Here is a 72,089-nt window from a genome sequence, read left to right as displayed (position 1 = left end):
CTATTTAGAAGCTGTTCCACTTAACAGGACAGCTTTTTAAATGGACCACCCCCATATAAAAGTGAAGGGAAGAGACAACTGGGGCCAAGAACTGAGTAGTTAGCAATTGCCTATTTGTAGAGAGCCATTGAAGAAAGTCATGGACAGCCAACTTGCCTCTGGGCAGAAGATAACCTGATAAGATTTTTAATAAAAAATTTTAAAAAAAGGTATTCTGTTCTGCTCCAGTTCTTTAAAGAAAAAAAGATTGGAATCTAGGATCCGGTGGTCCTCTTATAGTATCAATAGTAGTCCTATAGCTCACAAGCACTTTGTTACAATTGCTAGGTAGGGAAAAAGCCCTGGGATGCCAAACCAGAAGTGATGCTTTGGGCTCTAAGTCTCAGCTAATTCACTGGGTCTTGTGTACTTTAAATATAAAGTTTAATGGAGAATCGATATATGGACCAACGATATCAGTCTTATGACATTTTCCTATTCATTTCCTATTCATACCCACACCAAACCCCGAAGATAAAGGTAGGCTAAGGGTGGTGATGCTTATTTAATCTGCCCAGAGTCTCATGACTGCTAAGCAACACAATCAAACCGAAGGCCTTATTTTCAATGTCAATGTTCATCCACTAAACTACACAGCAAATAATCATACTCTTTGAGGACCAGAATCACATGCCAGAGTCTATGTGAAATAGGCGTGTGTGCCCATCTGTTTCTTTCTATCCTCATCCCAATATGTCAACAGCAAGCTATCACTGAGTGAGTGTTTTTTATCTAAGGAAGGTTTAGGACATTAATAATTGTGTAGATGACTGTTTAATAAGAATATTTTATGATTTTGGAAAAGGTTCATGGCATTTTTAAATCAAAAATTTACATAATGGCATATATAATGACTCCAATTTTGTAAGAAGCCAAATATAGGCACGTGTGGTTGTGTGTGTGTAAATAGACACACATATTCAGAGAAAGCAAGCCTGGGAGGTGGATGTCAGCCTGTGAACAGTGGCTGTCTTCCAATAATGGGATTATAGTTCATTTTTAGTTCTTTTTTGTACTTTTCTACATTTTCCAAATTTTCTAAAATGAACATACTTTGCTTTTTTAGTCAGAGATAAAAGAACATATATTATCTGTAAATTAGTAAAGTCTTTTCTTCAACTATAAAATAGCAAAGTCATCTGATACTGAAATAATGTTTAATTCTAACAATGAGCTCTTGTAGATGACGCAGGAAAGTGTACATTCCTGCAAAGCGTTTGGAAATTACTTTGGCAATATGTATTGTGGAAATTAAAATTGTTCATACCTTCTGAGCAATAACCTCACTTCTGGAATTGATTTTAAACCATTCCTTCCTAGATGTTTGTGCCTAATGATACATACAACATTAATTATAATAGCAAAAAGATGGAATTAACCAAAATGTTTAACAATAAGGGGTTGGTTAAGAAAATTATGACATCCACTCAATAAAATATTAAGCCAGTATTAAAAATAATGTTCAGACAGAAATCTTTAAGATAATGGGAAAGGTCAGGTTATGGAATAAATTTATAGAATTGCATAGATTTAAGTCCACAACTCAAGGGTGAAAACATATTTTTTCTGTATTTTTTCTGTAAGAGTTTAATTTCCTTTTTGACATCTGTTCTTCAGACTGCTAGAAACTTAACCTCAGAATTTCTTTCTCCTAGCGGCTCCTCAATACCAACTGGGCGCTTAGGCACCTATGGAGAAATCCATCCCTCAGTCTGGCCATGGTCCTCATTTCCAGCCAAAGTCATCTTCCATTCTTGGGTCATCCTGATGCTTCCTGACCACAGTGCAGGACTGGACATTCCATGAGACTGGTTTAGGCTTTTTTGCCTGGACACATCCACAGCCATTTCTTCCCTATAATTATACCACTTCCTCACATCCCACCTGGAAAATAGAAACAACATCCTCTACTCTCAGGTTTGACAATCTGTCTTGAGTTGTTGCCACTTTCCCTGGAGAACACACCCTGAGACCCTCCTCTGAATCCTCTGAATGTCTCCCATGTTTCCTTTCTCCCCAGAGGAAGTGTGTGTAGGGGGGGGTGAGGTGTGGATGGGTGTGGGTGTGTGTTGTTGGGTGTGGGTGCTGGTGGGTGTGGGGGGCGATGGGTGGGTATGTGTGAGTGTGGGGGGTCTGGGTGTTGGTGTGTGGGGGGTGTGTGTGTGGGTATGTGTGAGTGTGGGTGTGTGTGGGGGTGTGGATGTGGGTGTTGGTGGGTGTGGGGGTGGGTGTGTGTGGGTTTATGTGAATGTGTGGGTGTGTGTGGGGTGTGTGTGTGCGTGTGTGTGGGGGTGTGGGTGGGGTGTGTGGGTGTATGTGGGGTGTTTGTGGGGTGGGGTGTGGGTGTGTGTGGGTGTGTGTGGGTGTGGGTCTTGGTGGGTGTGGGTGTGGGTGTGTTGGGTAGGTGGGATGAAGGGAAAGATCCTATCCTCCTCCAACCCTGTTCTCAGAACTCTGGTCTGATCTCTACACACACAAGCACATGGGCATTTCAAACCCCAAAGACAGGGAGAAACTCTTTTCTCTGCTCTTTGCTCAGTCACATATTTCTCCAGAAGCAAGGAGCCCGGAATAGTCCAGCTGTTTAGAAAGTATTAATAACCTAAAATATTATATTTATATAATCATTAATAAGTTAGAAGGAATTAAGTTTAGGGAGAAAATCCACTAGAAGTAAACACGTTCAAATGTTAATACTGGCTATTGATCCTGGAGAATGGCCTTATGGGGGATTTGGCTTTTTAATTAATTCCCTCTACCAAGTTTTTCTGAAAGTCTGAGACTATGAGGGGTGAGACATGGAACAGCTAGCTATTAGGGAAAGAAGGAAACAAAAATATATATACATACATGTACTACAGAAAAAAAAATTGAGATGCGACTGAAAACACAGGGTCAATTTTTTAAATCTTTGAAGATAGATTAGGCCAAGGTATCACATGCAGTAGACAAAAGAATGCCATTGAAATGATAATGTAAGAAAAACTTTTTAAGCACTGCTAGGCTATACGCTACACTGACTGTCTAAAAATACACATTTCACGTCTCTTAAGTCTTCATTTTACATATAACATCTGGTTGCAAAACACTGTTAATTCTACCTGGTGGACTTTGAGAATTTCTACGACATGAGAGTCCAAAACACTTCCAGGTATTCTGATGGCTCTGGTCATTTAAAAGAGTCTTGAGAAAATGAGAAGTTTTTATTTGGGTTGAGCAGAGAATGTCTCTGAAGAAGCAGATTTGAAAGTTAAATTGATAACTGTGTTAGTGCCTACTAGCTTATTAACTGTTCCTCCCTATGACGTCTCCAGGATCCACAGTTAATTTTTCTTTCCTTTGGCTTTGCTTATTGTATTGTCAGTTTTATAGCGTTTGTAATGTACTGTCTAATTACATGCTGGTCCAGATGAGCTTCAAAGAACTTTTCTACTTTACTGAATGTTTGGTCTCCGCCCCCATTAAAATTAGGTGTTCTGTTTCTGACTTCCGAATAGGTAAGTTCCTGTGAGAAGTGCTTACTTTCAGTTTGTCACCGACAAGCTATGTGACTTGAGTACATCACCTCTCCCTTCTGGGACTCAATTCTTCCTTATCTTCAAAATGCAGGTGCACATGCTCCATTCTGGAGCTGCTCTGCAGACTGTGGGCTCTGAACATAACTGCTGCTGCTGCTTCCCAGGCGCCTGCACTGGTCCCTCATTTGCTTTGGACCTATTAACATCAGGTCACCCTGGGTTCATCTGGGGCTTCTCCTCTCTCTAAATTCACTCTGAAGGTGACTCCTCCAGACTCATGGCTTTCAACCTACACCATTTATATCCTGATGGCCCCCCAGCTGATGTCTCCAGCTGGGACGGCCCTCCGAGCTCCAAGCCCACACATCCGCTGATGTTCCTGTGGAATATGTAATTATTGTCTCTGACATAGTATGTCTAAATCCAGCACCTGCTCTTCCCTCAAAAACCTGTTCCACCTGTCATTCTCCACATTTCAGTTAACAGTCACTCCATTCTTTCTGGTGCACAGGACAGAAGTCTTGGGGTCATCTTTGACTCGTTTTTCTTCTCTCACACACTATTTCCAACTCATCAGGAAATTCAGTTGACTTTACCTCCAAATTTTATCTCAACTTGTCCACTGCTCCCACTTAGGTCCAGGCCATTGTAACTCTTTCACCCTAGTGGATGCATTAGCCTCTAAATGTCCTCCCAGCTTCCTGCTGTGCCCCCTGCAGTCCCTTCTCAGCACAGCAGACAGAATGACTCCATTAAAACACCAGTCAGGGCTTCCCTGGTGGCACAGTGGTTGAGAATCTGCCCGCTAATGCAGGGGACACGGGTTCGAGCCCTGGTCTGGGAGGATCCCACATGCCGCGGAGCAACTGGGCCCGTGAGCCACAACTACTGAGCCTGCGCGTCTGGAGCCTGTGCTCCACAACAAGAGAGGCCGCGACAGTGAGAGGCCCACGCACCGCGATGAAGAGTGGCCCTCGCTCGCCGCAACTGGAGAAAGCCCTCGCACAGAAACGAAGACCCGACACAGCCCTAAATAAATAAATAAATAAATAAACTCCTACCCCCAACATCTTCTTTGAGAAAGCCAGATTTTGCAGTGGCTCCCAAGGCCCAGAACCATCTGCCGCTTCTCTCCCCCTTGCTCACTTGGCTCAATGCTCCCTGGGCTCCTTTCCCCCAAACATGCCAAGCCACCTAAAGTTTTTGCCCTAGCTTCACCCTCTGCCTGGAACTCTCTTGCCCCAGATCCACATGTCTCATCCCTCACAATATACAAGTCTCTGCTCAAATGTCACTCTCAATGAGACTTACTCTAAAAGACATCCATTTTTTTTTTTTTTTTTTTTTTTTGCGTTACGCGGGCCTCTCACTGTTGTGGCCTCTCCCGTTGCGGAGCACAGGCTCCGGACGCGCAGGCTCAGTGGCCATGGCTCACGGGCACAGCCGCTCCGCGGCATGTGGGATCTTCCCGGACCGGGGCACGAACCCGCGTCCCCTGCATCGGCAGGCGGACTCTCAACCACTGCGCCACCAGGGAAGCCCAAGACATCCATTTTTAAGTTGCAACACCAAATCAATCCTGTACCCACTCCCTGTCACATTGCTTTATTTTGACTCCATGACACTCATCACCTTCTAACAAAATTGTCATCATTTACTTATTTTTTTAATTGTGGTAAAATACACGTAACACAAAGTTTACCGTCTTAACCATTTTTTAGTGTATAGCTCAGTAGTATTAGGTACATTCACATTGCTGTGCAATCAGCCTCCAGAACTCTCATCTTACAAACCCCAAACTCTCTACCCATGAAACAACGCTCCATCCCCAACTCCTGTCAGCCTCTAGCAACCACCATTCTACTTTCTCTCCCTGTGAATCTGATGACCCTAGGTACCTCATGTAAGTTGAATCATACAATATTTGTCTTTCTGTGACTTGCTTATATCACTTAGCATCATGTCCTCAAGCTTTATCTATGTCTTAATATGTGTCAGAATTCCCTTTATTTTTAAGGCTGTGTAATATTTCATTGTATGTACGTACCATAGTTTGTTTATCCATTCATCATTAATGGATACTGGGGTTGCTTCCCCCTTTGGCTATTGTGAATAGTGCTGCTATGAGCATGGGGGTATAAATATCTGAGGCCCTGCTTTCAATTCTTTTGAATATATTATATATCCAGAAGTGGGATTGCCAAATAATACAATAATTCTATTTTTACTTTTTTGAGGAACCACCATACTGTTTTCCATAGCAGCTGCACCATTTTACATTCCCGCCAACAGTGCACAAGGGTTCCAATTGCTCCACATTCTCACCAAGACTTGTTATATTTTTAATAGTTGCTATCTTAATGGGTGAGAAGTAGTATCTCCCTGTGGTTTTGATTTGCATTTCCCTAATGATTAGTGCTGTTGAGTACCTTTTCCTGTGCTTTTTTGGCCATTTGCATATCTTCTTTGGAGAAATGTCTATTGGAGTCCCTTGCCCATTTTTTGATCTGGTTAAGTCTTTTGTTGTTGTTGTTCTTGAGCTGTAGGGGTTCTTTATATATTCTAGATATTAACCCTTTGCCAGAGAGATGATTTGCAAAACTTTTCTCCCATTCCATAGGTTGCCTTTTTCATTCTGTTGATTTTGTCCTTTGATGCGCAGAAGTCAGTTATTATTTATTTTACTTACTGTTTTTTGGTCTGTCTCGCACTCCGATATATGAGCTCCACAAGGGCAAGGCCACGTCTATCTTGCCCACAGCTGTATCCCTAGTGCTGAGAACAGCGCTTGGCACTTCGTGGGATCTCAGCAAATATTTGTGGAATAAACGAACGAGGGAACGGACAGATCAGAGATGTGGCTCGGGCTTTTTGCAGTTCCTAAAACCTACAGGCTTTGAGAAAAAAAATCTGAAGCCTAATTAATACTTATCAAAAAGAATAATGCTCTAAAACAATAAGTTCCCAATAGATTTCCTGAATGAAGGGCTTTTTTTAAAGTTCTTGTCTCATAGGAAGTCAGTTTCCCAGGCTACCTGGGAGCATGTCTGCCTTCTCCTTTGGAATCCATTAAAGTGACAGCTCTGGATGTGTATGAACACAGACCTGCTCCACTGCCCACACCCCATCATTGGCTCTCCCCGCCCCACTCCTTCTTGCCTGGACTCTCTCCCCGCTTCCTCTTCCCTTTCCTGCGCCTCTCCCTGTGGCCCTCTCTCACACTGCAGGGCCCTGGCTGGGCCCATATCTGCTTTGTGTCCAAGGTCCCAGCCTGTTCTGTCAGGGATTACTTTGCCTCCATTGTTCCACTGAGGACCACACACAGGGGCAGCTCAGGTACCCTTCACTCTAAGGATGCCTGTGGGAATCTGGGAGAAAAGCATGAAAAGGGGCAATGATTGAACAGTACTTAGGAGGGGGTTGTTCATGTCAACCCCGATTAATGATAATGGTAATTTAGAATCTGCTTGTGCGTTCCATTGTTAGGTTTTGCCAAGATGTTTCTAAGTGGTATTTCAAAGGGTTCTGGGTCTGGCTGATGCTGCGGACCTACTTTTCACTGCAGGGACACCAGCGGAGCAGGGTGGCCATGCCCGACACAGTGCATCCCGTCGTGAACACGGGTCCTGTCTGGTCAGGTAAGTCTTCATTCTTACCCACCAGTATCCACCCATCCCAGTGCAGCCTTTAGAGAATGGAAACTTCAGTTGTTTCCATTATAAAGACAAGTTGTTGAGACTGTCTCTTCTCTTTACTCCCTTTTCTCCAGAACAAAGGACTTTAGCAAGCTTTGTTACCAGGAGGAGGGGTAAAACAAGGTGGGTAAGTCGAGGTTCAGATCCTGAGCCAGCTGCTTCCTAAGCCTTAGGACTTGCAGCAAACCACTCAATCTCTCCAGGATTCATTCCTTTCATCGAAAAAAATGGTGATGATGGTAGAATCTACCTCGTAATCTGTTATGAGAAATAAATGAGATTCCACATGTAAAAGCCTAAGAACAGTGTCTGACACCAGGCAAGCGCTTGACAAATGTTAGTTATTACTATCATCGCACAATTAGTGAGGGTCAGGGGTCTCCTCCTTTAGCACAGGGTTTCTCAACCTCAGCTCTATTAACATTTGGGGCCTGATAATTCACGGTCGTGGGAGGCTGTCTGTGTATTGAAGATGTTCAGCTGCATCCCTGATCTCTACTTAACTAGATGCCGGTAACGATCACCTCTCCTTCCCCCCTCCGCCTACCCTCCCCAGCTTTGACAATCAAAAACATGCCTCCAGACATTATTAAATGTCTTTGAAAAGGAAGGGGGGGAGGGAGGGTAACTTCCCCTGGTTGAGAACCACTGCTTTAGAATAAGCAGCAAAAATTATATAAATGTGGGTATCGGTGACTATGCCCCAATAGGGGAGGCAGTTTTCCTTAAACTGGGAATTTCAATCCTCCCAGAGGAGCTTTGAAGAGTTATAAGGTCACAGAAAATAATCCCAACACACTTCTTATCCTTACAGTCTTGGTTGGCCACTGTTAACACCTCCATCCAGCTTTAATCCCTGCCCTCCACAGGGTGGCCCATTGCTTAGCTCCCATCTGTCTCAACTCCCACTGCAGGAGGCATGGTGCGTGTGCCTCCCTGCACGATGCCCTGCACATACTAGGGACTTAAGGAAAATTTATTGAATGAAAGCAAGAGGTAAGTCCAACTGCGTTACCTCAGTTTCTTTTCTTTTTCCATTTTCTATTTGATTTTGGCTCATAGAAAAACATCATCTTTCCCAAAAGCAGTAAATTTCACACAAAACAGAATCTGAGTGGCAGAACAGGAAAACAAGAGGCAACAAAAAGCCCCAGGAATAAAAGAAAAACAGAAATTGACAAAGAAGTGACCATAGGGTGTCCTCTGATCACCACTCCCCAACCCCCCCCAACTCCTCTGGGGAAAATTTTACTCTCTTTTTCACTGTTAATGCAGTCCTTTCCCTATCTTAGGGATGTAATGAGCAAAGGAACGTGAGGAGGGAGAGGGATCTTTTCTAGAGGCCTAGAGATCAAGGCACTTTTCTCTCCCCCCTCCCCATGCTGGCTGCCCCAAGAAAAAGGTAAAGTATGGGGATGACTTTGACAGAGTCAGACAGTCTCCTCCTGAGGAAAATGAGAGCTCAGAGCAGAACTCAAAGGAGAACTCAACATGGAAATAGTACCACTAACACCCAGCCCTGAAGCCGAGATGGGAGAGAATGGGAGGGGAACACAGGGAAGCCAGGGAACCACCTGGAGATGGTGCATGAAGGGGAAAGTCAGGATTGACCCTGAGGTTCTACTTGCTGAGAGTCAATCATCTTGGTTCTCTTTTCTCTTGGCCATAATCTGGGCTCACATCAGGCCATCTGAATTTTGGGCACTTGATAGTAGATCCTTTGTTGGGAGAAAGCCCCAGATGGAAATATTTGACTGGATTGTAATGGAGATCCCCCCAATTCAGTTCCCAAAGAGAAGAAAGAGACAAGTCCTCCACACTCAAATTTCCCCAGTATAACAAAGAAAGACAGGGACAGAAAACGCTAAATCTGGAGGGGAAATGGGGCCATGTTGAAAGCTAGGTGAACTGAGATCCTGGCTCTTTACTGAAATTCCCTTGTTCTTTCTTACAGCATCCTGATTCTGCTGATTTTCGGAGACAAAGTTGTTCTTTGGCTCTCATCCTCCAGAAATTCCATGTCACCCATCCATTTCCCTGTGCTCTCACAGAGAAAGCTTTCAGACAGGACTTGGCCCTGAACCTCTTAGATTAGGAGATTCCCTTGAAGAGCTCTTAGATAGTGGATTTTGCTGACGGCTGCCTTGAACCCATGGGCAGAATGTTGTAGATAGTTGTCTTGGCATTGTTGGGGATCTATTCTTCGTAGTAGCTGCTGCTCTTGTTCAGTAGCTTGAGCATCCATTTATCTACTTCCTTCATAGATGTCTGCCCTCAGAAAATGATGGCAATGGGTCGCACGCTGCCATCTTGCACTAGTATCGAGGGTTTGCTGGGTGAGCTTTGGTTAAGTCAGAACTCAATATTAGCAGTTGGTTAGGCTGGTGGATGAGGCAAAACCTGGTATAAAGAAGTGAGATGAGAAACAGGGACCAAGCAGATCGCCTGCTGTAGAAGTTAGTATTGAACTGCCCAGGGAAATGGAGACAGGCAGACCAAGATGTGGTGGCTCAGGTGTCTTAGTTTGAGCTGCTGTAAGAAAAATGCCATAGATTGGGTGGCTTAGGCAATGAACATTTATCTCTGACAGTCCTGACTGTTCTGGAGGCTGAGAAGTCCAAGATCAATGCAATGTGCCAGCCAGTACAGTTTCTGGTGAAAGCCTGCTTCCTGGTTTGCAGATAGATGCCTTCTTGCTGTATCCTCACATCGAAGAGGGAGAGGGAGAAGGAGAGAGGGAGATAGAAGGAGGGAGAAGAAGGGTGGGAGAAAGAGGGAAGGGGAGAGGAAGGAAACTCTTATTTCTCTTCTTATAAGGGCATTATCATAAAGGCTCCACCCTCATGACCTAATAACTTCCCAAAAGCCCCAACTCCAAATACCATCACATTAGGGATTAGGTCTTCAACATATGGATTTAAGGGGAATGCAAACACGCAGTCCATAACACTCAGGTCACAACTTGAAGTTTCAAGAGCAAATGAGAGCACCCCATTATTGATGGTCTCCATCAACCAGTGGACAGAGCAATTTGTGTTTGGCCAAGGTGTCTGGGACTTTGGGTGAGGGTACCATGAGGTGGTCAGGTCCCAGGAAAGGTCCTGTAAATGAGCAGGGTGCCCATGCCAGAGCCCATGTCCCCCACCCAGAGTCAGCAGGAAACCCCAAAGCCTGTAACAGCTCTATGTACCTGGGATACCTTCTCATGATGGAGTCTCTCATCCTTGCTTCCTCCTTTCTGTGGCCCTGGCCTGCTCCAGACTGACTAAAGACAAAGTTGTTTGGCCTGAAGATCCAACCAAAAGGACTTGAGCAAATGTATTTCATAGTCCTTGGTTTATAATCGCTCTAGATGGCATGAGGAGCAGGTCAACTACCTGTAGCTTCATGGCAACACGTGGAGCTCTGGTCTAGTTACAGATCAGGGCTCCACTGTAAGTGGAAGGGGCTCATCGCTGGACACCAACCAGATCTTGGCACCACGTGAGTGCCACACAGGACAGTTGGGATAAGCAAGGCTTCCCTCAAGGGTAGAATTTATTTTTATTTTTTACTCACCTCAAAGGATGTGGAGAATGAGAGAATCATACATTTTTTTCTGCTTATCACATACTTTAAGAATGGCACGTGGCCCAGGAAGCTACAGGAAGCTGCAGCCACTATACCTGATTGAATACCAGTGATTCTGCGACCGCTGCATCTCTTTACATTTATTTTCTTAATTGTTTTTGCCCATTTTAAATTAGAAGCTTCTGAAAGGCAAAAGAGAAAGTCTTCTCCATTCTATTAGCTGTCACTGTACCTAGAAGAGTGTTCAAGGCTGACCAATGATTCAATAATCATTGACTATCTAAAAGAAAAAATCTTTGCAGGCTGTCAACTTAACAGATGTCTCTTGTGCTTTTCATTTCTCAAACATGACACGTGGGTAGATTTGGCTTGAAAGAAGGAGAAATTTCAGTGGTATCAGGACAGCAATTTTTCAGGGCTCCATTATTTTCTGATGCTCACTTTTTTCGTTGTCAGAACTGAAGAAGCACCAGCTACACATACATCAAGATAAGAGCTGTGCTTCCATTAATGAAAGGGGAGGCTTCACTGGGAATCAAGGAGTTTTTTACATTACAAATGGTAAAAGGGAATTTGTTTCAGGGCCTTATCTGGCTTTTGATCATCTGGACAGGCTTACAGAAGGAGAAAAGTTGGTGTTTCTTTTAAAGACAAAAATTGCTTTTTTATTGCATCAAATATGTGTTGCAGCTGCTTAGACACACTGCTCCGAGAGGTAAATAGGATGAGCCTGTTCAACCTAGATATACAAAATAGTCCGTATACTGATTTTTTTTAAAAAGAGAAGAACTGTACTTAGTGCAACCAGTTGGTGAGAGTCAAGAGGACTTTCAAAATCCACATCTGATTGCCTGAAGGAACAGCATCCTACAATAACCAGAGGTTAACACAGTTAATAAGTCAGTGTCCATTCTCATTAAGAGAGACAGAACAGGAAAACAGAGAGAACCACATTCCTCTTTTCCAAAGTGGGACCAAGACTCCAAGAGAGAACAAAGTTCACCTAGACTGCCAATGCCAAAACCAGCAGTCATTTGAGGCATCTGATAGATGCACAACTTTTATTAACTTATCATGTCTGTGTAGATACCTCCCTCTGGCTCCCTCTGAGCTCAGACTCGTGGACTTTGCTCTAGTCTACAGACCACCCAGAACTATGATGACATCTGACTGCTGCCCTGTCTCAAGGAAGCACTTCGAGGGAGAAGACTATTCCTTTTCTACCTCATGATTCTCAACAGAGTGTTTTGCAGATACTAACAAACTTTTACTGAGCAAATGAATGAATGAATGGGTTTCTATCAGTATTCCAGAGTGTGATTATCATCACTAGAAGTTGTTCTCTTGGTGTTCATGAGAGAAAAATATTTGAGTCCCCAGAGCAGCTTCAATTCCCAGGCTGATGTCCATAGTGAAACATACTATACTCCAAGGGTGCCCTTCACATGTTAAGTGTCTGACCAGCCCTGGTCAGGCCATCTTTTCCTTTCAATCCCTATCCACCTTATTTTTATAAACTTCAACAATCTTTGCTTCTGCGTCTCTTCCATTCCCACACTCAACTATCTCCCTTCTTCAGTCACCTTTTTGTGTTTCCATAGCCTTTCCCCCTATATCCTTTTATCCATTGTAACTCTTTCTATTGCAAGTAAGAAAACCCAATCCAAATGGCATCCAGAACTAGAGCTATCTTCAGGCTTGGGGTCCAGAGGATTACCGTGGGGCTTGGTTTCTCTCTCCATCTTTTAACTGTGCATCCCACTGTGTTGTCCATATTCTCTGATAGGCTCTCCCCTCGAGGCTGTGAACTATCTGTAGCAGCTCCAATTTATATTCTTCGAGGTTCAAGTCTAGCATCAAAGAAAGGGTCCTCTCCCTCAGTAGCTCCATTATGAATCCCAGATTTGAGCCTCCCTCACTCTGACTTAGCTATGGGCATACACATGTACCAGTCACCGTGCCCAGGGGGTAGAATACACTGTTAGCACTGCACCAACTCTCACATTCCCATGCTGGGGTTCAGTGCCATCAACTAAACTCTAAGCATGTGAGTTAAACGTTGAACAAGGATGGTTTCTCCAAAACAAACCCAGGGCGTTCTCACCTCAAGAAGTAGGTATGAATGTCAGGTGGCAAAAACAACCAACACCCACTACCATCTTCAACTTGCTTTCTGGTTCTCTTATCTTTTCTTGTGTTATTGGCACCCACAGGATTCCATACACTCCCTCTCTTTCTCGTCACTTCTCTATTGATATATCAGTCCTTATCAAACACACAGTAGTTCCATTTTTGTCCCTGGCTCCTCTCTACCTCTTCAGCAACGTTTCTTTTTCTGCTTTCCTTCCCCAGTTTTCGCCTGGATTTTAACTCACCAGCATCATCTTCAAGAATTAGAATACCTACTGGTAGGAAGCCTTGTACCAGAACTGTAACATCTGCTAGAACTATTTGCTTTCTCTTGTGACCACAGAATCTCCCTCATTTTTCATCAGCTTTTTCCTTCTGTTTCTATAACCCCATCAAAACCAAATATACCCAGGCTTCCCCATCCATCTTAGAAAACAAGACAAAACTACTTTCACTCAGCCTTGGCAGTGTGCCCGCCCCCACCCTTCCCCTTCCTGTTCTCTGTCTCCTCCCCCCAGCTCAACACCCCCAGGCTTAAGCTCTCTCAACCTGTCTCTGCTTTCTTTCACCAAACTCATTTCTTACATCTCTGAAGTTCTGTTTCTGGGGCTGTCTCCTTTCACCACCCTCCCCAAAATTTCCTCATAGTCAAAATATTTGAGTCCTCTCTCTCCCTCACCTTCCACATCTAAATTGCCCTTGAGACCTTTCAAATAGACCCTGCAAGAGTCCCTGAGCTCCATCCCCTCCTCTCCATTTCTTCTACCATATCATGATCTCGTTCTCATAGCTCACCTGTCTCCCTTGTTCCAGCCTCTCCATCCTTCAATCTGTCCTTCCCTCCGATGCTCAGAGTTAATTTGGGAAATACTCCCCTTCTTTAGCAGTTTGTTATGGTGAGCCACGGGATAAAATGTATGTGCTCTGGCTTTGAATTCGAGACCACCCATCATGTGCCCTCAGATTACATCTGCTGTGTAATCCTAGAGATACTCTGCACACCTGCTGCAGCTCTCTGCATGTGCTCACACTGACCCCTCCACTGGAACAATATTCTCATCCTCCCTTCTGCCACCTCTGTAACTGGAAAAGCCCTATTCTTTCTTCAAGGTTGGACACTAGCTTTGGCCCCTCCCCTGCAGGACCCTCTCCCCACCTTCCTGACTGTCCTCCTCTAAATTATCCCTTTGATGTATCACTGTTTGTCATTGTCGTCAAGTGCCAGACCGGGAACACCACGAGGGCTGCCTCTGTGTATCACTCACCTCAGTCTCTTAGGCCTAGCGCAATGGCTGGTGCACGCTGAAGTGAGATCTTCACCATCTCTCCGTTCCCGAAGCTTCATCTGCTCTGCATCTCTTTCATTCCCAAAACCATTGCCTCCATGTTTCTATTCTATCCCCTGTGTCCAACCCAGCTAGGAGTGAGAATCCACAGAGGCCTCCGAGCTTCTTCCTGGAAAATCAATCCTGCTTCCAAGTGGTCACTCTCAGGCTCCGGTCTCACCCCTTCTTCACATCAGCCTCTGCTCCCTCCATCTGCGCACAGTTTCATTCATCTAATAAGTGCATATTTTTTGTTCGACATTTTGTATTTAATAAATATCAGTTGTCCCTGGGGTCATGCTATTAAATGGAGCGATGCATCATGCCCCCAGGGTCCCCCCATCATGTCCCCTTGTGACAGGAAATCACCAATTGAGTCACTTTTCACTGTTCCCATCACCATGTGGGTTTTTTTTTTTTTGCAATAATCTCTCCAAAATCTATTCCTCCCCCTCCATGTGCATAGCTAAGTATGTGATTTATTCCTTGACCATGAACCATATGTAAACTAAGGCTAGGGTGACTTTGTCTTTGACCAACCAAACCAGGACACTAGGACAGTGAACCAAGGAGCTATTAATAGTTTCCTCCGGGCAACAGGTATAAACTGGGGCCTTCCCTGGCCAATCAGCACATCTGGCCTCCCTAATAGTTTTGGCTTTATTTCTCAAATTTCCCCCACCAGGATCCCCTGCTTTAACTTTTTTTTTTTTTTTTTTTGCGGTACGCGGGCCTCTCACTGTTGTGGCCTCTCCCGTTGCAGAGCACAGGCTCCGGACGCGCAGGCCCAGCGGCCATGGCTCAGGGGCCCAGCCGCTCCACGGCACGTGGGATCTTCCCGGACCGAGGCACGAACACGTGTCCCCTGCATCGGCAGGCGGACTCTCAACCACTGCGCCACCAGGGAAGCCCAGGATCCCCTGCTTTAAATGCCTCCCCCATTATCTGAGGCGGCCAGCACCATCATGTCCCTACGCTCCGTTGCAGCCTCAACGCTTTTCGGTCATTTCCCACTGCTTTTAGCATCAAATTCATGCTCCTTCCCCCGCAGTTTGCCGCAGGTCTGCCTGATCCTAGCTCTTTATTCCATCTGCTGTCAAGCAGACACCGGTGACTTTGTTCTTTTTTACATCTCTTCTTCCATCACATCCTGACCAGTAGGAATCACTTCCCCTTCAGAGTTTCAATTGACTTTTCTCCTCCTAATTAAAACTCAATCTGAAGTTCACCTTTACCAGGAATTTTGCCATGACTGTGAAGAATCAGGGGAGAAAATATTCCCATCCAAAGCCAAACATTAACCCCGCACATACTTGCATTCTGCATTATTTACAAGAAAGAAACACAGAGAAAATAAAGCGGGGGGGGGGTGGAAATTAAGGTGTTTATCCACAAAATCTCTTTTACATTTTATCTTATCTTTATCTTAAGGCACATAAGACTAATGCCTTCGGTTTCAAATGCTAGCACATGCGTATCTTGACAGTAACAGTATCAAGGATGTGGATGGTTTTCTCAAATAAGTAATGCACATTTAGGGGCAACTTCTGCATCTTTCAAAATAAAGTTGCCCAGAATGGTACCCAGGGGCTCAGAGCTACCAGAAAATATTGATAGCTTTCTGTCCTCTGTGGCATTTTTTAAATTTAACAAGTGTTTTTAAAAGTCCGAGCCTTTGGGGAGATAGGTGCCCATTCCAACGTGTGCCAGTCCACTACTCACCTTCCAACGGCAGCTGCTCCCTCTTCTGGTCAACACGAAGGGAAAGTGCTGAGGAAGGAACGACCTCTCCCTTTCCCTGGAGCGCGCTGGGATGGAGTGTGAGAAAGACGGTTCATTGTACTTTGGCAAGACAGATGCACAGATGTGAGGTATGCTCAACTCAGTTATCACATTTGGTTTCATCAGCTTTGTGAGGGTTTCGGTCTCATCAGAGAGGCAGAAAATGCCCACCGTCGTTCTCAGCAACCCCAGAGAGTGAAAACAACCCCTTCCTTTCTCAGAAGAGCCTGCAGCCCTGCCAGCACGCTGGATCCCTGGAGTCCGGGCCCACCCTGAGCTCCACACTGGGGAGCCCTGCCAAGCCGGAGAGGAAGGAGACGGCAGTTTGGGTCATTACAAAGACTTGCCAAAAAGTGCTCAGAAAATGAACAATTAATTTCGGCTGTCAAAACAGATACTAGAGGAGCCTAGTTAGATTTCAAGCATTTTTTTCTCCACCAGCAAATCCAAGGCTTTGTCGGTGATAAGAGATGGAGCAGATTCTGGGGATGTTTGTGAGACAATATTACATAGTGGTTAAGACTGCTGTGGGCTGTGGGATCAAATTGCCTGGTGTGGATCCCAGCTTTGCTTTTTTTTCTGGCTGTCTCCACAGGCATTTTATTTAACCTCTCTGAGCCTCGGTTTTCTTATCTGTACATTGGGGATGGTACAAGTAGAGCGGAAGAAATGGGGGGAGGGGCAGGATGCAGGGGAAAGCACTTAGCATCCCTCCTGTAAGCAGTCAATAAATGGTTGCTGTTTTTTTTCATCATTATTGGTGGTACAGATATTATCACACAAAAACTCCTGCTTCTCTTGGACGTTAATGGGTTCGATTTGTTTGTTCCCTCCTCCTGAAAGATTAGTACTTTGCCCCAATTTTAGAAAACTTTCTGAAGATCCGTTCCTTTGGGGACCCCTCACTGGTAAGCAACGATTTATTGTCTCATTAAAAATGTTCCCGGCGAATGTAAAACCTCAAAGAAAAGAGAAATACTTTTTGTTGTTGTTCTCCCCCGGTGAGGCTGTAGTGTCGATGACACATACATAAGTAAAATGGAATTTGAAAAGCAAGAGGCAGAGCATTTTGAAAAATTTAAAGTTTCTTATAAATCTTTATGAAAATGCATCTGTGTCAACACAGTAAAAATAATATCCCAGCCTACTGGTTTTCATCTTCTGGCCCCGGGTAAGCACTAGCTCATTAACCCTTCCACTGCTGTTCACAGGATAGGAAACACAACTGCTACTGCTCTTTAGGAACCCTAAGTGAGCACTCAGTCCTCATTTTCTGTAACATGAGCTTTTTCCCGTCATAGGGTCACAATTTTCCAGATAATTGAAGAAAGCAATATCTGACAGTACGGTGTTCAATAACAGTAAATATCAATGATAACTCATCTTTATAATTGAGAAAATAGGCAATTTTTCTGGCTTGTTTAAAAAAAAAAAACAAAAACCTGGCCATAGAGAATAGACCTGTGGTTGCCAAGGGGGAGAGAGGTGGGAGAGGGTTGGATTGGGAGTTTGGGGTTAGCAGATGCAAACTGGTATATATATTGATAGAATGGATAGACAACAAGGTCCTACTGTATAGCACAAGGGACTATATTCAATATCCTGTGATAAACCATAATGGAAAAGAATATGGAAATGAATGTATATATGTATATGTATAACTGAGTCACTTTGCAGTAAATTAATACAACATTATAATTCAACTATACTTAAATAAATTTTTTTTTTTAAAAAAGCTAACACAGGCTTCCCTGGTGGCGCAGTGGTTGAGGGTCCGCCTGCCAATGCAGGGGACACGGGTTCGTGCCCCGGTCCAGGAAGATCCCACATGCCACGGAGCGGCTGGGCCCGTGAGCCATGGCTGCTGAGCCTGCGTGTCCGGAGCCTGTGCTCCACAACAGTGAGAGGCCCGCGTACCGCAAAAAAAAAAAAAAAAAAAAAAAAAAAAAAACACAAAAAAAACAGCTAACCCTACATTTCTGGCTCCTCTTTCTTCCCATTGATAAATCCCATACTACTAAGGAGAATTTATGCTAACACTCTTCTTAAAAACCAATATCTTCCCAATATCCATGTCCTCCCTTCTTCCATAATTACAGAACCTGTTTTATTTCCAGCAATTATGTGCCCAGGTAAAAGACTACATTTCCCACCCTCCCTTGTAGCCAGGTGAAGTCACATGGCTAAGTTCTACTCAATGAGATGTGAGTAAAAGTGTCATGGGAAACTTCAGAAAGGCTCCATATTGGTACCTGACACGGCAAGGATAATTGAACTGAGCCTTTTTGCCTTTCTTCCTCTTTCTTGCTTACTAGACCGTGGATGTGATGACGAGCTCCACCAGCTTGAAGTACGTGGTAAATTTGAGGCTGGAAACCACATTGAAATGATGAAAAAATTCCCCGATGACTCAGAAATCATGGTAGCAACCCTGAAATGTCAAATTCCAATTGTTGTGGGTTTTTTTCAAAACAGAAATAAACTATCTGGTTCAAGACACTCTAACTTGGGGCTCCCTCTTTAAGCAGATAAACCTGATCCTAATGGACACACCTATTTTTTTAAACTTTTTTGGCCCCAGAATGAATTCTCTGCATTGACTCATTTTATTACCTGTCCTCAGAGTTTGTTCTACCCAAGATAACATAGCACGTTTATTATAATGCTCACCCCATAATTTTTTTTCACTCCTCTTTCCACAAATGACTTTATTTTTTCTTTTAACATCTTTATTGGAGTATAATTGCTTTACAATAGTGTGTTAGTTTCTGCTTTATAACAAAGTAAATCAGCTATACATATACATATATCCCCATATCCCCTTCCTCTTGCATCTCCCTCCCACCCTCCCTATCCCACCCCTCTAGGTGGTCACAAAACACCGAGCTGATCTCTCTGTGCTATGCGGCTGCTTCCCACTAGCTATCTATTCTACATTTGGTAGTGTATATATGTCCATGCCACTCTCTCACTTCGTCCCAGCTTACCCTTCCCCCTACCCATGTCTTCAAGTCCATTCTCTACATCTGCATCTTTATTCGTGTCCTGCCCCTAGGTTCTTCAGAACCTTTTTTTTTTTTTTTTTAGATCTCATATATATGTGGTAGCATATGGTATTTGTTTTTCTCTTTCTGACTTACTTCACTCCGTATGACACTCTAGGTCCCTCCACCTCACTGCAAATAATTTTATTTCTTTTTATGGCTGAGTAACATTCCATTTTATATATGTGCCACATCTTCTTTATCCATTTGTCTGTCAAAGGGCATTTAGGTTGCTTCCATGTCCTGGCTATTGTAAATAGTGCTTCATTGAACATTGTGGTACATGACTCTTTTTGAATTATGGTTTTCTCAGGGTATAGGCCCAGTAGTGGGATTGCTGGGTCATATGGTAGTTCTATTTTGAGTTTTTTAAGGAAACTCCATACTGTTCTCCATAGTGGCTGTATCAACTTACATTCCCACCAACAGTGCAAGAGGGTTCCCTTTTCTCCACACCCTCTCCAGCATTTATTGTTTGTAGATTTTTTTTTAATGTTGACAGATTTTTCTTTTTTTATTTTTTTTAATTGATTTATTTTATTTATTTTTGGCTGTGTTGGCACGCGGGCTTTCTCTAGTTGCAGTGCGGGGGGAGCGGCTAGTCTTTGCTATGGTGCACGAGCCTCTCATTGCGGTGGCTTCTCTTGTTGCGGAGCATGGTCTCTAGGCGTGCGGGCTTCTGTAGTTGTGGCACACAGGCTCTAGAGCACAGGCCCAGTAGTTGTAGCACGCAGGCTTAGTTGCTCCATGGCATGTGGGATCTTCCCGGACCAGAGCTCCAACCTGTGTCCCCAGCATTGGCAGGCGGATTCTTAACAACTGTGCCACCAGGGAAGCCCTGTTTGTAGATTTTTTGACGATGGCCATTCTGACAGATGTGAGGTGATATCTCATTGTAGCTTTGATTTGTATTTATCTAATATTTAGTGATGTTGAGCATCCTTTCATCTGTTTGTTGGAAATCTGTATATCTTCTTTGGAGAAATGTCTATTTAGGTCTTTTGCCCATTTTTTGATTGGGTTGTTTGTTTTTTAATATTAAGCTGCATGAGCTGTTTGTATATTTTGGAGATTAATCCTTTGTCAGTTAATTCATTTGCAAATATTTTCTCCCATTCTGAGGGTTGTCTTTCCGTCTTGTTTATGGTTTCCTTTGCTGTACAAAAGCTTTTAAGTTTCATTAGGTCCCATTTGTTTATTTTTGTTTTTATTTCCATTTCTCTAGGAGGTGGGTCAAAAAGGATCTTGCTGTGATTTATGTCATGGAGTATTCTGCCTATGTTTTCTTCTAAGAGTTTTATAGTGTCTGGCCTTACATTTAGGTCTTTAATCCATTTTGAGTTTATTTTTGTGTGTGGTGTTAGGGAGTGTTCTAATTTATTTCTTTTACATGTAGCTGTTCAGTTGTCCTAGCACCACTTATTGAAGAGGCTGTCTTTGTTCCACTGTATATTCTTGCCTTCTTTATCAAAAATAAGGTAACCATATGTGCATGGGTTTATCTCTGGGCTTTCTATCCTGTTCCATTGATCTATATTTCTGTTTCTGTGCCTGTACCATACTGTCTTGATTACTGTAGCTCTGTAATATAGTTTAAAGTCTGGGAGCCTGATTCCTCCAGCTCCATTTTCTTTCTCAAGATTGCTTTGGCTATTCGGGGTCTTTTATGTTTCCATACAAATTGTGAAATTTTTTGTTCTAGTTCTGTGAAAAATGCCATTGGTAGTTTGATAGGGATTGCATTGAATCTGTAGATTGCATTGAGTAGTAGAGTCATTTTCACAATGTTGATTCTTCCAATCAAGAACATGGTACATCTCTCCATCTGTTTGTATCATCTTAATTTCTTTCATCAGTGTCTTATAGTTTTCTGCATACAGGTCTTTTGTCTCCTTAGGTAGGTTTATTCCTAGGTATTTTCTTCTTTTTGTTGCACTGGTAAATGCGAGTGTTTCCTTAATTTCTCTTTCAGATTTTTCATCATTAGTGTATAGGAATGCAAGAGATTTCTGGGCAGTAATTTTGTATCCTGCTACTTTACCAAATTCATTGATTAGCTCTAGTAGTTTTCTGGTAGCATCTTTAGGATTCTCTATGTATCGTATCATGTCATCTGCAAACAGTGACAGTTTCACCCCATAATTTTTAAGATAGCTTATTGAAATATAGGCTCCACATGAATTTTCTCAGCAGGGTTAATATAGAATGTATCAAAACTTTGATTCTCCAAAGACATGGTTCATTTTAGGTAGAGAAAAAAAATAATTTTGTAACCACAAGCTGCACACTAACGAGGCAATCCACCTCACCAACGTAAGGGATTAACAATCAGGGTGGATGGCTCACTAAAATCTCTAGGAAATGCCACTTTTGTAGGAAGGAAATATGCTTCCTCCATGTTAGCATGTTGTTCAATTCACTAATGATGCTTACCACACTGTGCCCCAATGATTGCAGCAAGTCTTCTCTTTTACAGAGACTTTCCTATTAAGTCATTCCTAATGCCAAGCACAGCACCTGGCATATGATAGATGCCAAAAAAGTATTCACAACTCTTTCATGAATAAATGAGATCTCTTATAAAGAACTAGCTCATTTGAACTATCATTTCTCTCAGCAGTCAAACATTAATGCAGCTCTCAAAAATCTATCCAAAAACAATATAATAATAATGGTGAAAATCATTAACAATTACTGAGTACTTTATACATACTAGGTCATTTGTTAAACTTGAAAAACCCCTGTGAGAGAGATAAACATATGTGTGTGCATATTTCTATGTTATAGCTCTGTCCTTGGTCCACGTTTTCAGATCACACATACTCTCAAGAGAAGCCATGTCATTTGGTGCCAAGATCACAGAAAGCCCCTCCTCTTCACACCCACACCCACCTGAACTGACTTCTGAACATCTTGTTGAGCATAATTTTTGGAAGAAATATTTGTTCTCTAATCTACCTTTGGTGCAAAAGGACACATGATGTTATTGGGCACTCAAGGCTCGGCCCATGAATGAAACTCATCTGTTAATATTCATAGAAGTTTACCATTTTGCCCATCTGTAGAATAAAGATCAAAGTGTTAAATAATGAACAAAGCAGAATGTGTGAGATGTGGGGCCAAAGATGCCATTTGAATGCAGATGCATTATTTACAGAACTTCACAAAACCCCACTGGAAACATCCAAGTAGTGGAATACTGTTTTTGGTTTTGTTTATTATTATAAAAAGTGTCACAATTATCACTGACACTATAGTTTCTTGGAGTAATCTGGTCTTTTCATCTATTTAATTAAAGGTCTTTGGTCCAGAGGCTAAGGAGATTTCAGCTCTTAACAATGCTTAGCCTGACTAGTTCTTACCTCTATCCACTGACCACTGACCAAGAGCCCAGGTTAACACTGCATCTCGATCAAAACTTGGCTTGGCACCTACACCTAACTTGACTTTTTACTTATTTCCCATCATTGATAAATGACACTTAAAGTGATAGTCTCATGGCACGTACATGACGTTGCATAAAATAAACTGATTTATTGCAGTGCTTGCCAGCATTTTGGCGGCCAGAGCATACGTTGAAAGTGGTAATGTTTCTGAAACACTCTGGGACAAACAGAAGAGTCTGCTCTTGGATAGAAGTGATCTGCTATAGGCTTTGATTGCCCCAGGCCCAATATCTCAGCACACGTGTAACCGTTCCCAGGCCCATCGGTTACAGAGCTCAGGGTTATAACACTATTGCTTTATATTATATATAGTATATGGAATATATAGAGATTTAGAATACATCTGCATCCATATAATAATAAGCTTTTTTATTCATCTATAAGTATCTATGTCTTATACACGTACATCCTAATAAGAGCACCTACAGTAAGAAAGTTAAGGTTGAGATGGGATCTCCCACCTATGCCGTTTCCCTTATCATCACTTTCCCACAGGAGTCAATCATTTGCCTTCCTGGACAACACTCTCCATACGTACTCATTCTCTTCTTTCAGTTTAACCTTCTTTGTTTCTGCAATTAAGTAGCGAAGTCAGATTGGTGTGCATTTTCAGCTCTGAAGGAAGGGAGCAAAAGGCTTTAGTCTTCCAAGCCTCAGCCTGATTCTCCAGTCACGCGTTTACTAGAGAGCCTTCACTTTTCAACCATCGCTTTAGGGACACCTGCTTTCCCTGTGATTAACTGTACTGTATGTGAAGCGCTCTCAGGGCTAGGAAACCTCCAAGGAAGAGGAGGCATAAGTGATAGGATTGGGTCTATGCTGTAATACCATCGTATTACAAGGCTACTTGTTGCCTAACCAAAAACAGCCATATACTATATTGAGTAGGACTGCATTTCCTAATCTCCCTGGAAGCTAGCTGTAAGTATGTTCTGGCCAATGAAAATTAAAGAGAAATATTGTTTGGGACATCTGGGAAGGCTGCTTAAAGGGAGCAGAGCCAGCTGGGAAAAGCCCTTTTTTTCCCCTTCTGCTTTCTTCTTTATTTTGGCCTACAGCTGTGGTGTAATGGCTGGACTCCAGCTGCCATCTTGGGCCATGGGGTAACCTTGAATATGAAAGCCATGCACTAGAATGGTGGAGCAAACAGACAGAAGGGGTCTCAGGCTCTGAAGACATTGTGGAACTCTCATTAAACCTTGGACTGCCTATCATTAAACTTTTCCTTTTTTATGTGAGAATTAATTTTTCTTATTTAAGGTATACTTAACCTGAGGGTTTCTGTTAAATAAAACTGAATAAGCCTAAATGATACAACCATCTATTATCGTCAAATATTTACCTCTAATTTCTAATGGTTAAAATGACTGACACTATAATTACAATTACCACCACCATTACCTATACATTATATAAATAGCAGAGAGTCGAATTTCATCACCAACCACTAAATCCACCAACATACCAGCAAGAGTGAGCAAAGTTCCTGCCCTAATAAAAACTCTCCCTCACACTCTTGACTTGCTAGGAAAGATACAAATTTCTAACTACTTCCCTGCTACACAACAAGGATAGACCTACAAGGACCCAGGAAACCTGATCATAGAGCGACCACCTGCTCATAGAGTTACCACCTGGGTCACACCAAGAGATTGGAAGATGCTAATGTGAAGGAGCTAGATCTGCCTGTACCTGAACCACACCCTAAACAAACAGCCCAAATTCAAAGATTTGGGATGATGTGGAAGAATTCTAAGATACAGTGGTTGTTCAGATCATGCCTCAAATGGGTCTTCTTCAACCACTCTGCTGTTCCACTGTTCAATCCAGGATACTCTCACTGCCAACTAGGCAACAACAGCTACCAATGTGCTGGCTAACAAGTCACTTTCCAATTGATAACAAGTAAACATTAGAAAACAGAAATTGTTTTTTGGTGAAACAATTATTTGTTTATTTGGAAAAACTATTTGTTCACTGTAATGACAGAGGTTCTTTCTCACTGGCCACTCTTTCGCAACAAACTTCAGTAGTCAGGTTTTAGTAAAAGTTGAAATCTGGAATGAATACATACAATATTGTTTAAGCCTAAACCAAACATTCTTATAAGTTATGTCCATTTGTTCTGGACAGCAATTTTAAAATAAGCAACATTAAAAGTGCTTTCTGATGTGAATAAACTATGAACTGAGCCCTCCAACCAAGGGCCTTGAATACATTTAAATCTTCTACCATGATGTGAATGCTATTGGTGTCCAATAAACATTAACCACTAGTAAGGACAAAAATTATAATATAATTCAGAAGCTAATCATCTCCATGGTGTGCTCAATTTATTAGAGATTTTAGGTATGAAACTGGAGATAAGGGAAGTTTCAAAATTAAAACTGAAACTCTGAAACTTTTAAGACTGTCTCAACATAGACAGGTAAATATTCCTCCATGTACATGACTGCATTAGTTTCAAAGGAAAAGAGTGAAGACATTTGGCAGTCCAAGTGCCCCTTCTTTCTGACAAACTGGGGCACATCATTTCCCTAGAACCTACAAAAGAATTCTAACAAAGTAGAGATCAAAGCAAGAATTTTTTTAAAAAAAGCTTAAGGCACAGCTGGCTGGTGTAAGTCACTTGGCACTCCCAAGTAAACCATTAGGTCTTCATGATAGAGATACAAGATTCCCTCTGTTCCAAAGAGGGGCAATCAAACATGGAGCTGTGGACAGCTGAATCTCTGCACCAGGGATGTATCCCATTTGGTCATTGCCCTAGGTCAAGAGTAAATAATCCTGTTAAACTTGTTTTAAAATTCCCTGGGCACTTACTGTTGGTTTCCTATCTGTTTTGAGGAGAAAACGCATATTAACTAGTTTCACATTCCTGCTACTGAATAATTATCATGCTTAAGAATTCCCAATAGAGGTAAAGGAATCATCACTTGGAAATATGAATTTTCAAAAACAAAGTTGCATCAAGAGGTTCTAATTTCCACTCACGTGATCATCCTCAGTTACATCTGGTGAATTCTGTCTCTAGTCACAGATGACACTAATATATAATAAGTATTTATTAAATTCTTTCTTTTTAAATCAAACACATTTTATTACTAATAAGTTTGGACTTTCTTGGAAGGGTTAGCATTACACCCCTTGTAATTCTGAACATCTGAATGGTACAGAGAGCCCACGGCTGCAAATACTGCCCTTTTCCTCATTTCTCAACGTCCTATTCTCCCTGCTTCCTCAACAGTTATGGAAGAGGGGGGATGAAGCTTTCAGAGAATTTGTGAGTTGGAAAGGAAAGGAATAAGCCATTAGAAGCAGAACTTAGGTAGAGACAGCAGCCTGCCTTTAGGAGTCTGCAAGTATTGGAAGTTCAGCTCAATTTTGGAACTTCCTTCACCTCTAGTTCTCTTTGTAAAGTTTCCCAGAGCCTCAAACAGAGCCTTCCAGACTATGGGAACTTACTAAATAACCAGCTGAGCAGATGCAAATATGCTCAGGATTCTATCAAATTAAATCTTAGCTTCTCCCCAGCAACTCTCTAAGCCTCAGTTTTCTCATCTGTAAAGGAGAGCAATCATAATAGTAACCCTAACAATACTTATATTCCTGTGAACTCCTCAAGCATAGTCACTGTGTTTTCCTTCATACAACTTTGTATTGTGACCACAGAACCAGGCAAGGAATGAGGATGTGCAGTTCCCATTAGATGTCATTTTAATATCCATAAGAGTTGTAGGAGTATAGAAAAAGATTATAGAATTCTGATTACCAGAGTTTGATGATAAAGTTGGAAAAGGTTGTGGAAGAACTATTTAAGGGTAGAATAATTCAATAAAGTGGCAGTAAAGTAATTTTAAAGCCAAAGGTGAAAACAAGGAAATGTCCTAAGGTCATTAAACAAATGTGAAATCCAGTTAATTAATGAAGAAAGTTAGCCACAATCTTAATGGGGAGCATAGAATTCAATTTACCCAAATTAGAAGGAAAGATGAGTTAACAGCCTCTCTTGAACCCAGGAGAGACCAACTCATAAAAGATATGGGTCTGGAATTCCTGTTGGTACAGTGACTATTAAAAGGGAGTTGGAATTTTGGCCAGAATCCCAGGGAGAATCCATCTCCTTTCTCAACCAAAGCCTCTGGTAGATTTGCAGCCACAGTCTGTTGACATGGTCTCCCCACCTTGCTTGTGAAACTATACTTTGTCAGTAGTGGGTTAGTGTTTTTAACTCAAAGAAACTTTGGAATAGAGTACAAAGATTAAGTAAATCAAATCCAAATTATTAACACTTTTGTATTAAGTTCAAAAATAGTGTTTTTTTAATCATTGAGACAACCTATATATATTTGATATTTTAAATGTGTGCATGTTTTAAGAAAATGTGGTTTAATAAGGTATCTAACAGGTTAGCCTTCTGACATCAATTTAAATGGGCAACTAAGTAATTAACTTTAGATTCCCAGTGTTAAATCAAACAGTATAAGCAAGCAGTATGGAAATGCTTAATAGAACTTAAGAATCATCGTCCTTAGAGGTTTAATTTATTAGCTTTACTTGGAGTAGTTTAAGTACATGGGGAGATTTTTCCTGTTAGAGAAATGTGCGGCTTTACAAAAAAAAAAAAAAGAATATATTAGATTGACAAAAGCAATGTATGATATTTAATAGAAGTTTATTAGCTAGGTTTGTAACGAGACTTGGTTGACTCAGGGAGGTTGTTCCACTCAACTTGAGCTGAACAGGCAGAAATCAAAAGCTCCCTTAAAAATTCTTGTTAAAATTACTAGATTTACAAGTAAAATAGGATTTGTAAATTTATTCATTCAACATATTTATTGATCACGTGCCATGTGTGCAGCACTAATTCTGGATGCTGAGAATATAGCGATAAACAAAACAAGGGCAAAAAAAAAAAAGCTTTATGGGACCTACATTCATTAAACTTAACGAGCTTTAGGAAAAAACTAAGTTATTAAACATTTTGCTTTAATACGTTGGATATTAATTTTTAAACAAGTTAACTACAAATAGTCTCTTTATTGCACAAAATGTTCCCCAGTGGACAGTAAAAAATTTCACATTGGTAAGTGTCTTCATTTATCCTGTGTCATTAGTGCTTAGTTCACATACAACTCAAAATTGTGTGTGGCTTGAGTGTTGAGTCCTCCTATATTGACTTCCACATCACTCACAAGAGATCTGAGTTAAGCAAGATTTTTTTCTTAAACTGCAAATGTCCCCAAGGTTAAGGAGCTTAGAGATATTTACATCTTCATGTAATTCAACCAGATTGTGTTTTTTCTAACATCTGAGTTAAGAAATAAACTTTCTGAAGGAGGAAGGAGAGGAAAATAACTTTGGGGATGGAAATATCTGTGCAGAGAAAGGAAATCTCTGGAATGGGGGCATGTTAAGGGGCAGGGCTGGGAGTCCTCAGGGCAGTTGGGAGGTCGAGGGACTTGGGTGATGGGTATAGAAAAAGTGATGGAAAAATGCAAAGAATTTTCAACTATTTCAAAAAGAGCCTCCACCCAGGAAAGAGAAAGAACTTCTTTTTTGCTCTCCCAGGTGATTATCTGTACCCAAAACCCATTGGTCAAACTTGCTTTGTTAAAAAGTTCCACCGGGGTAAATAAAGCTTTTGCAAAATGACCTGGAAACTCAAACGAACATTGTTTCCAAAGGAAAATGTTTCTCAGTTCTAAACAGCCCACTTACAACGTCTATTGAAACATAACCTGTCTGTAAATTGACCAGTATTTTGATAATCAAAACTCACAAAAACCACACCCAAGGCAGTTCCAGAAAACTGCAGAGAAGCTACAGGAGCCCAGCAATGACCTAAACCACGCATCTGCAGAAGCAAGCCCTAAGCTGAAAACTCCCAGAGCTTTGCAATCCAAACGCATTTTTCAGCTTCCTTATCCCAGCAATCATAATTCACTTATTCCAAAACTTCAGGCAATGCTGGTGGCCCCTGGAGCAGCAACTCCTCCTCCAATTGGCCACGCCCAATAATAGTGGCTAACTGCAAATTCTCCACACTGACATTTAGGGACCAGTTAGAGAGCAGGTAGATATCTCAGGGCAGAATTGTATAGTGGTTAATTCTTCAGGCTCTAGAGTCTGAAAGAACTACGTTTAAATCCTAACTACCACTGGCAGGCTACTTAAACTCGCCACATCTCAGTTTCCTCATCTGTAAAATGGGGATTATAATAATACCTATTTCGTGGAGCTGCTGAGGAGTTTAAATGAGATAATGCCCGGACAGTATCATGCTTGACATAGAGTGAGCACTCAGACTTAACACCTGTACACGGGCTCCCTAATTTATAGCAAGTGAACAAATAGAACAACATTTCATATCTTCTGCTCCCGCTAAGGCATAATGTAAATGGTAATTATGGACATCTTGGCTGGCCTAGTTAACTTACAACTTTTTTCAACATTAAAGAAACTAAGAAATAATCCAGTTCCTATTTGGGCTCTTGAGATGTTGGAATGAGTTACAGGCTTATAAACACTGTTCTAATAGTTGACAAGGATTTGGCTTTAATCTGGTGAATGAAAATTTCATGAAAAGAGAGTTATGGAAGAGTTGTGAGGAAAAACTCTAATGTTCTGAATGATGGATTTCAAAATAATCCTCAGTGCCTTTTCAGACATTCAGTCCCATACTGGACCAAAATACCACTGACGGTAGGTAATTCCTTGAGAAAATGATTTTTCTTAAATAGACCCATATAAACCAGGCTGATTTATTAAGGGGGAAAATGAATTTAATAATACAGTATTAGATTGAGTATCATCCAGGAAAAGTGTACTGTAAAAAATGTTTTGAATATTAATTGACCTCTGGTAACTTTCGTGTCGTAAATATTTGTATTATAGTGAGGTAGACAGTTAAAAAAAAAAACTCTCCATTAGACAGACTTAAAATTTTGTAATAATATTTAAGAAAATGATAACATTATGAAAGAATGAAATATCTGATGAATGCTTAACTTTGTACAACTCGAATATAAACTTTAAAAATATTAGAAATTATAACATTTGAGTGCATATAACGTTTTGTACATTAAGATGAATTGCATGCTGTCCATTTCCTCTTTGCACTTTCAGTCACCTTAAATAAACAAATATATACAGCCTTAACAGAACAACAGTGCATCCAAAGCAAATGTGCATTTTAAATTATTTCTCCTGGCCAAGTCTTTTTTTTCTTTCACTTAGCATTTTATATTAGCATTTATTATCAGTCTCACCCTTTCTTGGACAGTTTGTAGTTCTCTGAACCAAACAAGCAACAGGTTTAGATCAAGAGAGAGCAAAACCACTTAGGAAAAACAAAAACTTTTTGTAATGGTTGGTACAAGTTCCCTTGTTTAAACCATTTAATGGTCAAAGATGAGAAGGAAGTTAACTCTTCAAAGGGCCTACTTATGGACAATGTTTGAAAATAATACTGGTGCAGGCTGGGGGAAAGTTCATGTTTTTGGCAATCTGGGGATGGGTATTTAGCTTGTGCTCTGCTCTCTCCTGCTTCCGGAAGATGAATTCCATCCCTGCCTCCTTCCTCACCATCCGTCCCCGTCGTCTCCCACCTCAAGCTCAATGTAACACTTTGCTCTTTTCACAGTTTCTCATTACTAAGTTTTAAAAACATTGCCTAGCTGGTAATTACAATCTGAAACAATTCTTTTGGGGGAGCCCTGGGCTATTGCTGGCTGGTAATCTTTCAGGAATGTCAGAGAGAGGGGAGGGAACAAAGATTCTAAAGAACCTTTGGAGACAGGGGCTTTCATCCCTCTCCTCCCTGCTCCTGGTCTGTCCCTCTATCCCCATCCTTGGTGAGGGAGGGGGAACCACCTTCCCTCCTGACTTCACCCTCCCTTTTCTTGGGTCACTTTCCCATCCTCTGCCACTCTTAACTTAGTTCTACAGTTCCCCAGCCCTACCCATTTTTTGCTTAAATGGGAAATCACCTTCCCCTTCAAAGGGGATGTCTGAATTTTGGCAAATTCTGTTCAAAGAAATCAATGAGAAACAGACTTGAGGAAGGGCTTTTCCACAGGTTCCCTCCAGCCTGGGCTAAGGCACCTCTATGTCAGTCCCTCACAGGCAAGCCTTGTGGTTTCTCATTATCCTTTAGGGGGTTCCACTCGAACTCATTCTTGTCATTCCATCCATACCAGCTCCCTTTTCCCCCAGAAAAAGCAATAGTAATGGCAGTGACCTGAGCCCCCTGGAGTGAGATGCAGGTTGCCACTTCCCTATGCGGACAGAGGCCAGGGCAGAGCTGGGTATACGATCAAGCGGGAAAAGGCCCGCTTGGGCCCACCTCTTGCAAAGCTCTTCTAAAGGCAGGACCCCTCCTGGCTTTCCTATTTCTCTACCTTAACACTTTCTGTTGGGGGGAAGGGCGAGGGGACAAGGCACAGGCTACGACATGGCCAGAAAGACCCCACCTTCTTTACACAGGTAGCAAACAATCAGACCGAGATGTGCTCAAAGGTGATTCTTCCCCCCAGTTTCCCTTCTTAAACTATTAATTTTTCAATCCTTGGAGCAGTTGAGAACCAGGTATGCATCTCCCCTGCCCTCACCTCCCATCAAAACCTGGGAGACACACAAGGAAATCCAAAGCCACAATGATAAAGAAAAAAACTAAAGAAATCCTCCTTGGCTTGTTTTTCCAGGGTGGCCGGGCAAGGTGTGAAAATCCGTCGCTCCCTCTGGGCTGGCAGGTGGAAGGTTCTGGAAAGGCGGAACTCCCTGGTCTCCCACCCGGCTGAAAGCCCAGGCTGTTGCCCCACTCTCTGCCTCGTCCAAGGCTAGCTCCTCCTCCGCCCCTCTGCAGTCAGGCCTCCCCAGCGGTCCCGGGCCAAGGCGGCAGGGAAGGCGCCGCTACCTGCAGCCGCAGGACTCCACCACCATGTCCTCGTACTGCTTGTAGACCACGTTATTGCCCGCGTCGATGTACAGGATGCTGATGGGAGTCAGTTTGGTGGGCACGCAGCAGCTGGGCGGGGTAGAGCCGGGGTCCATGGAGTTCATCAGCGTCTGGATGATGGCGTGGTTGGTGGGCTCCAGGTGCGAGCGCAACGGGAAGTCGCACACGCCTTCGCAGTGGTAGGCCTCGTACTCCAGGGGCGCGATAATCCAGTCGTCCCAGCCCAGCTCCTTGAAGTTCACGTGCAGGGGCTTCTTGCTGCAGCGCAGCCTCGACTTCTTGCCGTGCCGCTTGCCGTGGCGGCTGGCGAAAGCTGTGCGCCGCCGCCGGCGGCCGGGCGAGGGCAGCCAAGACCCGGCGTCTGGGGTGCCCGACGGCGGCGGCCACGACCCCTCGGCGCCCGCGCCCGGGCCCGCAACCTCGGCCGAGCCCAGCTGCTCGCGCATCTCGGCGAACAGGTTCTTGCGCTGGGATCGGGTGAACACCACGAGCAGGGCGCGCTCCTGGGGGGTCCGCACCCTCCGGCCGAAGCCCAGACTCCGCAGGTCCGGGGGCGGTGGCTGCTGGAGCCCCGGCGCGCGCGCCTCGGCCTCGCCGGCTCCCTGCTCGCCCCACGCGACCCGCAGCTCCAAGCACAGCTGCTCCCGGGGTTGGTGGCGCAGGACCTGCCACACGTCGAAGACTTCCCAGCCGGGCCGGGGCGCCCCCTGCGGGTCCAGGGTCCGCGCGTCCAGCAGCAGGGGCGACAGGCAGGGGAAGAGCTGCACTTGGAGCGGCCTGGCCGGCGGCCCCCAGGGCGCTGCGGGCGCCTGGCGAAAGAGCCGCAGCTCCGCGCCCACCAGCTCTTCTTTGTCTGAGAGCGTGGACACATCAAACAAATACTTCTGTCTCCGGAGAGGAGTGTGCGAGAGATCGTCTGCGAGATAAAAAATAATTACAGTCAGTTTCACTTAAGAGGGAGATCAGCCCGGTGCTCCGCGGCCGCCCCTGGGAGGAAAAGGGCGGGGAGGGAACGGGACAGGCCGGTAGAGGCCCAGCTCGGCCCGCCCGGGGCTGACCACCCCACCTCCCCGCCCAGCGGTGCGCGGCAAAGAAGGGGAGGGCACCAGGGCGGCCCCCTCCTCCCCTTCAGCCCGGGACTCCCTGGGCGGAAGTCGGTGGCTGCTGGAGTGGCGGCCGCGGCGGCAGCCTCCCGGGTTTTCCCCCAGGAGCCTATGTAACCACTAATGTGCCCTTTGTGGTCGCAGCCCGGCCCGCATTCCCCCAGACCTCCTCTCGGCTGGCTCATTCTCATCATTCACGTCTCGGTTCAAATGTCACCTCCTCCGAAAGGCCATGCTCGACCACCCGGATCTAAAGTAGCCTCCCTCGGTCACTATCACGGGACCCTGGTTTATTATCTTCACGGCACTTAGCACTATCTACAATGACCTCGTTTATATTTGTCTCCTTAGTGGTCTGTCTTTCCCAGCATCAGCCCGCCCCTCTCCAACAGCCCATAGGAGCTAGGACCCTGTCCTGTCCATCTGGCTCACCGCAACGGCTACAGGCCTGCTCGACCTAGGATACACGCTGGTCAGTAAGCGGGAAACATCTAGAGCAGTCATTCTCAGTCTACCACCTAGAGAATTTTGAAATTACCAGCGCCAGGGTATGCTTCAGTCAACTGAATCAATATCTGAGGACGGGGCCTGGATATTGGACTTTTGTTGCGGTTCGTTAGCTTTGGTTTTTTTAAGCTCCAAGTTGACTTGGAGGTGCAGCCCTAGTTGAGACCCGAGGGTCTGGGAGAAGATGCCGCCCAGCAGGCAGTTTTCCTGGTGCGTTTAGGCCCAGGACAAAGTTGACACAATGAGGAGCTGCAATGTGATTTCTTTCTTTCTAAAATTCATCAGCCACTTAACAAACAAAAGAGCAGGGAGGCTTTCAGAAGTCTGCAGAGGGGCAAATGAACCAACACAAACACAAGGCATCTATCCATTGAGAAGATCCTGCAGCCAATGAGAAATAAATATATCAGTAAGGAGAAAACCAGAGCCACACACACACACACACACACACACACACACACACACACACACACACACACACACGCAGTGACATTCTCCCCTCCCCCACCCACCCAATCTGAAATCTTCTTGCTTTGCAACTAATCCTGAAGATAAAATTTTTGGTTACCACTGAGAGAAAGAATGGGGACACATGGAGGGGGAACAATAACAGGCTTTAAATCCAAGATGAATTCTTGGGGACCCAGGCAAAACCGGACTGGACTTCTTTTTTGACACATTTGTGCATGAAGCCAACCCCACTTCAGTGTGCAAGGCGGAAAGCTAACCAGATTTTCTTGGGCTGCCTTCTCATAAAATATTTACAACCCAGCAAATACAAAAATCCCCAAAGCCCCTAGCTTTCCCCAGAAGCTAGTAAAGTTTGGGTAGATTTCAATAGTAAAAGTGTCACCGGGTCCCAGGTCCGACCCTCACTGCCTGTCCAGATGTAGCCCCAGGGCACTGGATCTGGGCCTCAGCCACACCCAGTTCCCACTCTGGGCTGACCGCCGGGCGGCTGCCTCACTCTAACACACAAGTCCCGACCTGAGACGGAGCTGTGGGAAGGGTTAGAGAGGTGAAAAGGGAAAAGCTGCTGGAGGCGGTTGATTTATGGAAGCCAAGACCTTCAAACCGACCAGGGCACATTAAAATCAGTGGGAATTCAGCACACTTTCTTCTCCTCCTTTAAAGAAACCTGTGTCTGACAACATTCAACCACCACCCAGATCTCTGGACCTATTGCCTGAGGCTTCACTTTCCTGGCTCTCATATTTCTCTCCCCCCCAAAACTGAGGATGTGGTGAGAGGGAGAAACCTAAGGCACTTGCTGCACCAGCTAAATGTCGTGAGGGCTGACATATTTTTCATCCTTTATCTATGAGCACAGATCAGTTCTGCAAGGTAGGTACTCATATTGTTCCAATTTTACAGATAGGAAAACCAAGGCTTGGAGAAAATAATGACCAAAGTCTCACAACGAATAAATGGTGGTATTGGGACCCAAACCTAGGTCCGTTTAATTTCAGAGTTGGAGCATTTAGCCTGTAAGCCCCACTGCCTGTCCATTAGAGTCCAAGTCCTGGAGCTGAGGCAACCAGGAGTGACCACGGTACAAGGCGTGGAGGATACAGTCCCAACTGTATTTTCAGGGCTTGCTAGGAATAAAACCTGGGCTTCTTTAGGAAATCATTTCCATCTCTGCTTATATAACTCTTGAGACAGTCTGTCACTGGTCGGAGAGCATTAGGCAGGTGTAAAGGATGATTTATTTATTTCTCTCTCATGCAACACGGAGAAATCAGCCTGCTTTTGTTTTCATTCTTTTTTTTAAAGTGTGGGCTAATAAATGGTGTGCACAGCTGAGTCACATTTCTCTAGTCCTCGAGAGTGGTCAAAACAAAGGAAAGCATCTGTAAAAAGAGGGCTCCACTGGTTCTGCAGCCTTGGGATTTCGCATGATTTTTTCTAGCAAGATTAGCCTGCTCCTACTCTTTCCAGGGCTGGGGGGAAAAAGTGCAAATGAGGCTTCAGTCTGTATCCTGCTCTCTTTTCTTCCCATCCCGGCTCCATTCCACAGTTCGAGGGGTCTTACCTGCGTGGATGTGGACACCCTTGCCCACAGCTCCAAGCTTCCCAGGCTACAGGGGCACACATCAGCGATGTGACACACCCTTAGGAGGACAGACCCAAAGAAGAAGCTGCCCAGGCCCTGGAAGTGGGCTCAGGGCTATTTGAGCAAGAACTCTGTGGCTCAGGTACCAGACTAGAGCAGTAGCTCTCAAAGCCAGTGAACCTGCAGTGGTCCCTAAATCTGCATCATCAGCATTACATAGGAACTTCTTAGACATGCAAATTCTCTTGAGCCCCAGAGGTTTGTAGCAGAGCCCAGAATTTGCATTTCTCCTCAGTTCCCAGGAGATGTTGATTCTGCTGGTTGGGGACCCCGCTATAAGAACCACGAATCTAGATAAGCACATTTCATTGACTCTTCAGATTCCCCACCAAGTGGGGAGGGCACCACGGGAGGTGAGAACAAAACAGGGCCCTAGGGCCCCAAAGCACTGGGCCCAAGACAGGATCTAAGGCAATGCTCACCAGAACCAGGTCCCTATCGCTCCCTGTTCCTTCCGGCCCCTCACAGCCACCTCCACATTTTTTCACTCTTTCAGCCACACGTACTCTCTCTCACTGGGTCTCCAGAACCTCTAACGCATGAGTGCGGCTACTCTGTGCAGCTCCCCTACGGACCACATTCTCCACCTGTCTGGACCTGCTCTGGAGGCATGCGTCACAGAAATAGCCCAGAGGAGGCATCCAACCTGGGGAGTGCACACACCATCCACTGTGACCCTGCAGACACTCTGCCTGCTGACCTGGCATCACAAGGCCTGGCCCTGCCGCCATGGCCATCCGTGGGTACGAAGCCAGTTCTTCACACCTTCTCCCACAAGCCTCCTCTCCCATTAAGTCCTGTATAGAGGAGAGCTGATGTCATCAAGTGACAGTCCCTCCTATCCTCTTGCCTAGAAACAGGTAGTTTTCATTTCAGAATCTGTAGGTGGCGCCTTCTTGCATCCTGGAAGGTCAATCTTACGCTTCAGGCCTTGAAATTGATCAGTAATAAATCATGAGAGCTATCTTTTTTTGCTTTTTATCTGTATCATCCTGGTCTGTTACAGCTTGGCTGACACCCAGGTTAATTCAGGGTTTGCTGAGTATTAGACAGAGCGACCCCTCAAGTTTTAATCGCTGGATTTGTGCTTTTCAGCTTGCTCTGGTGGGTGGGCAGAGGAAGGAGGGACGGAGAGAAGAGAACAAACCACCTTCATATTTGAAGAAAATTCTTCATAAATAGGTCAGCCTTTTTTGAGTTAAGGGCAAGTCGGTTGAAGGTTAGGAGCACCTCAAACATATACATTTGGTGTGGAATTGATTAAAAAATAAAATAAAAATTTAAAAGGAAAGCAAATAAGGGAACGAGAACGAATCACTTCAACGTAGGGACTATCACGCCCACTTTAAATGAGGAAACTGGCTTAGAAAGCTACGTGGCTGGAGGAAGCTAAGAAGCAAACACCAGATCGTAAAGAAAAGGATGCCCGCGGCGCCTAAGTCCGGACACCCCAGGAACCGCGCCCCGGGAAGGCGGCGTAAGGGTGACGGTTGCTCAGCGGCAGGACCCGAGCCTCGCCGCCCACACGCGCTCCTCCAGCTGGGGGCGGCTCCCCCGCGCCCCCCTGCAGATGGCTTCCGAAAACCCGAATCGTCCTTCGGTTTGGGGCGGAAAGGCCGCGCACTGCATGTTCCCCAAGACGTCTTGAGATACGTACGCAGCTTGAGGTCCCTCTTGAGAGTCCTGGTTGAACTGTGTGTCACTCGCTGGCCCCGAGGGCTCCCCCGAGCTCCGGCTCCCCCGAGCTCCAGCTCGCCCAACCCCCAAGGCCCTTCGCGCCCAGACCCTGGGCTCCCCAATGCTGCTAAGCGCGTGTTCCGCTCGCGTCCTCTGAATTCGCCGTGACCTGAGCGGCCACTCGTGGGCGCCTGACCGGGCCCCACACGCCTCCACCCGCCGCCCCACCACGCGTCCCGCCGCACGTCCTCCGAAGGCACATCCTCCAGCGAAGGGCTGCGGCTCAGAAAGCCGAGATGAAACGTGGCTCTCCCACCCCTACTCCCCTAGGTGGGAATGGAGGAGGGGCGTATAATCACCCGTCTTCGCAAAGGAAACTCCAGATGTCTGCAGCTCAGCCTTTCCCCCATCCTCAAAAGCATCCCTGAATGCTTCTGGGCGTGCTTTTGTGCTGGGGGTTGGGTGGCCTCCGTCCGCGAATCCTCACCGAGAGTGTCCGAGGCCCGTCGTACTGTTACACTCTTTTATAGGTGACTGTTACACTCTTATAGCGGGCTCCAAGAGGCGTCTTCACTTGCCCAATGACTTGCAGCTTGGCAGGGACACTATTTGAAGGTCTTTATTCCAACCGAGGCCCTCAGACCTGAGGCCACGCCCCTCTCACAGGGTTCTCCTTTGGCGGTGGAGCAAAGAGGGAGGGAGGGCACCAGACACACGTCCATCACCAACGCCGTCGACACAAAGGGAGCTGGGTTCTGCCAGGAATTCTTTTTTCCTTTACTGGAAGTAAGAAGACCTCCGAGCGGGGAATTCATAGCTAGGTTTGGAGTCACTTCTTCTCAGGTCCCTCAGCCCTGAGGGTGCCCTGAGGTGCCACAAAGTCCACAAGTTGGAAATAGAGTCAGGTGTACTGGGTGAGTAAAAATGAGCCACCAGCCCTGTCTCCTCTGAGGTATGAAGGTCTCTGAGTAATTTGTGCTCCAACTATGACCCTCTTCTGGGACAGTGATCTTCTGGGCATCGCCCTGTACTCTTGTCCTGCGCCCTGCCTCCACTGAGATCTGAGTCTTGCAAACTGCTGAGCAACGCCCTGAGGTGCAGAATCAGGACCCCACCCACACAATTCACCCTTTCTGGGGTGTTTCTGCTGACATCCAGTATGCTCATCACAGCAAACACTGGGCTAAGTCCTTACTATGTGCTGGGCATGATCTAAATTCTAAACTTATAATAAGTCGTTTAAGCTTCAAAACGACCTATGGAAAAAAGAAAAGATATCATTATTATGTTACGGATCACAAAACTAAAACACAGAGAGCTCAAGGTAACTTGCCCAAGATAGAGGTAGATGGAGTAGTCTGGTTCCAGTATCTGTGCCACCACCCTGGACATCCCAGACCCTCATCTTTGTGTCTGGTAGAAACCCTGAGAAGGCTCCAGTTCTTTCATGCTGCCTATGAATTTGGGGAGGGCATCAATCCCTGATCTCCAAGTGTCAATCACTTCCTAATCAGCAGAATAGAAGGGATGCCAACAACTGGACTTTTGAAGTAGATTTCCAAGGAAACAATTTTCTCATCTGCAAAATGAGAATATAAGGCCAGCTCAAAGTCACTGAGGGAAGGGTGGCAAATGAGATAGAGTAGGAAAGACATCTGAAGATGTGTGCAAATGTTAGTTACTACCGACAACATAGAATGAGCATAGGAGTCCTGAGTGTGAGAGGCATAGATTTGAGTCCTGCCCCGTAACTTATTGGCTGGGTGGCCTTGGATGGACTGGGTCACATAATCTTTCCCAGCCTCATATATCTCATCTGGAAAATGGGAGAATGACCCCCACTTTGCAGAGTCATTGTAAAGATCAGAGTCGAGGTAACCAGAGCAGGCTGTCCATGACAGACAGAAGCGTCCAGTGAATGCAGCCAATATTACTGTAACTACCTACAGCCAGGTAGGGGGCCAGGTAGGGGGAAGATACACGTGTCCTCCTCTTGGCCTTCTTTGAGGAGATGCAATTCAGTTCTTTCCACAGGATCTGCAGAAGTGAGTGGAGGAAAGGTGCTGGACAGAGGGGTTAAGAGAGAAGCAAGGGCTTCCAGCAAAGGGCCAGGCCCATAGGGGTTTCAGCTTCACCCCCATCAGCTTGCTCCTTCTCATTCCCCAGGCCTTATCCATTGCTCTGGTCCCTCCCACAATGCCAAGTCAACAAACGACCTCCAGCCAGAACCTCGTCAAGGACAGGGCCCTCCTTGCAGGGTCCCTCCTCTGGGGTTAGCCCATGTGCGAACCCCTTTGGCTCCGGGCAGCCGCAGCCCCGAGAGGCCTGGTGGCTGATCTCCTTGCCCCACCTGTCCCACTTCTCCACTGGCATCCTCATGGGCAGGAACTGTCCACGGAGCCATTGTAGGGTGCGGGTGTGTGTGTTCCCTATGTTTTTTAGCCTGCAGGGTGGAGGAGAGCAGGGCGGTAGCAGTGAATGACCCCTCGGGCTGCGGTGTCAGGGGCGGCGGCATCGCAGTCCCACAGAAGCCCCTCCCACCATACAGTCACCGCCCCACTTCTTTCTAGGTCTCTTGGCTTCCCCAGTGTTTGCCCCAATAGCTTGTCCTGAATTTCCCAGCTTCTTTCCTCCTTTCAAAGACCAGAAAGGCCCGAGGGAAGTCCTCCACAGAGGACTTTTCCACCCACTTTCCAAAGCCTGGCGGATCCCTACCTTCCTCCCTGTCTCGAGCCTGGGCTTGCGAACCACACAGAATTCATCGAGTCTGGTGGCCTGCCTGGATCCCACAGAGAAACCTCAAAGTTCCCACAGCAAGTTCTGACTCAGCCAGCGGCAAACCAGTGAGGCTGGGAGGGGGAGAGAAGGGGAACCCCGATTTCCACCCGACTGGGAACAACTCCACGCTCCTAGGGAGCCGCAGCACAGCCTTCAGTAACGCAGCTCTCTGGCAGGAGAGGGGCCAGCCCTCGACTCTGAGCTCTGGGCGCTGGGCACCCCCAGCAGGAGTCCGAAGTCGCCTCCGAGAGACTCCTTTTTTCTTTCTAGGACGAAACAGATTCATTGACAAAGTAGTTTCCATGCACTTGGTGCGAACTCTCATGGCCTCTCAGGGGCTCAAGAGACAGAGACGCAAAGCCCAGATCAAGGACACTTCACCAGGCGACTCTTTTCACTGGCATCCCACCCTGGGCTCTTGACCACAGTGGCCCAAATCTTAATTTGACACCACTGCAGATGAAATCCAAATAGAAGCCGGTGACACCCCTCACGCTGGAGCCTCTCTCCCCACCTTTCCGCCGCAGCCAAGCAGCCTGTGCCTGGCGTCCGTGGTTGCGGCATCCCCGCAGGTTGCTGCCTTCTCTTGGAACCTCTGGAGCAGGGCCCGGACCTGGTTGATTTACCCAAGGTCGCCCTCCCTGCAATGTCGACCTGTAGGGTCACCTGGGAGTCCAGGGGAGCAACCCAGGCCCAGCGGGGAGGGTATCACAGCCCTGAAACCGCCCTTCGGGCTAGAACATGATCGCAGGCTTTTGACTTGAGAGCTTGGAGATGAAAAGTAGAAGAAAAGGTTCCCATTTTATGTTGTTTCCCCTCCCCGACCGGTTCTGAGGTTGCAGGTGGGGAGACGGGCTCAGACTGGCGTGTGGTCAGGATATTGGACCCTCGGTGTCAAGGGGTCCCGCGCAGGAGAAACCTCAGTGATGTGTTCTTTAAAGTGCTGGGCCGGACGCAGCTTCTGAGCAAGGGATCGCGGCAACTCAGCTCCGCTGTGTTCACTTCGGGCTGACTCCCGAAACAACGTCCTAGCAAAATAAGATTCGTGGTGGTAGCTATGGGCCATAGTCTAGCATCGTTCAATTTCCCTCCCCACTGGGCGTGGGAGCGGCGGTCAGCTGGGAAGTGGGATCGGAACTGGACCAACTTGCCTGGAAGCCAGCCAGATTTGCAAAACAGGCGCACGGGTTCTCTTCGGTTCCTACGTTATTTAGGGGGTAAGGGGGACGGGTAAACCAGCCCTGACAGACCCCAAAGCCAACCCTCTGCTCTTGCTTTCCCCTCCGCTCCAGCAGCCAGACCCGCGCCAGCCGGGGCCAGAGGCCCGCCCTTCTTCTCCACTGCAAGCCCACTATAGGGTCCCTAAACCCTGCCCCGCCCCCAGGCGCCCGGGCCGCTCGCTGCGCAGCGCGCGCCTCTCTGCTAACGCTGGTCAGCGCCGCCCGCCCACTCCCAGCGCACCCAACCCTCGGCCCCCAGCAGCGTTAATGGACTGTCCTGGAGGGCAAGGAACAGCAACCCTGGAACCCATTAGGCCGACGAGGACCTATTTAATTCCTGTAAACAGGAGACACCATTTAACCGACATTGAGCTTAAAAATAAACAGCCAGGCTTTAAGGGCGGGGGATGGGGGCTTGAGGGAGGTAGTAGATGCCAAGCAAGGAAGTGGCGCTGCGGATCCACATTCCTGTTTGCCACACCTCGCCGCCTCGGTTCGGAGCCCTTCCCGGGTCCAGAGAGCATCGCTTGACCAGGGTTATTCCCTACCCTAAGAGTTATCGAACTACTGTCCTTCACTTTACTCAAAAGTCCCCAGGGATTATTGTGAATTTGCTCTGGGTCGTTTGATGCAAGCAGAAGTCCCGGCAGGAAACGAAAGTTTTCGTTCTGCCCTATTTCTATCAAACCATCTTTCCCCCACCTCTCTGTTCAGTTCCCTTCTCCCTCTCCCCACGCCGCCCCAGGAAGACGTCAGCAATTTCAAGGAGGTGAGCCGCCAGAACCCCGAGAACTCCAGCTGGGAAAAAGCGAGTTGCACTAGGGCCTCCATCAATGCAACGCTCTGCGTTCCCCGCGGGTCCAGGCGACACGCATCCCCTCTGGTCGTAAGGGGGAGGTTTCAGGTCTTGATTCAGTTTGCGCGGGAAGGGATTCCCAAGGCCTGTCGTGGGTTGTGGCTTAGGTAATTTTTTTTTTTTTAATGTGCAGAAACGACAAGGATGTTTGAGCACGTTTTTCGATCCCCTCCCCCACCAGCAACTCTACCGCGCAAACTCCCAGAGCTCGAGAGCCTCCCGCGCCAAGAAAAAGCTCAGTGTCCTTCTCAGATTAGTCTCCCCTGCCAAGGAAGCCCGCCCCAGAATTCCGGCGCTTCTTGCACTCTCGCTGCAGAAGACACTAGGTGCTAAGGCAGCCTTTGTAAGGCAACCCTTAAGGCCTTAGGGGTGGGAGTGACATTAACTGCTATTTAACAACAAGCCAATGGCTAAGGGTTTGGTTTGTGGCCTGAAAAATGTTTTAATCATTCCAACCAGAAGAGCAGAACAAACTTCTGGTTTAAGGCTTCCTTCCCTTACCCCGGGATTCTTATAGGACCTGCCAGTTCACCAGGTTTCAGCAGGATCCTGAACCTGGACGGCGACGCAAACCCCGCGCGGTGCTCACACCGGCGCGTCCTCACACGCACGTACTTAAAAGCTCAGCAATCCTTTCCCAAGGCTGTTCCCTCTTTCCGGGGAAATAAAGCCTAGATTGGAAACTTCTGCCGGCTTCCTCACTTGGCCGTCTGGTCTGCATTAGTGTTTTTATAAGGGACTCAAACAAATCGAATACAAGGTCACCAAATAATTAACAGTTGTGAATTCCCTCCGTCCCCATTAAAATGCTTCCCTGCTTATATTTCATTTTCCGTTTGCCAACGACAACAGGGTCCGGGCAAAAGCACCACTGCGTTGATTGCACTACTCTGCGGCCCAGGTCCACCCAGAAACACGCTGTTTTGCATAAACATGCCACACCAGACGAACTTCAATCAGGAAGGAACTATGCCGCTCTTAGAATGTCCTCCCCGTTAGCTGTCCTGCCCTGCCCCCTTGGCAATCGCGACCCAGAAGGTAAACCTAGAAGCCAACAAACAATCCGCGGCAAACTCTCCCGAGGTTCATTTCTAGGGTGTCAAATTCCTCAAGGATGTTCCGATCTCGTTTGGGTTTGTGTGTGTGTGTGTGTGTGTGTGTGTTTTGGTGTTTTTGTTTTTTATCTGTTCCCTGCTGCCTCCTTTCTGAGAGTGCTATTGTAACAATAACAACAAATATTTAAAGAGAATTCTTATTTCAAAATCATCTGGAAACCTAACTCACAGCAATATTCTTAGATTCATTTTGGTTTCTTCATCCTTAAGAGGCTTTTTTTGTTCTCCCTTGTTGGAATAACGTGGCGCTTCTCACTACATAAACTAAAGTCCAAGTTTTGCTTCTCTCTCCCTCCCCCTCTATCTTACAGCCATGTTGAATTCATAGGAGTTCTCATTGTCTGCCTTTCCAGGGCCCCAGGGTTAGAGATCCAAGCCTCCTGTACTCGTGGTCTTGTAATGAGTTCTATCATGTGCTAACTGTAATTTCTCTATATCCAGCCTGGTCCATCCTGATCCTATGACTGCACCAACACAAACATTCACACACTTTCTCATCTTTATGGATCCAAAATCATCTTGAAAGCACAATATGGAGGCATTTTTAAAGGTCAAGGATAAGGTAGTTTGTGCGTTTTACAGGGAGTACAAAGAAGAAGCAAGGCACAGCACAGTTTTAGACCCCTGAATCCAAAGTTTCACTCCAACTCCTAACTGGGTCTTAAGAGATCACAGAGGAATATTAGACGGGGTGAGAAATCTGTCAACTTCTTCCATTTCTGCGTCTTGCCACCATCCTCTAGAAACCTCCTCACCCTCACCCTACCCATGTAGTGCCATAGGTAAATATGCAGGGGCTAGAACTGGATATGTGCTTCAGCTCTCACTAGCTGTGTGACCTTGAACAATTTGCTTAACCTCTCTGTCTTCCTTAATTGACCTGTAAAACAGGGACTGTAGCACTTTCTTCCCGGTGGTTGGGGGTGTTGTTAAAATTAAATGAAATAATTCATGTAACAAATGTTAGCCCAGTACTTGGTACACAGTAAGTGCTCAACATGTCAATATATCTTGGTTATTATGATTACCCCTAGTTGTTTGGAGAGCGAACCGAAAGGGGGGACACTTTTTTTCTTTTAAACTTGCAATAAGGTGTCCTCCTCATGGGGCTTGGGAGAAGGAGGCACGGGCTGAGGCATCAGAACACGCAGTCTTTATAGACCTAAAGCGCTCTTCATTCATTCACAATGGACAGAGTTTACCCCGCTCTCCCTCTCTTAAACGCAAGCTGTAGGTGTCACTTCTAGGGTTCCGGGGTCCCCGGGTGAGGAAGGCTTTTTACAAATACTGTACTGTACGTAAGTAGTTCATGCCTCACGAGAGGATTTCAGGACTCCTTCCGTTTTCTTTGCTCCTCCCCCTGAGGGACGCCTGCTTCTCGAAGCCAAGCCTGCCACACTCGACGGCGATTTAAACATCCCCGAGGCAAGGCGCCAAGTTAACGCGGCTGGCCCAGCTCTCAGCTGGCCGCCGCTCTTACCTCCTTGTCCTGCCTTCCACGGCTGGGGGAGGGGATGCTGGAAGGTCTGGCGCGGTTTAAGAGTCCCCACGTGAGAGGGGCGGAAGTCCTCGCCAGGAGTCGGGATGCGCGGCTGGCGGGTCCCTTCCATCACGGGAGACTAGACAGCATTTGATGTGTTATGACATGAACCCTCAATTAGATCGCTGAGTTGAAACACTCCAATCAGGGGCCCGATGCTAAGCAAGCCCCGGAAGGTCCAGCCCGAGGTCACCGCCGGTGACACATCAAATCAAAATCAGTGAGAGAGAAAGTGAGGCTTTCCCTTTATCAAGCTTGTGCTGTGGCCCGCAACATACCCCCTCCTCTGCGCGCGCCCTCCAGCCCGCGGCTTCGCACTCCTTCGCACTCCTTCGCCCCAGCGCGGCGTGCTACCAGCCGCACAGCCTTCGCGGTCAACTAACTACCTTTCTTCGCGTTTTCTGGGAACCGGAGGGCGTGGAGGAGACCGCGCCTTTGAAGCTGCGGTCCAGGTGGTCACGACGCGCCTCCTCCGGCGGGGGACCGCGTTCGGGAGTGGAAGCCGGACGTCTGGATCTCGGTTCGGCTAGCCTAGAGAGCTTGGCTCGGGAACTGAGGGCCCACCCCCCCAACCTGGGCGCGCAGCCAGTCCCCTCCCTACCTCCGGCGCCCCGGGGGCGCCCAGCGCGGTGCCCGCGGACAGGCTGCTGCAGCGCGAGCCAGAGTGAAGCGAGCCAGCCTCTGCGTCGGACCTGGAGCCCCCAGAGACCTCCCACACTTGCCCCAACGCCGCAGGCTTCGGTAGACGCCTCCCAGCCGCCCGCAGGGTCCCTTGGTCCCGTGCCAAACTCACAGGGCGCAGCTTACGAGTTAGGGGGTGTCCGCTTGGGGGAGGGGCGGAGGTTCTGGCCCCTTCCCGTGGGGAGAAGAAAATGCGCGCCCAACCGCCCGCCACCCTGGGCCTGCGGGATTTCTTCCCTTGGGGAAAGGCCTCCAGAGTACTTTTCTCTGTGCTTCCTTACTCTCTCGACTAGGCAAGTCTAGGGTAGCCTTCGATTATGGTATTAGAGAAGGCGAACGATAAACAGAAGATTTGGAGGGAGAGAAACAACAGAGGCAGGGAAAGGGGTGGAGGTGGGGAGAAGGCGAGCTGCGCTGGCAGCGGGGCGGCCGGGGCCCCAGGTGCAGCGGTACGAAGAAGCCACTTGTATTTGCCAGGGTGACTTTAGCAGTTGTAAAATCACCATAAAATACCTGGCGTTAATTTGCCGCCCAGACTTTTCAGCAGCTCGTGAACCTCGCTGACCTCGGGCTGCAGCCGCGAACCGAGCGTGGGCAAGACCCATGCCCGCAAGGAAGGCGGCTGCAAGGGAGGGGGCTCGGGGGCTGAAGCCTGGGAAGAGTCCGAGGCTCGGGGCCGTTAGCCTGCTCCGTAAAGCTTCGAGGGCGTGCAAGTGCCCCCAAGGCAGTCGGGGCAGAGCAGCCCTCCCAGTCCGAACCCCCGTGCTCGCCGGTTCCTGGGCGACCCCCCCCCCCCTTTCACTGACCTGGAAGTGGGAGGCAGGGAAGGCGTCCGAGTCGAGGAGCTAAGTCCGGGCAGGGTGGCGGAGTGGATAGATGCCCAAATCTCTTTTATCTCCTCCGTCCTTTCTTCTCGTCCCCTACCTCCCGTTTGCCCTTCCTTTGCTTTTTCTCCCTTCCTTACTGCCTCCTTCTACGGTATTGTCTCTTCTCTTTAGGAACTGAGTTCCCGGCGCCTGCAGCGCGAGGTTCTCTCCAAGGCTGCAGACCAACGCAGGTGGCAAGGAGGGGGCGCAGGGGTTTCCGCAGACTCCCACACATGCACCCGCGCCCACAGAGGGGACCAAAGACGGGGCCCCCGGTAGAAGCGCAGAGACAGGAGAGTTGCCTGGCTCAGAAAGGTGAACGAGCACACCCAGGCACCCGTGTGAGCTAAGTACCAACAAACCCCCAAATTCAGCTCACTTGCCCCTGCCCTCGGCCCGCCCTGCCAGTTGCTGCCGCTGCCTCTGCAGAAATGACTCTGTTGAGGCCCCGGAGTGGCCGAGAGCGCGCTGAAGGAGCAAAAAAAAAAAAAAGCCCGAGGGCGCGGGGTTCCTACGCGGCTGACCATCCCCACGTCCAGCGCGGGGACGAGCCGGGTACCCGGGCAGCGGCTGGGCCAGGGCACTGCCAGACGCCAATCGCGGACTTGCTTCTTCGACCGTGGAAGTCTCTTCTGCCGGCTTTTCCCGGAGCGGATGGGAGCTCGGGGCTTTCCAGCGCTCACTCAGGCCCCTGAGCCGCTCGGTCCCCCACGGCAGCCCGGCCTTGGACCGCGCACCCGGTACAACCAGTGACCCCTTGCCACGGGTTCCCAGTCCCCGTCGCGACCCCTCTCCAGCCCCGGTCATTTGCCCGCCACCTCCCGCCCTCCACGCTTCCTCCACCAGCCACCAGACGTGCAGCCGCCACGCTCCTTTCTGCAAAAGGCAAGAGGAAGAAGGAAGGAAGGGAGAGAGAAAGGAAGGAAGGGAAAGAAGAAAGCGAGGCAGGGAGGATTGCATACTGGAATAAAATCTGCAGTCGCATTCGGAAACTTACTCAGGCTTGAGAAAAACTGTTTAAGAAAAGAAAGGGGGAGGTATCCAGAACGAGAAGGGAATTCACAAATGCAGCCTCCTGCCAGAGCCGGAGCTGTGCCCTGGCTGCGGAGCTCCAGGGAGAAAGGAGTCGGGCGTCTTGCCACTTACCTAGTCCCCTGTCTACAAAGCTAGTGATCGTATTAGCCGACTTGGAAGACTGGAAAAAGCTGGCATTGATGCCCAACTTCTCGGCAATGGAGTAAGTCCTGTAGATTGACAGCATGTACTCGTGGGGCACCACGCGCGGGCCCCTGCCCGGAGGCTCCTGAGCCTCGGGCTGCTGTGGCGGCCGCCGCCGGGGCTCCTCCTGCGGCCTCGGCTGTGGCTCCTGCCGCCCCAGGGGCGCCCGAGCCGTGGCACTCTCTCGCGACGCCCGCGGCATCTTCCCTTCCTTGCGGCTTCGCATTCCCTTGGCGGAGCCCAGCTGGGTGGACGACGAGGAGGATGAGATGGAAGCTTGCTGGAAACCGGGCAAATCCCACAGGAAACTGATGAGGAAGACGGCCGAGAGCAGGACCCTGGGGGTATCCATGGCGAGCGGGTCCCCGAGAGGCGGCGGCGCGGGTCGCGAGGGGCGCGGAGCGGCTGGACAGCGGCCGGGGCCCGGCTCCTCGGGCGGACTCGGAGTGCGAGGAGCCGGGTCCCAGCCACACAAACCCCGGCCCTGCCACGCCCCCTCCCGCCCCTCGCCGGGAGGGGAGGGAGGAGAGGGGAGGGAGGGGAGGGGAGCCGAGGGTGGGAGGAGAGGCCGGGTGGTGCGGGCAGGAGGTGTGGGGGAGAGGGGCCGCTGTGGGCCGGGGTGGCAGGGGGACGCAGCGCCCCCGCGGGACGCACGCGGGGTTGCCAGGCGGTGCGCGCAGAGCGGGCCAGGAGCGCCGGGCAGGGGTAGGCGGGCGAGGCCGCCCGGCAGCGAGGAAGCCAGGGGCATCCGCAGCGCCAGAGGCCCCCTAGCACTGTTCGAAGCTCGGTCCCTCCGTAGCGCTCCGCAGGCTCTCGGTCTTCCCCAGCCTCCTCCACTTTGCTGGGAGCGTGCGGCCCCGGAGGAGGGAAGCGGCGGCGGCGCCCCCCAGGGACAGCTCGGAACAGGCGCCTCAGCAGCCGACTGCGCGCCGGCTCCGGGCGGTGGTACCTTCCTTCCTCGGCCCCAACCTCCAGGCCAGTCGATCGCTCCCCTCAAGGGCCAGCCCAGGGCCAGGGAAGCCTCGCCGCGCGCCAGGCGTAGGGCCCTGCCCAGAACAGCCGCATTCTCTCGGTGGGGTACCGCTCTCCACAAAGACAGGGCGTCTGTTCCCGACCCTCGAGGTCAGGCAAAGGCCACAAGTCTTTAGAGTCTGGATGGATGCTAAAAGCTGCTGCGCTCTCCTGAAGGCCCCAGCCTCTCTTCTCGCAGTCCCCAACCTCTTCTGACGCTGGATTTAGCCGATTCTTTTCTCCTCCATCTGTTCCCCGGATGCTCTTCCCTCTCGCGGCCTGGCCCCCGCCTCCACGGCATCCCCATTTTCCCTCTCTTCTTTCCCTCCCGCCTTCAATACTTCCTCCTTCCCCAAGTTCCTTCTGCATTCCAATCCCTCTTTCCCCAGCCTGCTTTTCTTCTCACACTGCCCTCCCATCTCTCTCGGCCTTCCCACCCTCTCCCTCCCCGGACTCCCCCTCCCCTTTCAGTGGACCCCTCCCTTTGCAGCTCTCCCCCAATCTGTTTCTCTTCAGCCCAGCCTCGCCCCATCACGAGTTTCCTTTATCTGTCCCCAGATTCTCCGTGCCTGTCTTCCCCGCCTACTGCCTCACTCATTCCCCGGCCTGAAGGCTGGAAGACGAGACGGAGGGCTGCTTCTCTACCGCCATGCTCCTTGCCCTAACGCTGTGGACGTCGAGTTTCCCCTTGCATTTATTGGGTGCTCAGCCACCAACTGTAAAAAGATCTCCTCGAATCACCCCCAGCCCTTCTGTGATGTTGGCCTTCCTATTTTCACTTTCACAGATTTAAACAAAGTCTGAGAGGGGATAAATGACTTTTCCAAGGACACTCAGCCAGGAGGATGTGCAGCCAGAAACAGACCCTAGGGCTCAGACTCCAGACCCAGTGCTCTTCCCTCTCCAGCAAAGAGGAATCATCTCTGAGCCAATATCCCTATTTTATTGCTTTTGCTTTTCTTTATGATTTTATTTGCTCTCAGGTGATTTCCTTCCCCACGCTGCTTTGTGTGTGTGTGTGTGTGTGTGTGTGTGTGTGTGTGTGTGTGTGTGTTCCCAGTCTCCATACTCTCCACCCTCTCACTTTCTTCCCCCTTCCCCCTTTTGCTATTTCATTCCTTCTGCAGAGACCAGTCACCTGACTGCAGGAAGAGGCAGTTTTGCTTCCTTGCTCCCTTCATTCCGGATCTTCCTTAAGGTCTTGGCACTGGCCTCCCCCAGGTAATGTCAAACACCCAAGAGACCTTGTTTCCTTTAGTCTTCAAAACAACCTTATGAGATAAGGATTGGATTATCCCCATTTTACAGATAGGGAAACTGAGGCCCAAGCTCACACAGCTGCAGAGTCTGAGCTCTTAACCGCGGGGCTATTAAGCCAGCTTCTCTCCTCTCAATCTCCTCCATGGGTGTCCCTTCTGGCCTTATCCCAGGCCTACTTATGTCCCCAGTTTTGGTTTCACGATTGTCAAGTTCTGAGACTTTAGACTCAAAGCTGCTTTACCATAACCTTTTCTTCCTTCCTCTCTCTGTGCTTTAAAATAGTTTGCTTTTTACTAACTTAACGACATAAAAGGAAATGGAACTGAACAAAAAGATTGTTTTTCAGATTTTTGCCACTACAAGAGACCAAAATGTGTTTGCCTTTATGGGTCCCCTTTCAATCTGTCTCTGTTTTTGATGCTATGTCGTACCCTCCCCTTGTCACTTAACATTATGTCCAAAGCATGTCTGCTCGTCCTTCTTTTCATTTTTTGGTTTGGTTTTGTATTACTGCCAAGGCTGTTTTCTTAGACAGCTCTCCTCTGTGCCCTTCTGCCCCCTCTGCAGGTCTTCCACAACTCTGCCAAACCACAAACTCGAAACCCCTCTTTTCTCACTTGAAGAAGCAACATTTCCCCTTCCGCCTACCTGTCACCCCTAGGAGGCACATGGTCTGCTCTGGCCTGGCCTGCAAGCTCTGTACGTCTGCTTTTCAGGTGTCATCCAGGAGAGGCTTCCTCCTTGGGGTCTGTCTCCATCCCTTCCCTTGGGGACACGAACCCTTGTGGTTTGTGTTATCAGTATTTTAATTTCTATCAGTATGGAGTCTAGTTAATGGTGACTCACGGTTTCAGAGCCCCCAGCCAATAAGAAGGCTTCCTGCCTGCAACTGCAGTCCTGTATGTTCTCTCTTCTTTTGGCCCACGGCAATTATTATCTGCCACAAGTTATCAGTAAACAGGAAACAAAGTAATGAGCCTATTTGCTGTGACTTAGGAGCACTTAACACACTGGATGGAGTCATGGGTAAGAGTAAATGACACTAGGACAGGAACCACAGAGGATGTGGTCTGTCCTCCCGCCGTCAGGATTCCCCTGGGACAGATATTCTCCTCCTTCATTGCTACCAGACTCAAGTCCAAGCAAGGAAGGTGCTGGCTCTCCTTTTCCTGAAAGCGCTGCAGTCTTCATGTCACAGGTGAGCAGATGCACAAACTCGGTGGACGGGGCCCAAGGTCGCAAGCCAGTCAGGAATCTATTCACAACCAGGAAGCAAGTCTTTCTGACACTCAATCCAATGCTTTCCCTGTACTGAAAAGCATTTCATATTTCAAATATTATGACAATGATCCCCAGTCACGTGTAAAGCCGTACCTCTTCCTCATAGATATGCCTCAAATAGGAATCCACCCCAATGTTAACAAGGACACACCAAAGGCTTTGCTCTGTGGGTATGTGTGTTGTAAAAACAAAGATACGAGAGCAAACTACAAGTCAAAATCTGCCTTTAGACCTTCTCAGACTGTTTTGAGAATTTGAAATAATGCTATAGAAATTTTCAGTCCAGTCTTACATTCTCTTGGAATTTCTTCAGCTGTTTCATCTATGAAGAATATCAAAAAGGGTGAAAAGTTCTTGAGCTGAAATGAGAAGGTCTGGTGTAGGCACCTTTAGCAACTTAACTGGCATTCTTTTCATGGTTAGATTTTTTTCCCCCCAAATAGAAGGAAATACAGACAACTGTGCAGTATGGTGTGTCCTGCCCTCCTGTGGACGCTGAGGGAATTACCCTTGGAGAACCAAAACAGGGCTGGACGCGGGAAAGTTTTCAGGGGCTTGCGAGATGAGCAAGGAATAGTGACACCTATATTAACATTAGTTTGAGAAATGAGAGAGTCATATATAAAGTGTGTGTAGCATTTGGCCACAAAACTTCCATAAAGAGAGCTCTACCTGCCCAGAGATACAGGACCAAAAGCAAACAGAATTGCCCTTGCTCTCTGAAATCTGTGCTGATGTTGTCTTCAAAGCATTATTTCATACTAACCCAGGGAGAGAAGTTTCTCTTAGATAAATAAAAGAGTTTATCTCAGGGTGGGGAAGGGATGGAGTGGGAGTTTGGGGTTAGCAGATACAAACTAGGGATACATATATAGAATAGATAAACAACAAGGTCCTACTGTATAGCACAGGGAACTATTTTCAATATCCTGTGATAAACCATAATGGAAAAGAATATAAAAAAGAATGTATATATGTGTATAACTGAATCACTTTGCTGAACCGCAGAAATTAACACAACATTGTAAATCAACTATACTTCAATTAAAATAAATAAATAAATAATAATTTAACTTTTAGTATGACGTAACCATTCTGTAAAGTCTCTGGAAATATATCCTAGGAAGGTAGTCTAACACCTGAGATTTGCACAAATGAAATCATTTCTTTAGTTTGCAGTACTGTTTTCATAAGGTCCCAGTTAAAACAAAAATGTTCTTGGATATGACCCCTATTCATACTTTACTACCACTATTATACTATTCCGAATAAATTGACAAACTGATAACCTGAGAACATTAACTAGTTGACACCTATATGGTCCAAGAGAAATGAGACTTAAGACTGGCAGGTTTTGATTAAAAGAAGGCTAAGGACAAAAAGGAGTAGAGCAGTGGGTTTAAAAGTCTGTTTCTTTGAGCTTCTAGAACTTTCGGCAAGAGGAATGAGGAGGAAACCTACCAGGTGAGGTTCCTGTGTCCCACACTTTCTCCAAGCTGAGCAGCCCTGCTCTATGTTTTTGACCTTTCCATACAACTTCATCCGCAAGAAAAAGTCCCTCATAAAAGAAAAAAACGCTTAGAGTACTGAGTAACCTTCCTCGAAAGGGGTCAAGGGTGAAAAACGAATGGAGTCCTGAGCGACAGGAAGAAAGGTGAGGACTGCTCTGGAGAGGCAGAGGAAGAGGCAAAAAAAAAAAAGGGCTCTTAGGAAAGGGTGCACGTGAAGATAAAGCTGCTCTTTCACGACTTAACCTGGGAGGTACCAGCACCTAATTCCTCCTGCTTGCCCAATGTAATATTGAGACCTATTATGCCCCTTGCTCTGTTTGCTCTGGTACTCCCATTCTTTCGCAGGATGCTTCACAGACAAGTTAAATGAAATGGAATGAAGAGTTTGTGCCCGATAATATAACACATATAACCTCTCTGGGCTTCTGTTTCCCCACTCTATCAGCTGAACGGGTGTGACTCAGACTTTCGGTAGGTCAGCCCCATGCCTGGCATCAGTGTCATGGTACTGAGTTTGACAGGGAATTCGTGTTCCAGTTCTGGATACTGAAAGAAGCATGAAGACTCACCAGGGGTGTCAAAACAACCAAATCCCTGTTCTCCTTGTTTTGTTGCACCACGGGGCACGCAGAGGTCAAGCCATGGTGTAGTTTGCCAACACCAGTGGTTCTGGAAGGGTGGCCCCTGGACCAGCTGCATCAACATCACCGGGAAATTTGTTAGAAATGCAGATTCTTAGGCCTCGCCCCAGATCTATGGGATCAGAAACGGGGGCCCAGAGATCTATACTTTAACAAGCCCTTGAGCGGATTCTAATGCAGGCTGAAGTTTGAGAACCATTGGTCTTCACCATGAAATAGGGACAAGCGACCTGCCAAGAACTTCAAGAAATGCTTTGATTTTTGAGGGAAAGTTGTAAAGGAAACACACAGTATACAACTTTATTCTTAAATGAATGATTCTCATTCCTAATGAGCAAATAATTTTCATTCCCCGTGCGAACAAGGTGTATTTGATCGCCTAGTCGTATCAGGTTAAATTGTGGCTAATCTGGCCAGATTTCTAAAAATAAAAAGGGCTGGGCGCGTTTAGAACCTGGAAAGGAGACAAAAGCCATATCAGGATGAAGCAGACTGTAGACTCCTTTATACCATGGATGCCAATGATAGAGGAGGGGTTTGGAGCAGATGATTAGAATCCCAGCTCTGTCACTTCTTAGCTATATGAACTCAAAACCTTCTACTTTTAGTTTTGGCACCTCAGATGGAGGTAAAAATACGTCCCTCTGGGGCTTTTATGCAGATTATATACAACAACTTATGTAAATTCTTATTACAGATGTACGTAAGTATGGTGACCATTAATTACTCAACCATTTGGATTTTTTAAATATCAGATAATTCCCTGGTAATTTTACTATTTCTCAATCTTTATGCTTTCGCTCTGGAATTACATTTTAAAACTTCAATCTAACCAGCTCTCATATTCTCTTAAGAACTTCTTTTGTTAAGTAACTTCTCTAAAAAAGGCTACATTTGTTTGACATCGTGAGCTTTTACTGTATTTCACTGTGAATCTGTGGCAACACTTTTCTTCTATAATGATTCGACGTGTTTTATGTTTGTCCAAATCATCTAAATTAAAAACACATTGCAGTTCGCTAGTAGGTATTGGGATACTTAAATTGAGCAAAGTGAATTCTCAAATGAGCATCTAGGATACTTATGAAAGTAAAGATGATTAAATTCTACGAACAATTTGATCTTTGCCAAATCTTGCATAGAAAATTATAATTACATAGGAAACTCTCTTTCCTGTTTAGGATCCGACTTGGTTTTAAAAATTACTACCAACTTTGTCAACATTAAAATAGAAGCAACAAAGATGTGAAATTTCACACAGGGGATCTACAATATTTGGATAATTATAAGCATATGGCTACTTTACATGAGATCTCTGTTAAAAGTGTATTTACTAGGGCTCTGGGAAAACAGATGTTCTCAAATGCAGGGCTTACTTACATGTGCTGAGAATGTCACGTTTATTATCAATGTATCATAATCTATTCTTGCTTCAGAACTCTAAGTAGAATTAGCTAAATGATCGCAGTATCTGTTGTTTATTGCTCTCTTGTCTGTTTGTTAATATCCCAGACTTTACTTGTAATAGAAATGGCAAAGAACGGTTAACTACTCCATCAAAAGTGGTGAATGCTTTCTCAATCATTATAGAAACAATTTCATATGTTTTCTTAATATTTAGGGCATGAGCCTACACTAACTAGTTTCAGTAGATTCTAGTCAAATAGAAATGATTTGGTGTAATGACAATTTAATTTCATGTCCTTTTTGAAAATACTTCAATGTATCCATTCCTAGGAATCATTAAAAATAAAGACAAATTTGTTGCCTATTCATTTAGAATTAATTAAATGAACACTTTAAATGTGAGAAATGGTGGAAACTTCATTTGGAAATTAATAAATATGGGATTTAAGAGTTTGAAAAATTAGGGTAAGCCCACCTTTCCTCAAAAAGCTTTCCCTCCGTGACTTTGCTTCTCAAATGCTACGATTATGAAATGCCACAGCTACAACTTATAATGAATTGGTCTTAAAAAACAAAGCACAGAGACAGAAAGTAGAGTAAAGGTTGCCAGAGGCTGGGGAAAATGGGGAATGGCCAGTTAGTGTTTAATGGGTACAAAGTTTCAACCTGAGAAGAAGCAAAAGTTCTGGAGTTGGATGATGGGGATGGTTGCACAACAATGGGAATGTACTTAATACCACTGAATCGTACACTTAAAAATGGCTAAAATGGTCCCTTTTTTGTTGCGTATATTTTACCACTATAAAAAAAGTACAAAGATTTAATAAAACAATTCAAGAAATGCGCATTTGTAAAATAGTATGCTTAAAACTTTCTAGATAGTTTTGTAGACAATTTTAGCTTTTTAACCCCTTTACACAGAGCCTGTTAATACCAAGAGTGGATTTATACCTATCTACACAAACATCAAATGGAAAATCGTATTAGTTCTTTTAGGATTAAAATCCAGCCCTTCTTCACCTCTTCAACTATATCATGGGAACAGTCTTAAATTCCTCCTTTTTTTTTTTTTTTTTTTTTTGTCGTTAAATAAGATCATTTCAATTTGCCTTCAGTTATTTCCACTCCTGCCTCTTTGAGACTTTCGGATCACAGCCCCTTTCACCCTGAGCTCTTCCTGCCCAGCTCAGTGATCGACTCTCTCTGTCCCCACTCCTGGTCCCTGAGTCTCTCTTTTCATCCCCGCCACCTTCTCTTTCTCCCTGCCTTTTGTTTTACTCTTCCTCATTCCATCACTCACTCTTTCTAGTTTTCTCCATTAACTAGCTGCCACTGGGGACTGAAGCACGTTTTAAAACTTTCCTTTCGGGCTACCCTGGTGGCGCAGTGGTTGAGAGTCCGCCTGCCGATGCCGGGGACACGGGTTTGTGCCCCGGTCCGGGAAGATCCCACAAGCCGCGGAGCGGCTGGGCCGCTGAGTCTGCGCGTCTGGAGCCTGTGCTTCGCAACGGGAGAGGCCACAGCAGTGAGAGGCCCGCGTACCGCAAAAAAAAAAAAAAAAAAAAAAAAAAAAACCTTTCCTTTCACATTGATCCTAATTAAAGCACCAAATGAATTAACCCTTATATTTTCCTCTTTAAGAAAACCAAAAACCTTACCACGTGAAACTAATCTACATTCCCTTTATTTAAACGTGTCCCTTGACAGATTTATTTTCCCACAGTGGTCCTGAAAGGGTTGGGGGGGAGAACCCTGTCTCCTCCATGAGGATTTTATTATTTGATATTTGTTTAAATAGAGCATCAAATAAAGATGGATTCCTTCCCTGTGAGATGCGTTTTTATGATTGGGCAGAGCCAACACTATGATTCCCTTGCTGCATTTTTTTCAAGGTTCAACTGGCTGCTGGGAATTGCTTCACCCTCTCTTAGAAGTTAGCTCATATGTTAGGTAGTGCCCAGTTTGCCCAGAATAATGCTTTAGGAGTGTAACACAATAATACCTGAAATTATGATTTTAGCTGCTAAAGGTCTCTTCTATAAGCATCTTAGTTTCTCCCGGCATTCAAGGCCTGCTGCAGCCCAGCCCTAACCTCGTCTCCCATCACCCCTGAGCACACACCTGGCCATTGTGTTGACACTTGGTGTCCTGGATCCTTCAGACACTGCCTGTGTTTCCTAACCTCCTACTTCCTGCACAGGCACAGGCCCCATCAGGAAGGCAGGCCTCCCTATGTCCTCTCTACATCTGCTCTTACCAGTAAGTTACAGTTTCATGATGCCTGCTTCTACCAAGCCCCTGATGTGGACATCAGGGGTATGGATGTGAAGGGTGAAGCAAGAAACCTGCTTGGGTGATTTTACCAGCTTCCCTGCCTTCCATGTTCCCTGACCACCTATGCGTGCACACACACACACACACACACACACACACACACAGACACCTCTTCCTAGAATAAGAAACATTGGTTGGGGTTTATCTTATAGAAGTAATAATGCTCTAGGGCCATATATCACAGACCTTTTCCAAAAAGCTACAAGGAGGTTAATTTGAATCTTTGAGAAACTCCCAACCACCATGACAAGGAGAAATACAGAAAGTCAGATTCGAGGAAGACCTGGGAGATCACATATTTTAATGAGCTCCAACTAGGTGGTGTAAAATAATGGTACAGGCTGCCCAGGCACAAATCCTGGCTCTCCCGTTGCAGGTCTACAGCCTCAGCACGTAAACCTTAGCAAAACCTCTCCTGGGCTTGACTTCCACAGCTATAACGTCACGGCAAACACAGCATCTCACTCACAGATTTACAGTGAGGAGTCAATGAATTCGTGCACATAAAACACTTAGAATAGTGACTAGCACATAGTCACTAGAAACATCTTAACTGTTAATAATATTATTATTTTACAGACTAGAGAAAAGAGGCTGAGGTGGGTCCTGTGCAGGGTCTCACAGTTAGTGGCAGAGCTCGGAGAAGAGCTGGTCCTCTTGACTCCCGTTCAGCCAGGTAAGAGAAAGGGGGATGTCCCTTCATGAAGTTCAGAGTGATTTTTAAAGGATGATTCGTTAGATCAGAAAGTGGACTGATCAGGGAGCAGAGATTTTTATTAATGCCTTTTAATCACTTTCCAGCCATGCTGAATTAAAAACAAATGGACAATTTTCATATTGTGACCCAATGCCAAATGCTCTAGATTACAGTATTTTACAAACTGCAGTTGTAACACGTTAGTGGTCTATCACATCAGAGTAATGAGTAATAGCCAGCAGCTCTTTTTAATTGAAAGAACAGAGTGGAATGGAATAGAATTGAATAGAAGAATAGAATAGAATAGAATAGAATAGAATGACGTTCAAGATGGTGGAGGAGTAAGATGTGGAGATCACCTTCCTCCCCACAAATACATCAGAAATACATCTACATGTGGAACAACTCCTACAGAACACCTACTGAACACAGGCAGAAGACCTCAGACTTCTCAAAAGATATATGTATTTTTTTCCTTTTTCTCTTTTTGTGAGTGTGTATGTGTTTGCTTCTTTGTGTGATTTTGTCATTATAACTTTATTTTTACCATTTCTAGGTCCTAGGGTTCTCTCTGTCCATTTTTTTTTTCTTTTACTATAGTTTTTAGCACTTGTTATCATTGGTGGATTTCTTTTTTGGTTTGTTTGCTCTCTTCTTCCTTTCTTTCTGTTTTTTTCTTCTTTTCCATTTTTTATTATTTTTAATTTGTTTTATCTATAATAATTTTTATTTTAATAACTATATTTTATTCTTTCTTTTTTTTCTCCCCCTTATATTTTGAGCTGTGTGGCTGACAAGGTCTTGGTGCTCCAGCCGGATGTCAAGCCTGTGCCGCTGAGGTGGGAAAGCTGGGTTCAGGATACTGGCCCACCAAAGACCTCCCGACTCCACAGAATATCAAACTGCAAAAACTCTCCCAGAGATCTCCATCTCAACATTAAGACCCAGCTCCACTCAACGACCAGAAAACTACAGTGCTGACACCCTATGCCAAACAACTAACAAGACAGGAACACAACCCCACCCATTAGCAGAGAGGCTGCCTAATATCATAATAGGTCACAGACACCCCAAAACACATCACCGGACATGATCCTATACACCAGAAAGACAAGATCCAGCCTCATCCACCAGAACACAGGCACCAGTCCCCTCCACCAGGGAACATACACAACCCATTGAACTAACCTTAGCCACTGGGGGCAGACACCAAAAACAATAGGAACTATGAACCTGCAGCCTGTGAAAAGGAGACCCCAAACACAGTAAGTTAAGCAAAATGAGAATACAGAGAAACACACAGCAGATGAAGTAGCAAGGCAAAAAATCACCAGATCAAACAAATAAACAGGAAATAGGCAGTCTACCTGAAAAAGAATTCACAGTAATGATAGTAAAGATGATCCAAAATCTTGGAAATAGAATGGAGAAAATATAAGAAATGTTTAACAAGGACATAGAAGAACTAAAGAGCACACAAACAATGATGAACAACACAATAAATGAAATTAAAAATTCTCTAGAAGGAATCGATAGCAGAATAACTGAGGCAGAAGAACAGATAAGTGACCTGGAAGATAAAATAGTGGAAATAGGGCTTCCCTGGTGGCGCAGTGGTTGAGAGTCCACCTGCCAATGCAGGGGACATGGGTTCATGCCCCAATTCGGGAAGATCCCACATGCCGCGGAGCAGCTGGGCCCATGAGCCATGGCCACTGAGCCTGTGCGTCCAGAGCCTGTGCTCCACAACAGAAGAGGCCACAACAGTGAGAGGCCCGCATACTGAAAAAAAAAAAATTGTGAATATAACTACTGCAGAGCAGAATAAAGAAAAAGAATGTACAGAATTGAGGACACTTTCAAGAGCTCTGGGACAACATTAAATGCACCAACGCTCGAATTATAAGGGTCCCAGAAGAAGAAGAGAAAAAGAAAAGGACGGAGAAAATATTTGAAGAGATTATAGTAGAAAACTTCCCTAATACGGGAAAGGAAATAGTTAATCAAGTCCAGGAAGCACAGAGAGTTCCATACAGGATAAATCCAAGGAGAAACATGCCAACACATATTAATCAAACTACCAAAAATTAAATACAAAGAAAAAATATTAAAAGCAGCAAGGGGAAAACAACAAATAACATACAAGGGAATCCCCATAAGGTTAACAGCTGATCTTTCAGCAGAAACTCTGCAAGCCAGAATGGAGTGGCAGGACATATTTAAAGTGATGAAAGGGAAAAACCTACAACCAAGATTACTCTACCCAGCAAGGATCTCACTGAGATACGATGGAGAAATTAAAATTTTAAGACAAGCAAAAGTTAAAAGAATTCAGCACCACCAAACCAGCTTTACAACAAATGCTAACAGAACTTCTCTAGGCAGGAAACACAAGGGAAGGAAAAGACCTACAATAACAAACCCAAAACAATTAAGAAAATGGTAAAAGGAATATAACATATCGACAATTACCTTAAATGTAAATGGATTAAATGCTCCAACCAAAGACTTAGACTGGCTCAATGGACACAAAAACAAGACCCACATATATGCTGTCTACAAGAGTCCCACTTCAGACCTAGGGTCACATACAGACTAAAAGTGAGGGGATGGAAAAAGATATTCCATGCAAATGGAAATCAAAAGAAAGCTGGAGGAGCAATTCTCATATCAGACAAAATAGACTTTAAAATAAAGAGAATTACATGAGACAAAGAAGGACACTACATAATGATCAAGGGATCAAGCCAAGAAGAAGATACAACAATTGTAAATATTTATGCACTCAACATAGAGCACCTCAATACATAAGGCAAATGCTAACAGCCATAAAAGGGGAAATCGACAGTAACACAAAAATAGTAGGGGACTTTAACACCCCACTTTCACCAATGAACAGATCATCCAAAATGAAAATAAATAAGGAAAAGCAAGCTTTAAATGATACATTAAGCAAGATGGACTTAATTGATATTTATAGGACATTCCATCCAAAAACAAGAGAATACATTATCTTCTCAAGTGCTCATGGAACATTCTCCAGGATAGATCATATCTTGGGTCACAAATCAAGCCTTGGTAAATTTAAGAAAATTGAAATTGTATCAAGGATCTTTTCTGACCACAATGCTATGAGACTAGATATCAATTACAGGAAAAAATCTGTAAACAATACAAACACATGGAGGCTAAAACAATACACTACTAAATAACCAAGAGATCAATGAAGAAATCAAAGAAGAAATAAAAAAATACCTAGAGACAAATTACAATGAAAATACAATGATCCAAAACCTATGGGATGCAGCAAAAGCAGTTCTAAGAGGGAAGTTTATGGCAATACAAGCCTACCTCAAGAAACAAGAAACATCTCAAATAAACAACCTAACCTTACACCTAAAGCAATTAGAGAAAGAAGAACAAAAAATAACCCGAAGTTAGCAGAAGGAAAGAAAACATAAAGATCAGATCAGAAGTAAATGAAAAAGAAACGAAGGAAAAAAGAGCAAAGATCAATAAAACTAAAAGCTGGTTCTTTGAGAAGATAAACAAAATTGATAAACCATTAGCCAAACTCATCAAGAAATAAGGGGAGAAGACTCAAATCAATAGAATTAGAAATGGAAAAGGAGAAGTAACAACTGACACTTCAGAAATACAAAGGATCATGAGAGATTACTACAAGCAACTGTATGCCAATAAAATGGACAACCTGAAAGAAACGGACAAGTTCTTAGAAAAGTATAACCTTCCGAGACTGAACCAGGAAGAAATAGAAAATATAAACAGACCAATCACAAGCACTGAAATTGAGACTGTGATGAAAAATCTTCTAACAAACAAAAGCCCAGGACCAGATGGCTTCACAGGCGAATCTATCAAACATTTAGAGAAGAGATAACACCTAACCTTCTCAGACTTTTCCAAAATAAAGCAGAGAGAGGAGCACTCCCAAACTCATTCTATGAGGCCACCATCACCCTGATACCAAAACCAGACAAAGATGTCACAAAGAAAGAAAACTACAGGCCAATGTCACTAATGAACACAGATGCAAAAGTCCTCAACAAAATACTAGCAAACAGAATCCAACAGCACATTAAAAGGATCATACACCATGACCACTGGGGTTTATCCCAGGAATGCAAGGATTCTTCAATATACGCAAATCAATCAATGTGATATACCATATTAACAAATTGAAGGAGAAAAACCATATGATCATCTCAATAGATGCAGAAAAAGCTTTCAACAAAATTCAACACCCATTTATGATAAAAACCCTCCAGAAAGTAGGCATAGAGGGAACCTACCTCAATATAATAAAGGCCATATATGAGAAACCCACAGCCAACATCATTCTCAGTGGTGAAAACTGAAACAATTTCCTCTAAGATCAGGAACAAGACAAGGTTGTCCACTCTCACCACTATTATTCAACATAATTTTGGAAGTTTTAGCCACAGCAATCAGAGAAGAAAAAGAAATAAAAGGAATCCAAATTGGAAAAGAAGAAGTAAAGCTGTCACTGTTTGCATATGACATGACACTATCCATACAGAATCCTAAAGATGCTACCAGAAAACTACTAGAGCTAAACAGTGAATTTGGTAAAGTAGCAGGATACAAAATTAATGCCCAGAAATCTCTTGCATTTCTATACAGTAATGATGAAAAATCTGAACGAGAAATTAAGGAAACACTCCCATTTACCACTGTAACAAAAAGAATAAAATACCTAGGAATAAACCTACCTAAGGAGACAAAGACCTGTATGCAGAAAACTATAAGACACTGATGAAAGAAATTAAAGATGATACAAACAAACAGAGAGATATACCATGTTCTTGGATTGGAAGAATCAACATCGTGAAAATGACTATACTACCCAAAGCAATCTACAGATTCAACACAATCCCTATCAAACTACCAATGGCATTTTTCACAGAGCTAGAACAAAAAATTTCACAATTTGTATGGAAACACAAAAGACCCCGAATAGCCAAAGCAATGCTGAGAAAGAAAAATGGAGCTGGAGGAATCAGGCTCCCTGACTTCAGACTATACTACAAAGCTACAGTAATCAAGACAGTATGGTACTGGCACAGAAACAGAAATATAGATCAATGGAACAGGATAGAAATCCCAGAGTTAAACCCATGCACATATGGCCACCTTATCTTTGATAAAGGAGGCAAGAATATGCAGTGGAGCAAAGACAGCCTCTTCAATAAGTGGTGCTGGGAAAACTGGACACCTACATGTAAAAGAATGAAATTAGAACACTCCCTAACACCATATACCAAAATAAACTCAAAATGGATTAAAGACCTAAATGTAAGGCCAGACACTATCAAACTCTTAGAGGAAAACATAGGCAGAACACTCTATGACATAAATCACAGCAAGATCCTTTTTCATCCACCTCCTAGAGAAATGGAAATAAAAACAATAATAAACAACTGGGAGCTAATGAAACTTAAAAGCTTTTGCACAGCAAAGGAAACCATAAACAAGATGAAAAGACAACCCCACAGAATGGGAGAAAATATGTGCAAATGAAGCAACTGACAAAGGATTAATCTCCAAAATTTACAAGCAGCTCATGCAGCTCAATATCAAAACAACAAACAATCCAATCCAAAAATGGACAAAAGACCTAAATAGACATTTCTCCAAAGAAGATATACATATTGCCAACAAACAGATGAAAGGATGCTCAACATCACTAATCATTGGAGAAATGCAGATCAGAACTACAATGAGGTGTCACCTTACACCAGTCAGAATGGCCATCATCAAAAAATCTACAAAAAATGCTGGAGAGGGTGTGGAGAAAAGGGAACCCTCTTGAATTGTTGATGGGAATGTAAATTGATACAGCCACTATGGAGAACTGTATGGAGTTTCCTTTAACACCTAAAAATAGAATTACCATATGACCCAGCAATCCCACTACTGGGCATATATACCCTGAGAAAACCATAATTCAAAAAGAGTCATGTACCAGAATGTTCATTGCAGCTCTATTTACAATAGCCAGGACATGGAAGCAACCTAAGTGTCCATCAACAGATGAATGGATGAAGAAGATGTGGCACATATATACAATGGAATATTACTCAGCCATAAAAAGAAACAAAAGTGAGTTATTTGTAGTGAGGTGGATGGACCTAGTCTGTCATACAGAGTGAAGTAAGTCAGAAAGAGAAAAAGAAATACCGTATGCTAATACACATATATGGAATCTAAAAAAAAAAAAAATATGGTCATGAAGAACTTAGGGACAACACAGGAATAAAGACACAGATGTAGAGCTTGGACTTGAGGACACGGGGAGCGGGAAGGGTAAGCTGGGATGAAGTGAGAGCGTGGCATGGACATATATACACTACCAAATATAAAATAGTTAGCTAGTGGGAAGCAGCCACATAGCACAGGGAGATCAGCTCAGTGCTTTGTGACCACCTAGAGGGGTGGGATAGGGAGGGTGGGAGGGAGTCGCAAGAGGAAAGAGATATGGGGATATATGTATATGTATAGCTCATTCACTTTGTTATAAAGCAGAAACTAACACACCATTGTAAAGCAATTATACTCCAATAAAGATGCTAAAAAAATAATAGAATAGAACAGAATAGAATAGAATAGAAAATATCAGTACGTCTTGTGCATAGTACAAATATTCTCCTGGAAAAGTTTTGTTTGAGGTGTGTGTGCGTATGTTTGTGTGTTGTGGGTTGTCCGTGTAAAATTCTAAGGGATGTGGTTAACATTTTTTAAAATACTTCTTTTAAGAAAGTATTCTCTAACACTTTATAGCGAGGTATACAGCTATTTCTTTGGAATAAATGGCCTTTTCTACTAATTCCTTTGCCGGGGTGCTCGCCTACTTCAACCATGTCATTCATTCCAGGCAAAAGAACAGGAGAACAGAGGAGTCAGGGGATGGGGGTGCGGGGAGGGGGTTACTGGGGGGAGGGGAGGGGCTGCTCATGGAAGCCATTCTACAGAAAAACCATCCAGGACCAGCCCTAACCATAGCCTCCAAGTTTCCAGTGGGACAGGTTGCACTGGCCACATGATTGATGGCTGAAGAAAATATTAGAGGCATCAGCTTGAATTCAAAGAGGATTAAAAGCTGGAGTCAGTGTCTCCTAGGACAGAGCTAACCCAAGGAAGCCAATTAGACAAGCAGATGTTTCTTTAAAGGTTGTCTGCAAAATGTGCAAACTGACAAAATGTTTACAGAATCCCTAGTACTCCACCAGCTAGGTTTACCTTTAACAAATCGTTCCAGTGACTCTACAATTACCACAGTCCCAGGGTTATCTTTCTTACGTGGCTGCAGATGAAAGAAAACCAATAACTGAGTCCAATTAATTCAAGCTGCCATTCTCCCCCACATGAAAACTGAAAGAGATCTTTGCAGCAACTGTCCAAAGTGATTATTTCATTCGAGACTCTCTTTAATAAAACTCAAATACATAGGCAGCAAACTTAACCTGGCTGTTCAGGGCTCTCTGCCTGGCTCCCATCAAATCACTGTTTCTGAAATTCATTCATTTAGGAAAACTCAATCCATGCGAGGTATCCTCTGGGTACACTAACATGCTTTAGAACCAGATAGTTGAATGTCTCTAAGGAAATTAATGAAGAAACCTGTGAGAAATCCCTAGCAGAGAGCCCGAGGGATGGCCATATGACTGAAGAGCCAACCACTTGGGTGCTGGCAAACCTTGCTGCCTTGTGGGAGCATCCTGTCTTTAATAATTCACCTTAAAAATGTCTGGAACCTGCATCTCACATAAATGCTGGGAAAACCAGCATTTTCCTGCTCCCAATATTTCTGGAGAATCTTGGAGGAGTAGGTTTTCCCAGTTTCCTCTTCTTTCAGGATCTTTTTCATGCTGAATTCTCACCTTCTCTATTCTTCTCTGTCTCTTCTCGCCATCTTGCTTTCAATGTGGTTATCAACATTTGACCTCTGGTTCTCCACAGCACACAGGATGCCACGTATGGCAGGCATGCTACACCAAAAGTGTAGAGAAGTTACGCTGCCACACAGCCAGGAAGATGACTGATAAGGCAACTTTAGAGGTCTTTGTCCTTAAACAGTCCCCACTGGAGCTCACCTCTGAGACCTTCTCACGGGTCCTCTCTCCTCTCCATTCCCCTGGCTGCTGCCCTGTTTCCTCACACACACACACACACACACACACACCCCTTTCTTTTGTAGATTGTCCTGGGAATCTCAAAATCCCACTTCTTTATTATATAAATCAAATCAACTCCTGTTTCCTCCCTCACAGGTGCTCAAAAGACACAAGACCCATTACAATGCTTTGCAAAAGTACCTCCACCCATTATATATAAAAGCCTGCGAACATGTTGAAATTTACACCTTAATTTTTTTTTAATCGGGTTAAATTCTTGGGTAAGGCATCCTTACCCAAGAAATATGTAATCTGAAATATGTAATCTTTAAATGCAGAAATAGTACCAATTTTGTAAAAATTGTTTCTAACAGCATTGTCCCTCTTCTCACTATTATGGATATCTAATGAACTTTCTTGACTCAGAAACTGATTTTTAAAACATGCAACGGTTAGAGTTTGTACAAACCATGTTGAAGGAATTTTCTGTGCAAGGAGCTATGTGCTCAGACTTCCAAGACTCTTCAATGTATCATTTTGTTGCTATTGTTGCTGTTACAGAGCTGCCAGGGCATTGCCAGCCCAGCCTAATCTCCAACGGGAAGTTCAGTGCGAAGCAAATGGGTAACTTCCCCTGGGCTAAAGGAAAACTCCGTAACTCCACAGCTTCAGCTGAGTCTATGAGCCTTTAGCTAAATTAGTTGGGTGTACATTTCAACGTTTGGCTGGACCGTTTGCTTCAAGGCAAAAAGGAAGAACTGGACAGGACGATGTACACAGGCACACATAACCTGAGCAGAATTCCAGGATAGATAATCCAGTTTCTCTGCTTCTATTCTTGATTTGTCTTCACTACATATTTTAGAGGAAGCATTAGGAGACTTGGTTCAGAGTTTATTCTGTTTAATTACATGTGGTCCCTAAGGAGAGAACCCAACAGTTAATAGTGTTTTCACAGTAGTTGTGTTAGGATAAAATGGCATTAAGATCCCTAAAGGCAGTAACTTAGGTTCCATATTGGAAATCTTATTTCTGAAAAATAATTGTTTTAAAAGTCCATGCTCTAAATCTGTGGTGGACTATAAATCTGTTTTTTATTGTATTTTTATAATTTTACCATTTCAGAGTTTCTAGTATGAACTGACTGATGTCCAAATAAGGTCTCATCTCTTTTCAATATTCAAGTAATCACTTGCGGTTAACAGAACACCAGTTTCTCTTGTTCTCCCCTCTTACCTTCTTGCCACCTCCAGCTAAATGGTCCGAGAACCTCAGAGACTTACTAAGTCCAAAGGAGCCAGTCTTTCCCTCTCCCTTCTGAATTTTACTCTCAACCAAGGATGCTCCACATTTGGGTTCTCTGGTTGAAGCTTTTACGTTTGTGCTCTGGCATTGTTCTCAACTCTGCCTTTCTAATAGGCTGGCAGAGTTAAGAGTGACTCCCAGACCCAAATATACACTGACCCTCCCCCTTGCCCTCCTGTGCATTCTCTTCAAGGGTCTTTGGGATCCTTTCTGTCATAGACTTTAGCTGAGACCATCTCAGTCCATCAGAAAGATTCTAATCAGAAAGGAAGGGCTGAGTCTTGATTTTTTTCTCCTAGGAAATTCCTTTAACTCTTGTACATTTCCCATCCTCCTCCCAAATCACCAGGTCTTCTAATTAAGGAGTATTGGGGAAAGCATATTTGCTTGGCCACAAAAAATCCACTTACACCTACCCCTCTACCCAACGCCTATGAGCACTCACATTTACATATCTGAGGACTGTCCACGTGACTTTCCCTGCAAATTAAGATGTGCTCCGAAGTGACAGACTGAAGAAATAATAAGCAAGTTCTCTTGCTGAACAAACCAGTAGTAATAAAAAGTTACAAGTTAAATTCCTTCTCATCGGACTATGTTTTAAAAGATGTATATTTGTGGGCTTCCCTGGCGGTGCAGTGGTGAAGAATCCGCCTGCCAATGCAGGGGACATGGGTTCGAGCCCTGGTCCAGGAAGATCCCACATGCGGCAGAGCAACTAAGCCCACGCACCACAACTACTGAGCCTGTGCTCTAGAGCCCATGAGCCACAACGACTGAGCCTGTGCACCTAGAGCCCACACTCTGCAACAAGAGAAGCCACCGCAATAAGAAGACTGCGCACCACAACGAAGAGTAGCCCCTGCTCGCCGCAACTAGAGAAAGCCTGCGCGCAGCAACGAAGACCCAACACAGCCAAAACTAAACAAATAAATTTATAAAAAACAAAACAAAAAAACATATTTGTAAATACATTTCCCCATTAAAGTCTTTATTGTTGTTTTTCTTCCTATAGGACCGACTATAGCTCACATGAAAGCTTTGGGGGAGAAATTCTTAATAAAATAAATTTGGCGTTCAAATACAGATGTTAACGTGCGTGAGATATAATGCATGTGTCTGACACTTAATAAAACTCTGTAAATTTTGTAAATTGCCTCCCCAATCTATTCTTCTAGTAGCAGTTTTCTGTTTTTTTTTTGCCCAGTGCCCTTTACCCTTTCTTCTGGTAATAAGGCTTCATTCTTTTGGGAACTCTGTTTTTCCCCACACTCATCCCAGACATAGGGAGGGGTGGTAGGACTGAGGTTGGGCCAGCCATGGTACTCTACCTGCCCCGCACCTCTGTGATTTGTCTGAGGGTGAAGAAAGGTGGATGCTGGGCCAATCAGGACCTACACCAAGATTCCTCTAAATGGAGTTGGGGAAGATGACCCCTTTTCACTAAATAGGCAAAGTTGAAAAGATGTCAGCAAAGTACTGCCAGCAACTTTGGTCCTAGACCCTCAGAGAAAACTAGCACTCTGGAGGAGAGAATGGAACCCACATCCCAGAAAGGCAAAGGTGAGAGGAGGAGAGAAAGTCTTGAGGGCAAGGAATCTCTAGTGCCACCCATCTGTGATTCACCCCTGCCCTCTTTGGCAGAAGCTAGTTTCAGTCGGGTCTGTGTTGCTTGCAATCAAAAGAGTTTTGACTAATGCAAAAGTTGCTTCCGACCACTGAGGTCCCCAGACCTAATCCCAAGGCCAGCATGGTCAGATGTTCTTTTGCTTCTGCGAGCCGTACCAAGTGTCAGTCATTCTGACAGATCCCAATTTCAGGTTAAGCTTGTTCAAGCTGGATTTCCGAACCTTGACTTTTCTGGATCCATTTCCTCTTTCCTCAGTATCTCCATGATCAGTCCCCCTTAGGAGGAAAAAATGTTTCTGAGCCTCTTCTAGAGACCTACGACCCATTTGCTACTACGAATATGGTCAGAAAGAGAAAAAGAAACACCTCTCTTTCAGGTCAGCTCCATGTGGGCAGGAGTAGTCTCCCAGAAGTTTCTCCTCAGTGAGGGACTTGTCCTGCACAGGAGTCTTGGCTGGTTAGTTTTGAGAGCTTATAGGACCCCAACTTCTCCAGGCTGTTCCGACCTTGTAATGGATCCCTGTGCACTCACCTGCTGTTAGGTGTGTTCACTGCCTCACAGTACCCGCCACCTGGACGCCACATAATGAACGTGTGTAGAATGAATGAGTGCACGATTGAAGGACAAAGGTGTCTTTCACCCTCCAGACTGAGTTGTTCTCTTCCCATGTCCAGGAACACTGTTTACATTCCAGTCCTCACTCTTCTGTACAGCAATTCCCTTTCACATATATTTATCCTCCACAAGACAATGAAGAGTCCAGGGCAAATGGCCACACCTAGTTCATCTCCCAGTGGGGCATCTATGGGACACAGTGGAAAACAGCCAGTGTTTAAAAAGTAATTAATTGGATGGTGAATGAATGAGCAGTGAGTCTGAATTACGGATTTTTAAAATATGTTTTCATTATTTTTCAAAACCATAACTGCTACCAGTGTTTCCAAGTGAATGCCCTGCTGAGACCAGCTTTTATGGCCCTGTGAGACTCATTTATAAATGTAATCTACTTACACACAACAAAAAAACTTGTGGACCAAAAGCTTTGATCACACGCCCCTGAGATCTTCGTAGTTTTCACTTGCTTAACAAGTGCTCCCTGCATAAGCCTACTCTGGGTCAGGCAGATTCCAAAAACCTCCCAATGGAAGAGCCCTGATGGCTGCTATAGATTCCTACAGTGACTTACTTGGAAACGGAGGTTCTGGAAACAGCACTGGACTCGGGGTCGCCTGACAGGAGCAGTGGTTCTTCAGAGCTCGGAAAAGGATCTGCCGCTTGGTTTCGAGATGAATGAAGTGGCAAATCCCATGAAAGTTTCCTCCTGAAATTATCTAAAGCCTTCCTCAACCTCCATAGAACGTTACGTGCTTCTCGTGCCCAGAATCATTATTATTTGCCCTTATGCCTGGAGTTATCCCTTCCTTGGAAACCATTTAAATCAGCCTCCTAGTTACTTATCTTGAGAGCGGGCAGAAAGGAATCAAGGAAATTCTGACCTATTTTACTGTTGGTGACCTTAATTCACAGCAATGAGCCACCTACTCGCTCTAAAATGGATCTAAAATATTAGGTTTTATTTCGCTGTGTCGCACCTGACACGTTCTCACTCTGATCAGAGCAGCAGCGCCTCCAGAAACCAGGCTAATGGCGCCCTCTGGTGTTCAGACAGCGACGTGAGCCTTTTAAATCCTGGATGCCCTGGGCAGGGGGAGGGAATACTATTTAATGCCGCCGGGAGAGGAACAGTCTTCGATACACCTTGTCTTGTTCTTGTCTGAAACGGGGCAGGTCCAACACTGCTACCCCGGAAACTTCGCCTGGTAGCCCAGTATCATCCTGGGGATTTGCTGGCCGTAAGGTCAAAGCAGTCTCCTGTTATGATTAAAAATATAGAATGTCAGTCCCTCCCCCGCGTTGGAGAAAACAATGCCCCCAGGGACCCACACTCAGCATGTCCCTCATATCCCCGCTGAGACGAGGCTGAAGAGGATGTGTAGCGTGTACCTCTCTGTTGGGTGTAAAGTGGATAAACACGCAAACATTGGGTCTGGGATGGAGAAGGGTTGGGGAGAGAAGAATCGCAAGTGAGGTTCAACACTGTGTTCTGGTCTCCATGTGCCTGTACGGCGGGGAATCCAGTATACAGCCTGACCTCCTCCCACTCGGAAGTGATTCTACCCATCAAAAGGTACGTGAGCCTTCCACCTTCACCTCATAGTGGCCCAGCCGGCAACAAATGCAGCACGTGAGCCTGGCCCAGGCGGAATGGGTGCTACCAGGGGAACTGCCCACCCCAGAATGGGCCCCAGCATCTGGCAGTGGGCATCTTCACGGCAACCACAGGGAGAGCTCACCAGAGGATGGATCCTGCCCGTCCAGTTGTTCCGAAAATTGCAGCTACGGGGCTCTCATGGTCCAGGGAATGAAGAAGGAACCGCAAGTAACACACTGGACTTCTCACCCATGTTGGAGAATGGAGCCCAGAGCAAGTTTTCGTTTAGAAAAGTAAGGAAATGAAAGGTTTCTTTCACTTTGTGATATGGAGCAGTTCACATCTGTTATATGTAGTTACTGATTTCCTCCCACCCCCCTTCATTCCACAAAGGCTTTGAGGTAGATAAGAAAAAAAAAGAATCCCTCAAATAAAAATAAACTCTAATGAACAGTTATTTATGGGGGTGTCTAATATCTGAACCCTTTTCCTGTTTGAGGAATTCCCTATGGCATGGGCCTGGGTGGCAGGCAGGGCCGTCTCTCATGCAGACGCCTAGGAGGTCAGATACTTGCTTTGCTCTGCACATGTGACTGGTCTTGTCCAAGTGGATGCTTCGCCTAAGGACTCTACATGAGTCCTGAGACCATGGTAGCAGTGTCCTGCCCAGGTTGTCTCTGCGATAAGATTAGGCTGCGGTTTCGACTATCCAGCTTCCATGGGTACCTGCCCTTTTCTAAGCCAATTTTTTAATCTTCCCAGAGATTAATCATAGTGAAGATGAATACAGAGTGTGAGGTAAAGATGAAGGAAAAGAGAGATGCAAATATGCAGAGCGTTAAAGCTTATGTAGCTTCTATATATGAGTTAAATATTTGGCCCTGAGCTTCCTGGCAGCTAAAGTGAAAAGGCAAGCAACCTGTTACCCAACTTGTGAAGACAAAAATACATACTAGCTCCCCAAAGGAAGTGAATATTTTGCTAAGGCTTGAACTTTGAAAGGAATTTCTCACACTAGAGTTTCTCATAGTTGCTCCTGGGACTGTAATGTACCGTCTACCTAATACTGTTTACTCTTAAGGTGGTTTCTCATAGCATCCCTCAGTGAAAGCCTTAGTTTAAGCCGCTCTTTGAAAAGGGAAAGTTTCTCGTTTTTCTGATGGTGTAGCATCTGGAATGTTTAGAAAAATGAAGGAATGGTATGTCTCTTTAGGTGTTTTTCGCCAAAGATGGGTTTTCATGAGACTTGAACAGGACAGAGTTTGAAGTTATTGTCTATGATCAAAGCCTAGAGAATTCTGGAGTTTTAGAAATAAAACAAAGGCATACTCAAACTGACATCCTTTTCTGGGAATGAAATTAATGATAATAATAATGATACTAATATCATTGAGTTTTAAGTGAAAGTACAGGTGCTTTTAATACGTTATTCATTCACTGAATGTGCCAAGCATGGTGT

At 45.3% G+C, this 72,089-nt stretch overlaps 1 protein-coding gene across 1 annotated transcript; it reads right to left on the bottom strand.

Annotated features, from left to right (window-relative positions):
* Positions 1-31,235: 31,235 nt before the first annotated feature.
* On the bottom strand, positions 31,236-47,537 carry GDF6 (growth differentiation factor 6; the record flags this gene model as incomplete). Its single annotated transcript, XM_079901841.1, has 2 exons — positions 31,236-32,424; positions 47,114-47,537. 2 exons carry the CDS (start codon positions 47,535-47,537, stop codon positions 31,463-31,465), a joined length of 1,386 nt encoding a protein of 461 aa, XP_079757967.1. The 3' UTR covers positions 31,236-31,462.
* Positions 47,538-72,089: the final 24,552 nt, after the last annotated feature.

The sequence above is a fragment of the Stenella coeruleoalba genome (assembly GCF_951394435.1).
Source record: "Stenella coeruleoalba genome assembly, chromosome: 17".
NCBI lineage: Eukaryota > Metazoa > Chordata > Mammalia > Artiodactyla > Delphinidae > Stenella > Stenella coeruleoalba.
This window is presented reverse-complemented; position numbering and strand designations above follow the sequence as displayed.